Source organism: Mizuhopecten yessoensis, unplaced genomic scaffold (assembly GCF_002113885.1).
Source record: "Mizuhopecten yessoensis strain PY_sf001 unplaced genomic scaffold, ASM211388v2 scaffold309, whole genome shotgun sequence".
Lineage (NCBI taxonomy): Eukaryota > Metazoa > Mollusca > Bivalvia > Pectinida > Pectinidae > Mizuhopecten > Mizuhopecten yessoensis.
Genome location: NW_018403482.1, coordinates 243,349 through 315,437, shown reverse-complemented (window position 1 = coordinate 315,437; position 72,089 = coordinate 243,349). Strand labels below are relative to the sequence as shown.

The following is a 72,089-nucleotide window of genomic DNA, read 5'->3' as shown; positions in this document are numbered from 1 at the left end:
ACTCAAAAATAATCAAAAATAGGACAAAATATGAAAGATTTATATATAAAGCCTTGAGAACGTACAAAAATATTAAGACCAGGTTACCGATAAGGGTGAGCGTCTTCTATTCCATCGAAAAATACAATGTCCTCAAAGTGAGAAAAGGGGTTGTCACGGCGAATTAACACGTCACACTGAGGAGGATAACCTAATCATGGACCTTCTTATTACACAAGGTCATAGCATATTTCCCTATGAGATTATAAAGCCTGTTAATTTCCTTCAACAGTCCGTATCACTCCAACCCTGTGTTGTAATTGATTTCCTTCAGTAGTCGATATGTATCACGAAATCATGATAAACGGTAATGCCAACATGTGCACACCATATGTTGGGGAACAGGGATGTTACTCTCTAGAAAGGGAAAGTTCACGATCTGGAAATCGAGATTATTACGGCTTCATAGCTAACCGTCCCTGTTGGTCTGTTTGGTCGAGGACTGATGCAAAACATTTTGTATGGTCCTTGATATCAAGTTTATGGGGTCAACACATGTTGTCAGTTTAAGATGCATCGCCGCAAGGAATGCATACAGTCCATTGGATTATCTTACCACTGTTCTCAAAAACAAATTCAACTGGGAACTCAATTTTAACAGTTTCGTCCTCAAAATGTTTGAACGTTACTTTTGTCATGTTTTTCACAAAATATGTGGCAAAATAGTTTACACCCAGATATGTATTTCTCCTGTCGCTCTTCTTGGTAAAACTTTCATAACAAGGAAGGCGTTCCTTCAGTTTTGTATGAGGTATAAAGAGTGACAAAATCGAAAGCCTTGCTAGAAAATTAATTAATATAGTATGTTTAAGGTATTGCTCGGAGATCTTTGTGTGTGCTTCACAATCCATATTCATTTAATTCCATGTCTGGAATTTACAATGTCCAAACACGACTGTAACCCTGATTTTATGGAAGTAGGAAGTTTGGACAATGACTTTGTTGAGCAATAAGCAGATTCAGCGTCGTTAATGACGATTTATGTTTAGGGTTTTTTAATGTTATATGAACGAGGCATGTCCGTACCGTTTTAATTAATTAGAATTCAGAATGATTAAAATACTGAAGTTTGATAAGCTAGTAATCTATCTCTGTGTAAGTTTTCTTTGTAATCAAACAAGCCTATTATCTATTTTTTTATTTTATTTGTGAGCCTAAAATGTAATATTGTTAGCTGGAAAGGATTAATTATAAGATGTCTTTTCGGCTGACGCACGAACTTACTTATCATGCAGATCGTTGATTTTGGTTTAAAGTTATATTTCAAGCTGCTCATTTTGTTTTGAATGACGGATCTGATAGATTTGATCCCTTCTGATAGCTATTCCAATTCCCCTAGTTAGGATTGGGATAGTACAATGGTTTTCGTGTCTAAACTGATGATAAAACGCAAAGTTCGGTAAAACTCCCTGCTTATTGGTCCTGAGTTCGAACCAAATATCATATTCAAATCGTTAATATAAATACTGAATACAACGTATTACCCCTTTTATCAGACGCGTGCAAAATCAATATCTGAATTTTAGCTGTCGATATCTCAAACCTGACAGTCGATATAACAATCATGACCGCCAACTTGACAATGGTTATCTCCGACATATAAGTTGTGATCGGCAACATCACACTATTTAAGCTGGTTTGTCAAACGTGATAGCCGATATTCTAGTAACGACTGCCGATATATCGATTAAGACCGATATCAGCTCAGTGACTACTGACAGTTCAATGGCAATCGCCGATATATCGATAGTGACCGCCGATATAATGTTAGAGAACAGGGTGTTTTGGAGGGTCTTTTTAATAAATGTGTTTTTGGGGACATGTGAAATGTTTTCTATAAGTAGGTAAGACTGGTAACGTGAACTATAATTATATACTTTAGTATGCTGGTGAATGTCAGTCACTTGGTGCTTGCTGTATATCATCGTCCTACATGTAAAGCAGGACATTATCACAGTTTTCATCTCCGTTGCGTAGGACGTGATCAGATTTAAGTACAACCATAGCACCGCCAACTTACCAACGATGTAATAAAACGATTTTGCAATCAGGAGTTTCTGAGTGACGACTCAAAGACGAGACACACTTTAACTGTTATGGAAGCCGCAACTTTCATATCAGGTCACAGTGATGACCTTTTGTCATCGGCTTAACACGTCTCTAACATTTAACAAGTATCTCATGGCCGGAAATCGAGTCGATATCTATCACTTTTCCTCACTTTTTAAACACGATGTTGCGTGCTTCTACCCAATGCCATACAGTTGTACTCACCTATTAAAGCACCGATATACCCATAGTATATATTAAACCAATAACTTCCTGAACCTACTGGGGCCCTGTAGGTAATTTTACTTTTAATGCTAATTACAAGACGCTTAACGTTCGCGAACTTGCGTGTAAAGGACAAATTAAATATATTTGTGCAACGAACGGCTTCGTTAAACATGTCTTCTACAGACATTTGCCTAGTCAAAAAGTTATTATAGGGAGTGATTCTGATATACGTACTACTTAAGTGGGACATTCTGAATCCTACTCTATATCTCCATGCTGATGACACACCGCTCACGTATTCTACTTCCTCGCACCAACAAACACTGCAAAGAGTAACAAATGAGGAACTTGAAAACAATTAGAAAGTAAGCAATTACTTGGCACGTAATATGTAATTATAACGAAACAAACGCTTTACTCATCGCTTAACATAATTCTGAAATCGACGTTGACATAACATAGGACAACATGGGAATTGATTTTCTGATCGTCATAAATAGTTTGAGGAAGAAGAAGAAGAAGAAGAAGAAGAAGAAGAAACGGAGTAAAACCAATAAGGACGTAGCACTCCCAGTGACAGTTTTATCTTTCCATGCAAGTAGAAAATCTCTATACTTAGACACTGGATGGTAGACACTAGCTCAGAGCCAAACGTACAAAAATGTTTTTCTCAAAATCTTACAGAATTTTCCCAACCTATTCAAGTGACCTACGACCTCCTCGCTTAAAATATAAAGCTAGCTATAACTTCAGGAATGCAAGTGATTATACAATTAACATTAATATCCTCAGCATTACTAGCACGTTCTCGTCCACTGTTTGAGTATATAGCACCCCAGGTGATAACCTAAAACACTCTCACTGTTATGTGTGTTACAAATGTTATCCTAAAGCACGTACCGTTGTATCTGGTGTACCCTTAAGCTATTATATTGGATCTGGTAAGCTGTAAATTGACCTGACAAGGCACCTAGACAACCACGAAGCACTTAAGATTCTGATTTTAATGTAATCCTATAGAAAGGGAAGTGTGTACTTGTGCACACTTTACTTAACTACAGATTTAACTAACTTGCAGACATGACGTCATGGTTAGATATCCTCCCATCAATAAAACCTCGCGAGCACTTTCCGATAACTTGTTATTCTGTTGGAAAGTGAAGCGCTCCCAGATGAGGACAATACCTATATATTTACATTTGTACCGTAGTTTGTGTGGTCATACGTCGATACCACAAGACAGCATTACATATACCTGACAGGCTCTTCATCTGCCGAGTGTGTGTATCTCTTTTAACAGAAATATCGTCGACGTGTTTTTTGGAAATACCTAGTTTTCATGTTAACTGTGGCAATAATGAAAAAACTTCAAACCAAGATAAATTGCTGAGATATGCTATTTTGTGTGTTCCTGAATATTTACATGTAACAAATATTGGTACTGACTGTTACAGTGTTTATAATACTCATTATTATTAACGTCTTAAGAGCAGCTAAGGTAATTTAAGGACGTGTTAGAGTGTAAGTAAGCAAGAAAATTGTGAATACAGCATTACATTTATTTACCAAGCGTGGCACAACATAAGACTCTTCTTTTGATTGGTCAGTTGAAATGATTTGTAACCATATAGCCAATTGATAAGCGCTATAGTAAATGCTGCATATTATTATATACCGTCTGCAAAGCTCTAATTCGAACAAGAGACCACGATAGCGATTGTTAATGATGTCAATGAAAATATATCTGGTGGTGCATTTAAGCTTTCCTACTCTAAATGCACTGTACTTTTTATGTCATGTTATAGTCACAAATTAAACTCTGATCATTTTGGGCTATATGCAAAACAAGACAAATCTTATCATGACACCATGATTCATCTTCTTACATGTTATTTATTTTATTTCATCAATTTCCAGTTTCACCTTGCGTAAGCTTAACGATATCATTATCGCAAATTACATTTTTTCTAGTTATTGTGGGTAAACTATTTGTTTTATATTTGATAAGAGATTCTAAACGAGTCTAATTGTTGGTTTTGTTACTTTTGCGTTAACTGTGTCAAAATGTTTGCAATAACCGCTGAATGTATATATTACAAAAAAAAATCAACATTGTTATGCACGTGATTTTTGCTATTTCACTATTGCTCCATGAGGTCCGGAACAATACATGGTTAAGTGACTTTACACACTGTGTGTAGTATACACTGACTAGGACAGTCGCCTTACTTTCACTAGTTTAGTGCATTCCGTTGACGATAGAAGGCACTTTTTCTTACCCTAAGTTTATTGTTCCCTTCGGGATACTTTGAGTCCGTGTACGTTACAAGTGCAAAAGGACATAGCCATAGAGAGACGATTAATTGTCAATTGGACAAAAAAAATAAAGTACTGAATCGCTTTCCCTGTCCTACACAGTCGGATCCCTGCCGTACAAAGTCCGTGTCAATAACATTAAAGAGTTTTCCGCGCGGGACACGGTTATTATGGTAATATATCGAGGGTGAATGTCCTTAATGGAGAAGCACGAATTAAAGGGTGCCAATCTCAAACCACCATGTTCCAAAGTTCAGAATTTTAAGATATTCTAATTAACAGAAGGAGTTAATTAAAGGGAGATGATAATTATAGAATCACCGGTTTTTTTATCAAGCACTAAGAGGTGCAGTGTACTTATTACTGACAGGACTTACAGTTGTTCAATCCCTAAAATGCATTTTCTGCTTTAGGCTTTATATCCCTTTATAGAAATCCTCCAGTGGTGTGTAGGGTATTGAGTTAGCTCTCTGTGGTTTGACAAATAATGGTGAAACCAAAGGAGAATTACGGGAACTAATAAATGGCCCTCACTCGGCAGTGAACCGTTGAGGAAGTCAGTGTTTATATCAGCACTTCAACCTGCCCGGCCACACTCCTCTGTCTATGCCTGTCTGTATTTGGAAGAACATGTATCACACTACCAATAACCCCACACTTAGTACTCCGTACTGTAGACAAAGCTGCGCCATATGGATGCAATGACCGAATAAATTCTATGAGAAATTCGTAAAGTTCAAGATACAGTGATACAAATTTGATATCTTTGTTCACTCAGTCATCATTGGACACGTAATTGTAGTGATGAACCTTTGTGTGTGAACTGCAGTCCGACCAAATACATTCTCTTAAGGAACCTTTGTGTGTGAACTGCAGTCAAACCAAATACATTCTCTCAGGCAACCATTGTGTGTGAGCTACAGTCCAACCGAAAACATTCTCTCAAGGAACATTTGTATGTGAATTACAGTCCAACCAAATACATTATCTCAAGGAACCTTTGTTTGTGAACTACAGTCCAACCAAATATATTCTCTCAAGGAACCTTTGTGTGTGAACTACAGCCCAACCAAAAACATTCTCTCAAGGAACCTTTGTGTGTGAACTACAGCCCAACTAAAATAATTCTCTCAAGGAACCATTGTGTGTGAACTACAGTCCAACCAAATACATTCTCTCAATGAATATTTGTGTGTGAACTACAGCCCAACCAAAAACATTCTCTCAAGGAACATTTGTGTGTGAACTACAGTCCAACAAATACATTTTCTCCATGAACCTTTGTGTGTGAACTACAGTCCAACCAAATATATTCTCTCAAGGATCCTTTGTGTGTGAACTACAGTCCAACCAAAATAATTATCTCAAGGAACCTTTGTGTGTGAACTACAGTCCAACCAAATACATTCTCTCCATGAACCTTCGTGTGTGAACTACAGTCAAACCAAATACATTCTCCCAGGCAACCATTATGTGTGAACTACAGTCCAACCAAATACATTCTCTCCATGAACCTTTGTGTGTAAAATACTGTCCAATCAAATACGTTCTCTCAATGAACATTTGTGTGGTAACTACAGCCCAACCAAAAACATTCTCTCAAGGAACATTTGTGTGTGAACTACAGTCCAACCAAAAACATTCTCTCCATGAACCTTTGTATGTGAACTACAGTCCAACCAAATACATTCTCTCAAGGATCCTTTGTGTGTGAACTACAGTCCAACCAAAATAATTATCTCAAGGAACCTTTGTGTGTAAACTACAGTCAAACCAAATATATTCTCTCAGGCAACCATTGTGTGTGAACTACAGCCCAACCAAAATAATTCTCTCAAGGAACCTTTGTGTGTGAACTATAGTCCAACCAAATACATTCTCTCCATGAACCTTCGTGTGTGAACTACAGTCAAACCAAATACATTCTCCCAGGCAACCATTATGTGTGAACTACAGTCCAACCAAATACATTCTCTCCATGTACCTTTGTGTGTGAAATACTGTCCAACCAAATACATTCTCTCAATGAACATTTGTGTGGTAACTACAGCCCAACCAAAAACATTCTCTCAAGGAACATTTGTGTGTGAACTACAGTCCAACCAAAAACATTCTCTCCATGAACCTTTGTATGTGAACTACAGTCCAACCAAATACATTCTCTCAAGGATCCTTTGTGTGTGAACTACAGTCCAACCAAAATAATTATCTCAAGGAACCTTTGTGTGTATACTACAGTCAAACCAAATATATTCTCTCAGGCAACCATTGTGTGTGAACTACAGCCCAACCAAAATAATTCTCTTAAGGAACCTTTGTGTGTGAACTATAGTCCAACCAAATACATTCTCTCCATGAACCTTCGTGTGTGAACTACAGTCAAACCAAATACATTCTCCCAGGCAACCATTATGTGTGAACTACAGTCCAACCAAATACATTCTCTCCATGAACCTTTGTGTGTGAAATACTGTCCAACCAAATACATTCTCTCAATGAACATTTGTGTGGTAACTACAGCCCAACCAAAAACATTCTCTCAAGGAACATTTGTGTGTGAACTACAGTCCAACCAAAAACATTCTCTCCATGAACCTTTGTATGTGAACTACAGTCCAACCAAATACATTCTCTCAAGGATCCTTTGTGTGTGAACTATAGTTTAACCAAATACATTCTCTCCATGAACCTTCGTGTGTGAACTACAGTCAAACCAAATACATTCTCCCAGGCAACCATTATGTGTGAACTACAGTCCAACCAAATACATTCTCTCCATGTACCTTTGTGTGTGAAATACTGTCCAACCAAATACATTCTCTCAATGAACATTTGTGTGGTAACTACAGCCCAACCAAAAACATTCTCTCAAGGAACATTTGTGTGTGAACTACAGTCCAACCAAATACATTCTCTCCATGAACCTTTGTATGTGAACTACAGTCCAACCAAATACATTCTCTCAAGGATCCTTTGTGTGTGAACTATAGTTTAACCAAATACATTCTCTCCATGAACCTTCGTGTGTGAACTACAGTCAAACCAAATACATTCTCCCAGGGAACCATTATGTGTGAACTACAGTCCAACCAAATACATTCTCTCCATGTACCTTTGTGTGTGAAATACTGTCCAACCAAATACATTCTCTCAATGAACATTTGTGTGGTAACTACAGCCCAACCAAAAACATTCTCTCAAGGAACATTTGTGTGTGAACTACAGTCCAACCAAATACATTCTCTCCATGAACCTTTGTATGTGAACTACAGTCCAACCAAATACATTCTCTCAAGCGTCCTTTGTGTGTGAACTACAGTCCAACCAAAATAATTATCTCAAGGAACCTTTGTGTGTAAACTACAGTCAAACCAAATATATTCTCTCAGGCAACCATTGTGTGTGAACTACAGCCCAACCAAAATAATTCTCTCAAGGAACCTTTGTGTGTGGACTATAGTCCAATCAAATACATTCCCTCCATGAACCTTTGTGTGTGAACTACAGCCCACCCAAAAACATTCTCTCAAGGAACCTTTGTGTGTGAACTACAGTCCAACCAAAATAATTATCTCAAGGAACATTTGTGTGTGATCAACAGTCCAACCAAATACATTATCTCAAGCAACCTTTGTTTGTGAACTACAGTCCAACCGAATACATTCTCTTATGGGACATTAGTGTGTTAACTACAGTCCTACAAAATACATTCTCTCAGGCAACCTTTGTGAGTGAACTACAGTCCAAACAAATACATTCCCTCAATTAACCTTTGTGTGTGAACTACAGTCCAAACAAATACATTCTCTCAAGCAGCCTTTGTGTGTGAACTACAGTCCAACCGAATACATTATCTCATGGGATATTCGTGTGTGACCTACAGTCCTACAAAATACATTCTGTTAATGAACATTTGTCTGTGGACTACAGTCCAACCAAATACATTCTCTGAAGGAAGGTTTAGGTGTGTATTGCAGTCCAACTAAATACAATATAGCAAGGAATATTTGTGTGAGAACTGCATTGCATTCACTTTTTCACTTCAAATGTAACAAAGCTGCTTAAACTGTCCACATGACCATGTGAAACTAGTTTAGATACCTAATATAATGAGTGTGATGTATAACAAAGTAATCCTGATGTACGAATAGTCACCACGCGTTTCTGTACTAGTAGCTCAGAGTTTGACGAAACAGTAAACGTTATCAACAAAGAGTGAGTTTTGGTAAGCATGATAAATAACATTAACCACAAAGTTCACTAGCATTCCCCCGTACTTCACACACAAAAATAGTCCTATTATATCCTAGACCTATACTTAGTGCTTTGTTTCCAAGACTTCCCAGCTATAAGAAAAATCTACAACAGCTGGATTTAAATGACCTTAGAATAAACCACAATTTTAGTATGTTCTGTTTTACAACTCCATACACCTATGGTCCGACTGAACCCGTAGTGACTGATGATCTAGATAGTATACATAGCGTAAAGATATGACAGCCCCTCATGGATGGTTTAGAGTGTCAAAGGTTTTCTACTATCAAGTGGAATGTAAATGTCAAGACACTGATGAATGATTCTGATGAAGACTCGGGCGGCCTGTGATTAATATGAGATCATACTGAAACAGATTAGCACACAGAGTGAGTTAAATCCAAGAAGTCCATGATAAAAAAAAAAGATGAAAACTAATACTTAACAAAGAATTCGTATTCCCTGACAACGATGCTACATCTACATTCACCGGTCTGCATGATAAATATGAGGTTTTGTCGGCATGTGAACCTAATTGTTTACAAACAATATCGCATTCATTGCTTGTAAAAAAACTAGGCTTACTTCAAAACCGAGGAATCCCTACTAAACACGAGTTCACCATGAATCTGTATTACAATCATTTAAATACCGGTTAATGATAAGGATACGGACCTGTCTCCTTTGTACATATATTAGATTCCGAAACTTCAAAAGAATCCTTAAACAACGTTTTATAGTTGGCTGCACAGAGCTACTTGCTAAACCGATCTATTATTCGATCTCCTAACACCTTACTTAGTTCCATTAAATCAGAGCTAAATGTGCATTGCGATACATCTACTATTGAGTGTGGATCTTGAAGGACGCGAAAAATCTTGAACAATCCTAAGGAACCCTTCCACAAAGTGTTTCTGATATTAGAACATTTGTCTTATCCACAGTGTACACTTTCAGATGTAGTGTTTACAGAGATGGGTAGTCAACTATACTCAGTAACATCGCCAACTCCCAACTTTAAATGTAGTGAAACATATGAGCTAATTGTTCAGATCATACAGAAATAGTTATTCTTTAGGTTGCTTACATAAGTTTTATTACTGATAATTACTGACGTCATTTAGTACCGTTTAGTTCTGAATTATCCTCCTGATATATATAACCAGCGTATTTGGTACATTGAGGCTATCCTACCGTTGTTACCAATTTCTTAATTGTTTGAAGTATTTGCTATAAAAAAAACTTGATAGTTCAAAGCTATCCTCTCGTAGTTATAATCAACTTGAAATGTTGTCACTGTCCTTTCGTTTTTTCAAGTTGAAAACAACAAGAGAGTGCCGAAGTCTTCAAAAAAACAGAAATTCGAACGCAAAATCTATAATACTCTACAAACATTTCAGATGTCTGACAATCGAGAAGATACTAAGAAAATAAGACCATGTTGTCCGGAAGGGTACGTGTGTTCTGCTTTGACGGTCACAAATGTAATGTAAACATAAGTCTAGTCTTAATAATGTCACGCTCTTCAAATAAAAGCCGGGGTAGTGGCAGCGAAACAAAAAGGCATACTTGTGAGCATACCGATTTATATTCATATAGCAGAATGAAATCATTATCTCAATGTGAGCATCATTGCGACCTTTGAACGTGCCAATAGTAGTCATCAACCTGCATTTCTAAAACTCTTGTATTGTAAGTTTTTCCATCAGCATCAGCATCTGTCACGGAAGTCATTGTATTTCGAGCTACCACGTGGCCATCGCATCAGCTTTGATACGTAAACAAAGCCATTAAATATTAACCTTCTGTTCCTACTCAATATACAAATGTAAATAGTTCAAAAGAGTACATTTTGTTGATACGAGTACTGTTCATTGTTTAAAGTTTTATAACTACGAGTGCAGTTTTAACATCAAGAAAAGTCTTCAAATGATCGAGCAGGATTGATTGAATCCCTTCAGTGTTAAACAATGTCTATCTTGAACATCAATACATCCAAAAGATCTTTTGATCAATCAAGCATACCGTTTTCTCAAAATTGTTCTTGTCAGAATGTTTACCTTTCCACTCTTTGCACTACCATATGTCGTTCCAAACTAAAGGAACGCATTCGTTCTCTTATTCTGAAACTTTTTGTTTCCAAGAAAGACGAATGGCGATATATAGATATGGTTATAAACTATTTTGGAGCATATATAGTGGAAACAACAACCAAGGAAAAAGTGAAATTAACTGATTAAGAAATAGGAAGATTAATTAAGTTCCTGGTTTACAACATATATGTTGATTCCGTTGACATGGTTTCCAATAGACGACTGTAAATATTCCTACGGTAATATAAACGGTGCCCCTTTTTCTGGCTTACGTTATTTTTTTTATTGCAAGAAATGTATTGTCCACAGCGATCGTATATACCCTTCAGAGCTTCACATCAGGGTTAATACAAACTCTTCAGCTGCTTTCTTAGTTCAATACAAACAAGTTGACAAACAGGGACGGCTTTCTTCTAAACTGTTATATAAGCGGGACAATTTCGTCCTTCCGTGAACATTTTCTTTCTTGAAAGTTCTAAACATCCCTTCTTTCACAACTTTCTGTGATTATAAATACGTTTATTTATGAGAAGGATATCGACTAATGACGGGCAAACTAACATGGTTTCCAAATATGCAGATTGATTCAGACTACATGTATATACAAGGTGTTTGGTCGCCCTCATGATTTCATTGGAAACTATTCAACTGTTTTGGTGTGAAATGAAGGTTATATTTTGTTATGTTTATTAACTTGACTCTTCACTTACCTTGTTCTGGCTATAAAGATGTGCCATTACCTGGATTTGACCTAGATTTAGAGGCCGGGTTGCCATGAAACGGAGGACGCTCCACCTGCCAGTACCACTGATGTTGTTCTCCTTCAAAGGTCTGCATGTTTGGTTTTCCTTTGTTCATAGTGTGTCTAATCTTCCGTTTTTGAGTTCTAGTTCTTATCCTGGTTTTATTGACTCGTTTTTATATTTTATTCGAATGCAAAGAATCCAGACTAACAAGATAAATATTGCTTTTACTACTGCTATTTGCAACAGATATAAAATACATACTAGAAAGATTCAATATTATGTTTACTACTTGCAGTAAATTTAGAATCAGGACGTGTAAAACATCAAAGAACAGCTGATTCTGTAACCTCTTATCATCCTTACAGCGCTGTTATACCTTTACGTCCTATATCAAAGAATCCTCCTGGTCATTATATTAATTACGAATGGCATGAATATTTACATGAACGAGAAATAAAAACAGATATTAAAGAAGTAGTTAATTTATTGTTTGACGTTTGTACGCGTCTTCTGAGAGGTAAGGCCTTGTTTGTTGTTAACACACAGCAAGCAGCCTCTGTATCTTCCAGTTTTATTACAGGATGGATCTCGTTTAATTTAACATCGTTTTATGAGTCCTTAATGTTTAGGTGTAAAATGTTCAATGTGAATCGTAGGCGAGAATCAGAAAAAAATATTTGTTGTGATAACTGCATTTAACTGCTTAGTTGATTCCATAAAGCTGTTAACCTACAAACACACCATTACACCAAATCATAAGCTTTTTATAAATGTTTGAAAACTAGGAGCAAAATCCTTAATAGTTCACAAAGATAAGCTTTCATTCTAACACCTTCTTGGTTTTCTAACTTTGTCCTTTTTTTATTTTTATAAAATTAATAAAAAGTCAAACTGTTATGTGTTTGTGAGGCTGGTTAGTTTAGCTCAAAGAAACAATCACTTTTACTTGTACGTGTTCGTCAGATAAGATTCACTAGAGATAAGAAATTGTTTGTTTGTAGATGCTGAAATCAAAACAAAATAAACATATGAATGCGCCATGTCGCCATTTTGTCAATTAACGACTTAATAGTGTTTCCTCAGATCGAAAGTGCGACAGATTGGTGTCTGGAATGTTCCGGAACATATGTAGAATAGGGTCAGGCTATTTAAGTCTAAATCAACGAATTATCAGTAGGACTGATGTTTGTCTATGTTGGACTACTGTAGTATACACAAACAAGAAATCAATCGGACTTGAATGTGTTTGGTGAGAGTTTGTCTATGTTGGTTCAAACAAACCATTTATTAGTGCAGTTTGTGTATGGCCGGGTTCGTCTATAGCTGTTAATACACACGAGTTATCTCTGTAACATTAATTTGTTTGTTTAACGCCACAAAGTTAGCATTGCTTTACACTTCACAGCTGCCATTGACCGCAGAGAAAATTGGCGATACACGGAACGAACTCCGGTTATATTGATATTAGGCGCACTAGTCGGCGGCGGAAATTAGATCTAAACCAACGTTAATACAGTCGTGTAATCGGCAACCGTTTATGTCATGGGGAGGGTTATGTATGGTCGTCTTTCTTCCTGTTTAATTATTTACTTAATTATTTATAATTATGAACATCAAATACCGCACTTCTTGATTTACAAATTTATATAATGTGAATATCGCTTAACTGTTACTTTGCTATTTTCATATGAACTTATTTTCAGGGATGCTGTTATCGACCCTTAGGTATTCAGTGCAAGAAGGTTGAACTGGGTACAAGTGTTAAATCTATTACTACGTATAGTGCTTTAACATGTAGGAGGAGGAATTAATGGGGGGGGGGGGGGGGTCTTCTGGAAAATTAATACAGAATACATACACTGGTGCCAGTAACCAGAACCAATTTCGGGTTAGTGTTATGTGTTTCAGGAATTTTGCAGGTTGGTGATTCCGTGAACCCAGCGTGACAGATCATTTCTAAGCATATTGACAAGGTCACTACTGGGGAACTACATTGTTAACTCCAAGGTCACCGTTGCTAACACAAGGGTAACACTGTTGGAAACATTTTGATTACACTAGCATATAACATGTTATATGTCATTAAGAAAACCGATTGGTACAAAACAAACAAAATATTACCCATTATAACAACTGCTGTTGTCTCGTTATTACGACTAAAGCATATCATTATAAAGAGCTACGTCATCGCTTTATTATGTGTTAAGTTATCTCGTTAGTGTGCCTAATTTACATTGTGCTCTTGTTCAGTGGTGATGATAGCGTGCGTAGGGAGAATTTACTTTTGACATTATTCGTTTGACATGGTCAACACATAACGCTATTTACAGTGTACAGGAACTAAAAAGAAGTTATTTCCACACAAAAAGTAATGAAGATATTAGGAACCTCGGGGGAGAACTAACATTAAAGCAACAAAGGTGACCTTACCCGATATCATCTCCTGGCCAAAAAGGGTACTTCCTTGTAACCAACACGACCTCAGAACTGTCACGAAATCAGCTGACCCTTATCTAGTAACTTCAAAGATCTTTTTATTGTCTGTGATGAAATAATCGCCTTAACGTCACTACGGTGACGCACGTGATACATGCCAACTATCTATCCTAATCTACTTACATCAATTTCAATATGGTAATTGGAGCATAACATCTTCATAAATAACGTTCTTTGTCCTCGCCAGTCCTTGTGATGTGTTTAGTACATTGTGTAGTGTACATATCAAGGTTTAAAAGCCACAAAAGCAGTTATCAACATCCACATATCAACAAACTTTATAACCGTTACATGATAACATCGTCACCTTATTAACTTACCCGATTACACTTTTCTAACATTGTCCTGATATTGACCTCCTTACAGTTTTATATTAAACACCTTTCACATTTAGCTAGATGTCAGCGGGTTTATAAATTGCCTTAACTATGAACTTTTTGTTGCGCCTCACAATATCGCAGATACTGTTTCACTTTTGTTTTGATTTCTCATCAAATCACGTTGAAATTAATATCCGATTTCAATATTCTGTAATGATATTAAAAGAATGGAATTTAGTTGTTTTTTCAATGCGGCCGCCTAACAATCTGTTTGCACGCAGTATGATTCGCTATACTGAATGACCACCGGAATTTACACAGAATGGAAATATTGTGACAATTATTTTAAGTGTTTATGTATGTCGAAGTGTATATTTCCAAGAGAAGTGATACTGTGTTGATGCGCTGTTTTTTATTCTTGTATGCAGATGTCATATCATATTTTGTCTTTATATGTTAAGGTTGTAGTATGTTTTGTCCTTGTGTACTAAGGTTGTAGTATGTTTTGTCCTTGTGTACTAAGGTTGTAGTATATTTTGTCCTGATGTATTAAGATTGTAGTATGTTTTGTTCTTGTGTACTAAGGTTGTAGTATATTTTGTCCTGATGTATTAAGATTGTAATATGTTTTGTTCTTGTGTACTAAGGTTGTAGTATTTTTGTCCTTGTGTACTAAGGTTGTAGTATGTTTTGTCCTTATGTACTAAGGTTGTATTATATTTTGTCCTTATGTACTAAGGTTGTAGTATGTTTTGTCCTTGTGTACTAAGGTTGTAGTATGTTTTGTCCTTGTGTACTAAGGTTGTAATATATTTTGTCCTTATGAACTAAGGTTGTTGTATATTTTGTCCTTATGTTCTAAGGTTGTAGTATGTTTTGTCCTTATGTACTAAGGTTGTAGTATATTTTGTCCTTATGTACTAAGGTTGTAGTATATTTTGACCTTATGTGTTCAGGTATTTGTTTGAGATAATTATGGTATTCCCCTCGGTCCCTATCGTTTGTTTTTCGTATCATTCTGTGGAGTGTTTGTTTTCGCCTTGGGTTTTTGTTTGAGATAATTTTGGTATGCCCTTCTGTTTTGTTTTCGTATAGTCCTTCGGAGTGCCTGAGATTTTATTTAGAATATTCAAAGGAAATGACATGTATTGCTCTACATTAAAAAGTTGTCAAAGGTTAAATTCACAAAACTAACCTGAAAGTATAGCAGGAGCAAGTCCTGGCTTCGCTTACCCAGGTTCATGGAGCCTGGGGTTCCAGGGTTTCAATCACAAACAACTCACATAGTGTATAACATTTAATACATTTATTAGATAGAGCATATACACATACATAAACAGACGACACAAGCTATTCAGACCCTACCCAGCTACTACTGGGACATGTACGGGAAAGTTGTAAACAAACACACTACATGACGGTATAAACACAACGGGCAGCTAGCAAGGCTTTCCCCGGACAGTCAGACACACACAAACACCCACCTAGCACCACGGACCGGTCATAAGAAAGTGACAGCACAACACATGACAGAGAAAGAGAAAGACGGAGATACCCAGCCGAAGCTATTGGTACAGCTCCACAAGTTCCCATGTGCGGGTATGTTTTGTAGACCACGGTAGCCAATCAGAAAGGTTTTACCAGAGAGGAGGGGTCATCCAATGAAAACACAGGTTACTAAAGTAAGGAAGGAAGTTAGAAAGAGTAAGAGCCCGGATAACAACACAGAGTCCCAATAGCAGCGGTAACACATACGTCGAACGCCCACGGTAGATATATGTGATAACTTTATTATAACCCTTTCATACAAGCTTTCACCCAGACACTTTCACCAACACAATCATTATATATATAAGCACTCATACTCATTCGCAACCACCTGGCCAGGTTTCATAATACTCTCGACATTCACACAAGAATAGAAGTAAAACCTTGTTGGTGAGTTTTGCTTTACTTCAATGACAGAGTATGTATCTTCTCTCACCAGGAGGAACTTTTACTTCACAGCTCCCAGAGGAAGTCAGGCTAATTCTAAATTACGCAATACAGCGGATAAATGGCTGGCAGGGTAAAATAACTGCCGATAATGGCATTGTAATTAGATTGGGGTGATATGTTAGAAGACGCTTCATATATCATCTGTTAAGTGCAAACTATAAATTTATGTATGCCTTTTGAACAATCCCCGTCATTTATTGTCTCGCCGTGATATAGAACTAAAGCAAACAATCACATGGTAGTGCCCGACTCCTTATTAATTATTTATAAGGAATTAGGTGTTTTTCCGGTAAATTTTCCCGGATTGTTTATTAGTTTATGCCTTTCGTGGTCGATATCCCCCAGACCACTATTCCCTGGTGTTAGGAGGGATCAAGCAATGAAATAAGGCGGGCAACGTGTTGCGAAGGACACTTTTGTACGGTCACATGATCAAGTCTTTGTATCACCAGGGTGGTCCGGTGCGGATGAATCTGTCATGTTAGGTCTACTTAGAAATAAGGAAATAACAAACATTGTTTATGCATAGACCTGAAAATGGCATTTCGTTCATCAATGTGTATCGCTGTATACTATATCTATTAAACTCTGATAAACACACAAATACCCTAACAACCTGTATATTGATAAATAGGGGAAGTTTCACTACACCAATACCTAAACAACCTGTATATTGATAAATAGGGTAGGGTTCACTTCACCAATACCCAAACTACCTGTATATTAATAAATAGGGGAGGGTTCACTACACAAATACCCAAACAACCTATATATTGATATATGGGGGAAGTTTCACTACACAAATACACCAACAACCTGTATATTGATAAATAGGGGAGGGTTCACTACACAAATACACAAACAACCTGTATATTGATAAAAAGGGAAAGGTTCACTACACCAATACCCAAATATTTTCTATTTATAGTAACGGTGACCTTGACCTTTGGACCTGAAAAGCAATCCAAAGCAAGCAATTTTAGTAAGGAGGCACCGTATGAAGATTGAGTTCAATAAACCATTAGGAACTCAAATTATCGCACGGAAACATATTTTCTATTTATAGTTGTGGTGACCTTGACCTTTGACCTTCGGACCTGAAAAGCAACCCCAATCAAGCTCCATAGGTACAGAAGCACGGTATGAAGTCACAACAACACAAACCAACTGTATATGGATAAAAAGGGGAAGTTTTACTACACAAATACAACAATGTGCACAAACAATCCGTATATTGATAAATAGGGGAAGTTTCACTATATAAAAACACTAATAATCCGTATAATGATAACTAGGGGAAGTTTCACCTCACACATACACAAACAACCTGTATATTGATAAATAGGGGAAGTTTCACTTCACCAATACCCAAACAAACCGTATGTTGATAAATAGGCGAAGTTTCACTACACAAATGCACAAACAACCTGTTTATTGATAAATAGGGGGAAGTTTCACTACAAAAATACACCAACAACCTGCAATTTTAGTATGATAGCACCGTATGAAGATTGAGTTCAATAAACCCTTAGTAACTCAAGATATCGCACGGAAACAGATTTTCTATTTATAGTTGTGGTGACCTTGACCTATGAAGTCTGAGCTCGATCAACCTAAAGAAACTGTTGATATAAATGTGTTTAATGCCACCGTTTTGTTGGTGACTGTGACCTTACCATTCATTTACTGAGTTTGTAGCGCAAGCTATTTTGTGTTTCAGAATTACAATTGCTATTACTAAAACTAGAACCTTGACTTTGAGGTATGAGTCTTGAACAAATAATTAAAAAGTTTTCGATAGAATGCCCTTATTTGGCAATGAAAATGGGGCATAACTCTGCCGAATAGTGTTTGAATATCACGATTTTAGCACTCATGAATTCAGGTAACGAAACAATAAAGAAGTTTAATAAAACTCGGAGAATAATTGTTTAAGTTATCGTGTAAAAAAGGAAAAATTAACGGCAAAAATAAAGTACAGTGTTGCTATGTTCATTTGAATTTGAAATTTGAAACTCGACAAAAAACCCGAACTATATGTTGAACATTTTTGCTTCTAGCGTTACCATACGAAATTTGATAGGAATTGATAAAAATAAATAAAAAAAAAGTTCTTGCATTTACTACACAATGCGCTTATTTGGCAATAAAACGGCATAACTCCACCAAAAATACACGTAAACTTCTGAAATGCAAACTCGTTCGAGCTATATTGGTATGTAATATGTGTACCGAGTTTGAGTTCAATATACCCTAAGCAACTCAAGTTATCGCACGGAAACCTTGATTCGGATGACGCAACCGACGCCGCCGACAAAGTAATACCTATAAGTCGCCTCGGGTTGCACAGGCGACACAAAAACAACAAAACGAAAACAAAAGCAAAAAAAACGCTAATTAACAGAAATTTATTTCATTATTTCGGTTTAGAGATTAATCAATTATTGAACAGAATTTTTCCCCAAATGACTAACGACATAAGAATCAAAATACGACAGAAAATAATACATCACAGTGCCGACCAGGAAGGACTAATCATACTTCTCATAAAATCCGACAAGGATATGATATCTTGCCTTCGGAAGTGTCATCTTCCCCATCGAATGTCGTAGCTCTTCTTAAACCTCTTATAGTATTATAAATAGTCAAATCTAGACATTTTATGGATAAATGATAATACATGTTATTATTTTTTCATATTATTCCCGATAAGTGATTGGCCAGGAGTGCATCACGTGTCCACCGATAAACACCGATATTGGCTTGTAGCGCGTGATTTTTGTTAAAGGACTGGGTGTTTCAAAAATAGAATTATGACGTTTCTTCAAACAATACACCGTCCCACTTCCGAAGCTTTTTTGTTGTGGGTTTTTTTTTTCAGATTGCTTACATTACTATTTTGTAAAATAATAAAACAATTGTAGCCTTTAACTTCGGTTATTACCTGGATTTATCGACCCGAGAAAGGAAATATTGACCTCGGACGTCGATAAATCCAGGTGTCCGAGTTCAATATTTCTTTTCTCGGGTCGATAAATCCAGGTATCGACCTCAGCCAAGGCTGTAATTGAATAATGTTGATGTACATATATAGAGGATATATAATGTTATCTGTTAAATCTTATAATAGTTTCACTGCCACAAGAATTAATATATTGAAGTATTGATCTACAGGAGTGCAGTTATAATGACATTCATTGGAAAAGCATAAATTTTGCGTATTGCATTTTTATAACTAACAAAAATATCAAATTGATATTTCTCACAGCAGTAAAAAAATAAACGCTTTTTAATGATTAATAATTCCGGATATTTGGCAGGTGTTTTTTTTTTTTTTTTTAAATACAATGCAATGTTGCTCTGTATAGAGAATACTAGATGAGATTCTGTCAACACAATTAAGCGATCTTGATATCAATACAAACGGTATTATGAGATCGACGTCCATACAAATTACCAGGCAAGGTGCATTGGCCACATAGAAGGCGAGAGGAAGCTGTTGTCCGTAAACATACCTCAGTGGGTTCATGCCTATGCTGAGTGTAAGATAAGGTTGTTGTACTTCCAGCGGTGACACAAAGCCCATATCGGTACGGACATTCATGTGATGTTGATGTTTAAACAAATACCAAGATGAAGAGATACGCACACTAGTTAAGGCGAGAGGAGTATAATGCTGATGCAATAAGCCAACTGGGGTGAATGGATATAAAATACGCTGTATCTCTGAAGTCCGTACCAACAGCTGCTGGTGATTGGCGATGACTGTTTAAAAGACTAGGTAATATTGAAGTTTATTAATTATGAATGTTTAATACATTTACCATGAAGCCGTAATGGGTTCCCTATACGTAAACAGCAATGCTAATATAATGTCACTAATCTTCAGTGTTTACTCACAAATCATTTCAAAAAATCCTAAAGCTTCTTTCAGAGCGCTGTAGTGCATTTTAGTTTATATTAATATATTTACATTTGCTCTGCATCCTTCCATTGCAATGCACGGAGAAGGCAAATGTTGTTATGAGACTATAACAACATTTGCTATTGCAACGTCATTAATCTCTATTGTGACGTCATTAATCTCTATTGTGACGTCATCAATTTCATTGTTGTCTAAACTTCACTTGCTGTTCAAAGAACTGATCGAAATAACAATATAAAGCGTAACTACTTAATCAAATTAAGATGAGAATAATGCCGGACTTTCTTAAGTTTGTCATCAATAGCAATGTATGTTATAGGACCATAACAACATTTGCTAAAACATTCATCGTTTAAGTAAAATTCATAGAATAGATATGTATATTACTACCAATTCTTGTGTACTAAATACATATGAAGTTGCTATGACACTTATATACAGATATTTATATTACAACCAATTCTTGTGTACTAAATACATATGAAGTTGCTATGACATTTATAAACAGATATTTATATTACTACCAATTCCTGTGTACTAAATACATATGAAGTTGATATGACACTTATATACAGTTATATATCAATACGATTGAAGTAACTTTTGAGTGATTTAAATTTATCTATTATAGTTCGCACTCAGTGAAAGATATTTATTTTTACTTTGGCCGATTTTCTGTTGATTGGCAGAGAAGACGGAATATGGTTCGGTTGCAGTGTTTCTTTGATAAATACACTTAGTTGTTTTCATAACTTCACCATTGATAATTGTATTTTTAGCAAAAAGTACCAGATAATAACAAAAGTATTCAAAATGGCCCGCAGTCTTGTTGTCAAGTATGACGCCAACAGAACAAGTATCCACAGATTATGCTACTTTCTCACGCCATTGTGCAGAAACTTTTTTGTCATAATAATTCAAAACTTTAAATAAATTAAATGTGTAACGATTTCCCCTTACAATTCATACTGTATTCGTATAACAGAACAAACCGATATTGAAGAACTGACATACGAGTAATTACAGAAAGCATTGAACTGGACACAATTAACTATATACCTCATTGTCAGTCAAACTGGACTTTTGTTCCACTGTCTCAATGAATATTTCTTGCCGGCATTAACACGCAGACGTTCTTCATTTTATAAAATATTAATTTTCTGTCAAAGAAACAGATTCTTTTATATTCAAAATTGCAGGAGACCTCTGCATGTATAAAATGCCGTCGTAGTACACATCGATCGTTTAATTTGAAGGTCAGTAGGCGATTGACAATGACCTTGAAAAGTTTAAATGAATAATGGATTTTTTCCTTATGATGTTTCTGGTCGTGACCGAGGCAATTTGATACTGTTTTTTCTGTCTTTTAGATGGAACAATATCTTTGTTTCGCAAGTGGATTAAGCCAAAAGTGATAAAGAAACTACTTTATACAGTTCGACATGATACCGATGTGGTCATGGTTACGTATTGACGTTGTACATGATACCGATGTGGTCATGGTTACGTGTTGACGTTTGGCATGATACCGATGCGGTCATGGTTAGGTTGATGTTTGACATGATACCGATGTGGTCATGGTTACGTGTTGACGTTTGACATGATACCGATGTGGTCATGGTCACATGTTGACGTTTGACTTGATACCGATGTGGTCATGGTTACATGTTGATGTTTAACATGATACCGATGTGGTCATGGTTAAATGTTGACGTTTAACATGATACCAATGTGGTCATGCTTACATGTTGACGTTTGTTGCAGAGGGATAAATATACAATATTATATAGTTTCCTGTTGACTATCGTATTATTTCAGTATTATTGTACAATACCGATAAATAAAACACTCGTTAACACATTAATGATAATTATAATAATTCCAGGTTCTTATATACCGCATTGTCACAACCTAGTTCGTAGGTCGTCTCAAAGAGGTTCACAAATTATTATCCGTGGTTAAATGGCTTTTGCAACCAGCCAATATCTTTCTCAACTCCCTTGGGCGCATACAGCCGGTGCTGCCATTTCGGCGCTTACAGCTAGAATTCAACAATTCTAGCATTGACCAACCACGTACTCATTTACAGCTGAGTAGATCGGACAATCGGAGTAAAGTATCTTGTTCAAAGACGTGACGTGACTCGAACCCGCAACCCTTCGGACACGAGCCCGGCGTCCTACCACTTTACTACCGTGCCTTCATATTGAAGAACTTGACAGAAAACAAATCTACTGTTTACACTTGTCTATCTTGACACATCTACCACATTAACCTCCATTTGCCCCATACCAAACACCTAATGTTTCTACTTCCTTCTCTCTCGTGACACACATACCGTTTGCCCTTTACTAAAATGTGTTTTGCATGCTTTTATAGTGTGAGTGGACAATTATTCCTACCGTATGGCTCTTGTACATAACATTATGAACAGAGCTAAGACGTTAAACCTCAATAAAAATACTACAATGTGGCGTTATACTACTTTACATGTAATATCTTTGGCGAGTTTTCTGTTACAGTTACACACTCAGTGAACTGACTTAAACGTTTCCCGTACACTCTCAATAAAGTCACATTAACACGTATGCTGGCATTTGTCTTATGTTATTTGAATTGCCAAACTTTTAATGACACTTAAATACAAAAGTATCAAAATGATGGAATACAAATATTTTCGGGAAACTGTTACAACAGGCACCAGATTATTTGAACAGTTAGTTTATTGTATCGTTGCATAGATAGTTGATCTTGGATGGACTCCTAGGTAAAAAGAACGGTTTTGTAGCGGCAGCTGGTCCAAGGTTCTCCTCAATGGATAAAACAGTGTTAATGTTTATACTGTAAAATGTTACCGTCGATGAACTGTGACTTCGAGGAGGTTTTCAGAACATTTGTTTATGTTCCTTGGAGGAAGCAAGCGTCTGTTTGGATACCGTAGCTAATTATTCAGTTTCATTTTCACTGCAAAATATTAGGGTGATGGGGGCTTCATTGGGTTACGGACTTAAATGTTTAATGAAAAAGTATGGAGTGATTTAGTCACATCGCCTATTTTCAACATTGACTGGTCGATGCTGTCTGACCGTCTGAAACATCTCAATTTGTTTCTATCTGATAGACAAAGTAACTCGGAACGTTTTTAGCTATATTATTATTTACGTACACGACACGTCAGTGCTCAGAGGCCATTCATCTTGATTCTTAACACATATGTTATTTCTGATAAAAGTTATTTTCAGAGAATGGTGATTTTGTATTTAAACGATACAGATAGTTTTCATTCTTTAAAAACATACTGAGGTTCAATCAACCCTCTGAATGACGATATAGTCAACCTAAAGTTGAATCCCCTTATATGTCATTTTTTTAAATCCCAATTAAAGATAGCAACCTATATAACTTGCATTTGAAATTAAGCTCCGCATGACCTTTGTATACAAATAAACTTTATGTCCATTCGTAGCATTTAGTTGGTTCGCAAATGAGATTGACATGTTATAAGTCCAGTGAACTATTTTACGAAGACTTTAGTCTTTATGCCCTAAGATTTACACATTTTAATAGCTTATGTACAAGTTTTATCTCTTCCAATTACTGTACATATATAATTTCGATTTTTTTAATTTGGGTCTTTGAATGTGAATGATAAGGAGGTTGGGTATGATAGTTGGGACTTAGAGTGACTATAGTATCTTTTACATGGCTTGTTGAACCTTAACATATAACGAATATGAGTAGTAGTAGAATGGAATGAAACTGTGTCTACACACCGTATTTCTTAATGTTTGTGTCCTGACATAAGCTCGGTTTGACTTGAAGATGTCCTCATTGTCGCTGTTTACATTGTTATATACATCCAACAAACAAATCTAAGTTTGTTCGCGCCCATTGCCTTTAGTTACTTTGACACCGGGTACAGCCGTCAGGTATATTATTTATATGCATATTACCTGTTTATATAAATGCTTTATATATTGTACATGACACATCTTGTACCTATGCTGAGTTCGTTCGTGGTAACGTACAGTCCTAAACAAAGGAGAAATAAGGCAGACACTAAATTATCCGGCGGCTCTGGTATGAATAGCGACCTATTTCAGAACACGTCGAGCAGACAGTAGAGTAGCATGGGGTGAAAAGTTATAACAATGCCTTAGAATACTGAACTTCGCTGTGGCTAGACTATAATAGTAACGGTAGCTTCCCGAATAACACTGGATCCTTGCAAACGTATGTAGGACAGATGAGCAGTGTAAGGTGCAATACAACCTCACAATCCAGTTTCTGTGTTGGACGCATGGTAAAACATAACCAGTTCAGTCAAAAATTTGTCACAGTTTTTTTTAGTAATTCCAAAGTTTGTTCAGCTATTGAGAATGATTTGTGAGTTTGTATCCGATATAGCATACCACTACTAACAACGACACAAACGTGATAACACTGCGTTAACAGAAAATCAGTTAGAAGTCGTGTTTTAATTTGGCCTGTTTGATATTGTTTAACCGTTATTACTGAGGGTTTGAATGTGTTGTTTTCCATGCGTTATTCAGATCAATAAAGCCCACATGCACCAAGCTTTATTTTTAGATCCCTGGAAGTAGGATTGTCATATCTTTGGAAGACAGATTATTTCGAACCCAAACGTGCATGTCCTCTTGGAGGATTTCGGCCAGTCAACATTGTTTGTATTTAAGAGCGGATTTTATTCTTTTGAAGATACAAACCACTTATTTGTTTAATTTGATATGCGTCTATCATTGAGCTATGTAACTATCATGGTTAAGGTTATTAACCAACATTAAAATACCGTTTAATTCATATAATAGCAGGACGTGGAACGTCAAACATATTTAGGTTGTTTTAAACGGTCGGAATCGTGTTCTTCACATGATGTGTCATATTATTTGTTTGTAACATGACACTCTTAATTTTGTTTCAAACCAAATGAGTTTTAATAAATCCATAGCAACTGCCTGTGCAGACGACAGGACCAACATCGTTCCTGCTAAAATTTTAGACGGGATATATGCGTGCATCGCGTTTGATAAGCATTGTTTGGATTCAACTCATCACGTAATTGATATCTAATCTTCAGTGTTAAAAAATATCACAGTAAGATTTTGTATTACATATTTTTTTTATTTTGATCAGGTCTAAATTTTCTGAACCGACGACTTGCTTGAGGGATAACTTTTAAAGAAAGTCACCTGATAGAAAAAGAAAATCTACAAATCCGTTATAAAGGGAGAAACACCACCGATATGCAACAAGCCTTATTCAGTATTTAAGGACTTCCGGGATTTGTTTGTTTCAGAACTATCAGTTTCCTGATAGACATCATTTTCCTTGAGGAGGTCTAAAGTAGGGGTTCTTGCTTACTCGTTAGCGCTATAAAAGAGTGGCTGTATAGAGTTGCTAAGCATGTGTACCATTACTCTTGGCTTCTGGTCGGTAATACTTGGTAAATGTACAGCTCAGTGTAGAGGGATTTTGCACATCACCATACATCTTAATACTACATGTACCACACGTAATGTAATCATAGTCAATTTTGGTGAGACACTAGACGATTATTTTGATAGTCGTGGAATCTTCACAGTTTGAGAGGAACGAAAACAAAAAACTCGTATTCAGTAGAAGAAATGAAGTCCAATTATTTAAATCATCGTTGCGGTTAAGATAATTACATTTGCTCGCGATGATTAAAACCAAACCAGCTTCAGGGTATTGCTTTTGACCAAGAAAGAAATCTCCACAGTCAATCGATCGTAAAATTTAAAAGTTAAATTTGCAGATGAGGGCAGTGATCGACAACAGGCAGAGGAAACCCGTTTCAGGAAATCTGTCCGTTATATGTGACTGTGATATCAGATTGCAATTACTGTTTAGTTTTACTGAGCATCCGTGTTATTTAACACGCCTGGAAGTTTAATGATGCAAATGTAGCTAAAATTACTCGATAATTTCAGGAAAAGTCGAAGGCAAGCTTCAAAATATGGCGTTTCCGGTTCTTGCCATATGAGTCCATTTCCTTTTTTTCGTGAGGGGTTGGGCATTATTTTGACAAATGGACTTTCGGGGCGTCGGGGGTTGTCTTTTCTGTATTTTGTCGACAAAAGACGATACCAAACATTCTGCTCCAATAACAACAGTGGTAGGGTTTCTGTTTCCTCCCTTTCTTGTCGGGGGGATCCCCAAATAAACCCATTGTTAGGATCGTTGTCACCTGACATAATTAATTGAGTCTAAACAGATTTCGTTGATTGTCTTCATCTATATTCATTAAAAGCGTGTACGAGCTAATATTAGTTTGTCTGCTTTGAACAGTTCGTTAACTGTGTGTTGCTTATATAAAGGGCTGCCTAATATGTTCATATGACTGACCTTGGACGGTAACCAAGGTCAAACGAGACCAATGTCTCAGCAGACATATACCGTCGTTTACCAGCACGCTTAAACAAAAGACAATCGGTTCATTGAACTGAATTAAAAAGATCCGTTTTCAAATTCATCGAAAAATTTACTGTAGGCCTATACCATGTGTGCATTGTACATACGATACGTGCTCGGGTGTGGTAAACAAACACCGACTTTTTGCTTATGAAGAAAAACATAGGGTAAGAGGATTAAACATGAAAGCTAACTTTAGTTCTAGTTCCACTTATCGGTTTCACCGTACTTGTGTCAAAAATCGGTAACTGATTGATCAGTGGTGTCCCCGTTGGTTCAAGTTAATCAAAACATGTGCGAATTCGGATCCAGAACAATCAAGTATGTGTGTAGCTGGACGAGGAAAGATTGGAATGGGGGCCTCAGTGGGGAAATCAGACTTCACAGGAGTCGGTCAGTCCTACCTACACTCGATAGACATGTAAAAAGCTTCCATTTCTGATCGCTTTTTCTATCGCGGCTTTCACATCTGATTGAAATTGAAAAGCAATAATTTAATTCCAGTCGTTAAAATTGTTAATAAAACTTTTGATGTTTTTGGACAGGTTCCACTCGGGATATAGTCCTTGTCTCAGGAAACCAAACACTTGTTATATATATATATGTCCTTTCTTGATCATGTTCTTTAAAATGCAACTTGAAAGAACCGGATATTTACACTAGCCCAATATGTGCTTGTAATATAAAGGATAAAACTTCCGCATGCTAATCAATTAAGGCTCCTGAAAATAATTCAGAAACAGTACGGATCACAGTGTGAGCATTCACAGTTACCCAAGATTTTGATGTTGTAGATCATGTTGAAGGCTTCATCGGCAATAATTCCGTCAGTTGGTCTGTTCAAATCACAGATTTTTTCTTTAAAGTGTAATGTATTACTTAGTGCGCCAGTGCATATGGTAATTGAATGGGGTTATTGTAGGAGTTGTTTTTGCCATCGTCGCAATATAGTCAAATCGATTTCACCGTCAAACACTCCCCGTGTGTTTTTAGGAATCAATGGGTCGTTTGGCACGTGAGGATAACAGATGCACGTTACAACCTACATCAAGTGCAGTAAGATTAACACGTGTAATAATGCGTGGCTGCTTTTATGTTTCAAATAGGAAATGTTCATTTTAAACTTGTACTTGCAGTCATACAGTTTCATTGTAATTGTAAGTGTTCACATTTTAAATTTGTTACCGGTATATTGTTAATATATCGTCAATAAAATTTCTGGTGTTAAGAATATATTAAATTGTCTATTGTACGCATTTCATATTATGATATTATGGGTATATGAAGCTGATTCCGTATTGTTCTGCTGGTTAAGAAAGCGTTATGATTTATATATTGTATATATGCCTCTACCGGTGTTTAATGACACAGAACTGAAATATTTTCAATCAAGCTCATAGTATAGATTATTACTGTAAATTCAAATATTCAATAGTCTACCGAGAAATTGATTATGGTGTATTTCAAATAAAAGGCATTATTGTCAAATAAAAGGACATGTTTATTCTTCAATATAGTTACGAAAAATATTATTCCGTACTTAGGTTATATTTAATAACAAAATTGGTACGGTTTTTGGAGAAAAAAATATTTCCTGTTGGTCGAAAAACAATCAACCATTAATTGAAAAAAACATAACACCGCATGCAAAAAGTGCACGTTTCCTTCCAAGTGAAATTTATAAGATACATTATCTAATTATAGCATATCAATATTTTTTTTCTTTTTCAGTTGATAGAAACTATTAATTCCCTTATTATGTTTATATTTGTATTTGTTTAATGAATATATTAAGAGCACTAATTCATAATAATACATTGACTTATTTCTTTTTTTGTCCTTTAAGGAAACATCTCAGCATAACATGTTTCAAATAAAGCTGAAATTAATCTATCAATTCCACTCCAAACAGATCAATCCTGCATTTGTTAATGAAAATATGACGTAGTCGTCATTTATTTATGGAAATCCCGTAAAATGTCAACAAAATACAACAATCGTTTTGATATACAAATACAATCCTCATTTATGCTAATTATCTGTGGCGTTTGGAATTCAAATTTATTCATCAAATCCATTTCGATTCATCAAGAACATATTAACGCTATCTTCTAACTTGAGCAGAAAGGTAGAGATGTCGCAATAGATATGCCATTAAGTTACTAGTCAGTTTTAGATAGATACTGGTATAATTTATAATTGGTATGTCCTTTGTTAGTTGTAAGGACATTATAACCAAATGTAAGATTATATAAATCCTTATCTGTGTGTCACTTCATATTGCTTGTCCTATATTGATTATTGGAAATGTTGGCGTTATATTAAAATTTCCACATTGTCCTTCTAGTAGCCTGATGTTTTAGACCGTCTGCATGTCTGACTGTCTCCTAATAGTTTCGTTTCTGTTCCCTAACTTTGCTGGAAACATTTTTATCAGTCAGTCACATATACTTTTTGGACTGTTCTGCCAACGGTTAAAGGCCTTTCAAATCTCAGTTTTAATAGCATCTTAACAATCCCTCATCTAAAACTCCTCTCAGGAGTTATCTCCCTTACAAATAACGAACCAAAGAACTTTCCAATCCATTGCAATATGCCTATAAATGTTATGTGTAAATATAACGCTTTATTTTAATTATTATAAGATACAAATACAGAAATGATATGATTGGTCAAAGTTTACACTGAATGTGGTAATCAAAACTAGACGATATTGAATGTACAATTTGTGAAAGAACAACTAATTGGCTCATTAAGATTTTTTTAAATATGTGTAGCAAGTTCCACTACGTTGTTTTCTTCAAACGACTATGTGACCACCACATCTCTGGCGGGGGACATACAGATAAGCAGAGTGCACAGCTTGCGTTGTTGACATTCTAAACAGTTGCTTAAAGGTTTTTGCCGCGAATTTTAAGTCATCGTGTACCGCTGTGTCCACATAACGATCGCATCGGCGCGTAGTTAGAAATGGTCGAACAGAAATATGTATATAATAATACCTGCGTCAGATGCGTATTTTCTCAAACATTGCTGTTAATACTTGTGTGAAATAACAATATGTTCAATGTATTTATTTCTTCGTTTGGTATTAAAAGTGAAGTTATTACATGTAGCCTCTGACAAGTAGGAGAACTGATGTGAGTTGTGACAGCCGCACAAACGAATGTATTAGATAATAGCTCGGCACATCTGTCACAATTTCTTACAAAATCAAATCAAAAAGTCAGATGAAGTTTACGATTAAATTTGAGAATGTATTTCCTAGGTTAGTCATACATAAATATACCGAATATTGTGTTATATAACACAGTCACATGGGGTACTTCATTACTGTGTGGAAGCTAGGGGGGTAGACGAACAGATCCAATATGTCCCTACCAATGCCCGACTCATGGTTAACCACACACGCTTTAGGGGTTCTTCTTGTTCATTATTAAATTAAGTCATCGCTGGGTTCGTCAAATATAAAGTTAACATTGATATGTGTTATGGCACCATAACACGGTTGTTCCATTATATTTTGGTTTTCATTGGCATCCAAGTTAATGCGACCTGAGGCAATGACCATTTTGTTGATATTTGGGTCAGAGAAAGACGTGGCGTAATTAAGATGAACATCAAACTCATTAATGTAACCTAGATATCAGCTTGTTCCGGTGCACTGGAGAAGATGACTTAAGAGGGACTTGGAACAGTCAAATGACTCCCTATTGACATGTCTAACTGGGTGATCACTCCTTGAAAAATACCCACTAATTCAATAATTGTCAACATAAAGTTGGTAATACAACCGTGTTTACGTAGAGTATATTCATATGTTAGGCCATAGACCGAGTTTCATTATAAACGGTTCTTGCCTTTTCGACCTTAACAATCGTAGTTCACCATTAAATAGAACCATTTTGTTTTCGTTGATATCTTTGAAAAAGTGATGCAGAACTTTTTGGTTTTTTTAAATATTGTCAGTTATTCCGAATCATGTTAGACAGCAACGTTTCTCATAAAAGAACCTAGCTTCAATTAATAAATCAGACAACAGGAAAAGATCAGGCTAGAGATTCATAATTATTAACCGTTTCTAAAGACAAAGAGACTATTATCATGTTTTACACCATGTTTTAAAACATATCCCTCAGCTGCTGACTCAAATATGGAGAAAAATGTTTAACACGGGTATTTGAGTACACAAAGAACGGACATGATTCAGCACACAATACACACCACTCTTAATGACTCGAGTTGTGTTCTGTTTAATCGTAATGTCTTTGTCATGTATTTTACAGCTATTAAGCGTGGTTGTACTTTCAGTTATTGAGTGTCCATTATATCAAATAAGTATGTCCACTAGAAAATTCGGCAAACAAATTAAGGGTATTATAATGGAATATGATTCTCTGTACATTGTCCATGATTGTGTATATATGTAATGTATACTGATGGGCCAATGGCCTTAAGTTTGAATAAAACTTGAAACTTCACTGTCATGCAATGGACGTGCATGTACCTATACAAATCTCGTTGGTGTTACAGGAACGAAAACAACAATCATTAATAAGTCATTGTTGTTGTTTTGATAGCTTATTTTACTGTCAATTCTGCCTAGAAATGTATTTGCAGTTACTGTTTTGACAGCCATTTGGTTTGGAGCCGACGTAGAAGGGGATATATTTAAACATTGGAACTCTGATATTTGCTAACGTAATGGTGACAGCTTAGTGGCTTCATAAATCGGAAGGTTGTCTCGAAAAAATGACAAATATTATCGTCTCTATTAACGGAAATCAAACAAGTGATGATTGCTTTATATTTTATATCCCACAGAGTTAAGTTTATTCTGGTGTGTAAAATACGAGCTTGAGAGATAGGGAGAAAATCGTATTTGGGAATAAATTCAACAGAATAGTTACAAATAATTATGAATTCTCACCAGATTTATGTCTGCCTTTAAACATCTCCAGAATATATCAAAGAAAATTATCGCTCCTTCAAACATATGGTCCGACTTTTACGTTCGGAATTGTGATGTTAGACGTCAAAGTGTTACATCTGAAAGTGTTGTGACATCACACGGGGGTGATACTTCTTCATACTATGAAATTATCAAACATTAACCATGACCAGGAGGCCAGGAAACCTTTAGCATTTGTGGGATGAATATATATGTATACATAAAAAATATGTAAAGTCTCTGTGATGGTAAAATATTGAAGAAATGACAAAAGAATTTCTGAGTATTTCCTGGTGCACTTTCACCTCTTTAGAGGTTCATCAGGGGAAATAGATATATAATTAGGCCACCATCTTTGTTGTTTTTAATGTTGACGCCTTCTCATTGCTACATGTGTAGCTGTAACAGGTGTCTGTAAGTGTCCAGAACACTGCAGTACGTCTGATCACTCGAACTCAAGAGAGAGCACATTACACCACTACTGTACTCATTGTAGTGAGTACCTGTACGATACAGGTTGCAATACAAAAAGCACTTAACGGATCAGCTACTCTGTATTTCCAGGGGACTGTCACCCTTTAACATCCGCCATCAACATTGCAGTCGGAGACATAATCATTGCTGTATGTTTCATACATTGCAATCTGAATAATAGTAATTAAGCAGTATCAAACGTATACCTTCATCTGAAGGCAAAGTCAGCACAATATTTATATATGAACCTTAGCCTAAAGGTAGGACAATATTGTGACAGGGACTAGATAGCACGATATTGTTGCGACGACTTGTGGCTACAGATAGCACGATACCGTTGCGCGGTTTTGCGTAATAAGGCTACAGATAGCACGATAGCGTTTCGCAGACGTGCGGATTTTTCGCAGACAAATACGTCTTCATTTGCTCTTTGTTTATTTCATAGAGATAGTACTATTCATCAAAACATATTTGCGTATACCAATGTCTCGTTCTTATGTTTCAGATGGCCATGGCGGGTGGCAACCATAGTGTTACATACCTGGACTACAGGAACTACATGGATCCACTATGGGACAACCTTTCACAGGAAGCAGACACACTGATGCCTACCGATACCAAAGGATTTTACGAAACGGCTAGGACACTGCGAAACGTTTTTCTCCCAATTATCGTCATTATAGGACTTACCGGAAATACCGTTACCATAGTGGTGTTTATATCTACACACATGAAAAAGTCCTCAGCAACAGCGTTCCTGGCAACGCTAGCATTTGTTGACAACGTTTTCCTCGTAGCGTTGTTCACAACATGGTTCGACGGTAGTGTTTCAAACATCATTAAGACCGAGGGTGTATGTCAGCTTCTTGTCTATGTAACGTACGTGACAAGCTTTCTGTCGATCTGGTATGTGGTAGGTTTCACTGCCGAAAGATATATCGCAATCTGCCATCCATTCCGAGCTCCCATTGTTTGCTCACGATTCCGGGAGAAGATTTATGTGATAATTCTGGCTGTGGTCGCGGGTGTGTTGTATAACTATGCTCTGTGGACTACTTCCGTGGTGGAATTAAATGGTGTATATCGCTGTGGGTACAAATTTAAATACATGAGTTTGCTAGAGAAGGTGACTTGGATTGACACCATTATTACTATGATCATACCGTTCTTACTCATTCTACTCATGAATATAAAAGTCGTATGCAAAGCTGCTGCCTTTCATCGGAAGCGGAAACACTGTTTAAAACCAACTGACTCGTTCAACTCTTCAATTTCAAGAAGTAAAAGTAGAGCGCTACGCAGCAAGCCTCAGATGCGTGTGACGCGAACACTCGTGCTAGTATCCACAACATTCCTGGTGCTCAATTTACCAAGTCATGTGCGAAGACTGTACACGCTCATTATTTACACAACAACCCAACAAGAGACTGAAATAGCAATGTACCACTACCTCCTGCAGGAAATCACACAACTCTTGTACTACTCAACATTCAGTGTTAATTTCTTTTTGTATGCCTTGTACGGTAAACATTTCCAAAGTAGCCTTCTACTCATGATAAAATCTATCAGATACCGGATATGTTGTCGAAAGTCGCACATACACCTCAGCAGGACACCTAGTGCAAAGGGGGTATTGTTATCAGCGAGTAATTCCAGACTGATCAGCATGGAACTAAAGCAAGACATCAAATTCACTCTATCAAAGGGGAAGTAATATACTTATTGTAGTTATAGAATTACTTCTACACGATGTAATGTACCAACTTACATCATAGTGATGTCGCTGTCACCATAGTGATGTTACTGACACTATAGTGATGTCACTGTCACCGCAGGGATGTCACTGTCACCACAGGGATGTCACTGTCACCACAGGGATGTCACTGTCACCATAATGATGTCACTGTCACCACAGAGATGTCACTGTCACCATAATGATGTCACTGTCATCATAGTGATGTCACTGTCGCCATAGAGATGTCACTGTCATCATAGTGATGTCACTGACACTACAGGGGTGTCACTGTCATCACAGGGACACCACTGTCACCACAGGGACACCACTGTCACCACAGGGATGTCACTGTCACCACAGGGATGTCACTGTAACCACAGGAATGTCACTGTCACCATAGTGATGTCACTGTCGCCACAGAGATGTCACTGTCATCATAGTGATGTCACTGACACTATAGTGATGTCACTGTCACCATAGTGATGTCACTGTAACCACAGGGATATCACTGTCACCACAGGGATGTCACTGTCACCACAGGGATGTCACTGTCACCATCATGATGTCACTGTCACCACAGAGATGCCACTGTCACCATAGTGATGTCACTGTAACCACAGGTATGTCACTGTCACCACAGGGATGTCACTGTAACCACAGGGATGTCACTGTCACCACAGGAATGTCACTGTCACTATAGTGATATCACTAACACCACAGGGATGTCACTGTCACTATAGTGATGTCACTAACACCACAGGGATATCACTATCACCATAGTGATGTCACTGACACCAAAGTTATGTTACTGCCACCACAGTGATGTCACTGTCATCATAGGAACATCATTGTCACCATAGTGACGAACGTGGTCAGAGGAAGAATACTGAAAGCCTATTTACATGCCAATGATCTTACGATATTGTGTCAGAGAAATGAAACTATAATATTACAGAAAGCATTTAAGGCATATTAAAATGTCAGGGGGTCGTTAAGGACGTAATGAAGTGACAGGGGATGGTTAATGGCGTAGTGAAGTGACAGAGGTTTGAAAATGGTATAGTGAAGTGACAGAGGATTGTAAAGGGTATAGTGAAGTGACAGAGGCTTGTAAATGGTATAGTGAAGAGGCAGAGGATTGTAAAGGGTATAGCGAAGTGACAGAGGCTTGTAAATGGTATAGTGAAGTGACAGAGGATTGGAAAGGGTAGAGTGAAGTGGCAGAGGATTGTTAAGGCCGTAGTGAAGTGACAGAGGATTGTAAATGGTAGAATGAAGTGACAGAGGATTGTAAAGGGTATAGTGAAGTGACAGAGGATTGTTAAGGACGTAGTGAGGAGACAGAGGATTGTAAAGGGTATAGCGAAGTGACAGAGGCTTGTAAATAGTATAGTGAAGTGACAGAGGATTGTAAAGGGTATAGTGAAGTGACAGGGGATTGTAAAGGGTATAGTGAAGTGACAGAGGACTGTAAAGGGTATAGTGAAGTGACAGAGGCTTGTAAATAGTATAGTGAAGGGACAGAGGATTGTAAAGGGGATAGTGAAGTGACAGAGGATTGTAAAGGGTATAGTGAAGTGACAGAGGATTGTTAAGGCCGTAGTGAAGTGACAGAGGCTTGTTAATGGCGTAGTGAAGTGACAGAGGCTTGTTAATGGCGTAGTGAAGTGGCAGAGGATTGTTGATGGCATAGTGAAGTACCAGAGGATTGTTAATGACGTTGTGAAGTGACAGAGGATTGTTAATGGCATGGTAAAGTGTCAGAGGTTTGTTAAGAGAGTAGTGACGTATCAGAAAGTTGTAAAGAGCACAATAGTGCTCTGTCGAAGAGGAACCCATACATTTTGTTGACGTAACTAACGATAAAGGTGGCGTATTGTAAGAGGAATGCGTACGTCATACTGACGTTACTTATAACAACAGTGATGCTTCTGGGAAAGAATACAATATCCTGACGTCACTAGTAGCTTTAGTGTCCTATTAGAGACGCCACAAACACCAACAACACTTTTGTATCATAAAATACCTCATACTGCATACTAACATAACTACCAACAAAAGTGGTACATAATTAGAGGGAATGCATGCAGCAATAATGTGATGAGAGAGGATGGTTACACGTGTTTAAGGCCATTGTGTTAACGCTCTAACCGTACGTCCTCTCCTCATTAGCGTTTTTTATTTCTAATATACAAAAGGGATTACGGTATATGTTATAGTGCTAAAACGTCATGTTTCTATTCTATTGGTTTCTAATTAGGGTGAACGAGTCAATCACGCCAGCATTAGACGTATGACTCGGTGACTAATCACCGTGGAAGATACATTTACAACGACCAATCATTTCAATGTCGCTATCACTACGCGTCAGTCGTGTATGATACGGACGCTCGCTCCCTGTAGTTCTAACCACTTCACGTCTGTCATGTGTGATAAAGACGGTCTCTCAATATGTTCAGCGGCTCTGTCAAATTTCAGAAACAATTTTAGAAAGTAGCAGTTGACTTGAATTGATTTTTATTTGAATGAAGATGATGGGCAGGCATCATTACGAAACGGAAATGCAAGTCATTTTTATTTGGAATCACAGTTGCACTGAACACTGTACAATGGTGATGATATAAATATAAAACTGGGTAACAAAATCGTGACTGATATTCGACTCCGTGATTGTTTATATTTGGTATTGATATACATTCCTATGCATTCAGAAATGTAGGGGAGTGTATGAAATGTGTACATTTTAACTCGTAAGATATTTATTCATTATAACAGTGTTGTTTGCTCTATGACCTATATGTCAGTATGCGACTATACACTGTACTATCTAAGATGGTGACGTTCGTGTAGTGGGTTAAATGATGAGATGATGATTGTGTTTACAACGAACGTGAAACTGGTGAGATATACACATATCATGATTAAGTGGTAGATGTGATATATAGACAACACCATACTTATGTGAAGACGAACGCCAGTGCATGTAGAGTGCTGATGATGATTTCAATTGTGTAAAACTTAACCAAACGTTAAGTATGTATTACTATAAAGGCCTATTTGTGATATTGTTTTTTTTTTGTTTTTGTGTCACTAGAAATATCAAAGACCTGCAATAGCGGATAAAACGACGTCAATTATGGAAAGTGACGTTCCATTACCATAGCTCAAAGTGGCGCTCAATTATTCAGAACTCACTTTGTATCCGTCTATTTCGTCAATTACAGATCAAATACAGGTAAAACGTTTGGCTTCAATAGGAATATATTGTAATGTATATTGTATAAGATAATTTGTGTATTAATACGTTGTGATTGGTGATGTACAACACACTTATCTATCACAGATGCTGATGGTGAAATACACATGTGTGCGTGTATTGCAGTGGTGTGATTTATAAGGTTTGTTAAAAATATGATCTTTATTTATTTTTCAACAATTTTGAAGCAAATTTTTCCAACTTATATTAATATTGCTCTAGTTGGCGCGGACAGAAGCGCGCAGAGAGGTATAAATGCATAGTAATATAATGTGAATAGTAAGGTGTAACTGTACGTGTGTATTACTGTGATGTGAATGGTCAAACTGGTGTATCACTGGTGTGGATGGTCACACGGGTGTATTACTGTGATGTGAATGGTCACACGTGTGTATTACTGTGATGTGAATGGGCACACGTGTGTATTACTGTGTTTAGAATGGTTAAACGTGTGTATCAATGCGCTTAGAATGGTCGAAAGTGTGTATTACTGTGATGTGAATGGTCACACGTGTGTATTACTGTGATGTGAATGGTCACACGTGTGTATCACTGGTGTGGGTGGTCACACGTGTGTATAACTGGCGTGGGTGGTCACACGTGTGTATAACAGGTGTGGATCGCGAATGCAAATTTCTGCGTGTTTAACAATGGTAGGAGATACATGTGCGTATGTATCACAGAGATGCGCGTTTATGTGTGTGAAGGTTAGGTTACACGTGTGTATCACAAATGTCAATGGTCAGATACACGTGTATGTGTGTGAAGGTTAGGTTACACGTGTGTATCACAAATGTCAATGGCCAGATACACGTGTATGTGTGTATCTCACTTTGTGTGTCATTCAGATACAAATTGAAAATAACTATGTTAATATTATGATGTTGTTCGATTCCTTAGTTATGATATTTGATTAGGTTGGTAGAATTTAAATCTGCACACACGTTAAATTCAGAGACTGATGATGCTGATGAGGATGATAAATATGACGTTGTTTAATGGTATGATAATAAAAGTAAGATATAGCTGTGGTGTTTGTGTTTTATCTCAACTGTCGTCCACTGGGCGGGATTGTGGGTGATACTCTGATACGTGGCTTGTCCTTGGGCGGGATTGTGGGTGATAATCTGATAGGTGGCTTGTCCTTGGGCGATATTGTGGGTGATAATATGATAGGTGGCTTGTCCTTGGATGGGATTGTGGGTGATAATCTGATATGTGGCTCCTCCTTGGGCGGGATTTAGGGTGATAGTCTGATATGTGGCTTCTCCTTTGGTGGGATTGTGGGTGATAGTCTGAAATATTGCTTGTCCTTGGGCCGGATTGTTGGCCATAGTCTGATATGTGGTTTGTCCTTGGGCGGAGACGTGGGTAATAGTCTGATATGTGGTTTGTCCTTGGGCGGGGTTGGGGGGGATAATCTGATATGTGGCTCCTCCTTGGGCCGGATTTGGGGTGATAGTCTGATATGTGGCTTCTCCTTTGGTGGGATTGTGGGTGATAGTCTGATAAGTGGCTTGGGCGGGGTCGTGGGGAATAGTCTGATATGTGGGTTTTTCTTTGGGGGGGTTGTGGGGGGTAGTCTGATATGTGGGTTTTTCTTTGGGGGGGTTGTGGGGGGTAGTCTGATATGTGGGTTTTTCTTTGGGGGGGTTGTGGGGGATAGTCTGATCGGTGGTTTGTCCTTGGGCGGAGTCGGGGGTAATAGTCTGATATGTGGTTTGTCCTTGGGGGGATTGGGGGTAATAGTCTGATATGTGGCTTTTGCTTGGGGGGGGTGGGGGGAATAGTCTGGTATGTGGCTTGTCCTTGGGCGGGATAGTGGGAAATAGTCTGATAAGTGGCTTGGGCGGGATCGTGGGTGATAATCTGATAAGTGGCTTTTCCTTTTGGGGGGGTGGGGGGAAGTGTGTATGATAATCTGATGTGTGGTTTGTCCTTGTGCGGGATCATGGGTGATAATCTGATATGTGGCTTTTCTTTGGGCGGGATTGGGTGTGGTAATATGATGTGTGGATTGTGCTCGGGCGGAATTTTGGGGGATAATCTGATATGTGGCTCCTCCTTGGGCGGGATTTAGGGGGATAGTCTGATATGTGGCTTGTCCTTGGGTGGGATTGTGGGTGATAGTCTGATCGGTGGTTTGTCCTTGGGCGGAGTCGTGGGTAATAGTCTGATATGTGGCTTGTCCTTGGGCGGGATTGTGGGTGATAATCTGATGTGTGGCTTGTCCTTGGACGGGATGGTGGGTGATAATCTAATATGTAGTTTGTCTTTGGGCGGGATTGTGGATTATAGTCTGGTATGTGGCTTGTCCTTGGGCGGGATAGTGGGAAATAGTCTGATAAGTGGCTTGGGCGGGATCGTGGGTGATAATCTGATAAGTGGCTTTTCCTTTTGGGGGGGTGGGGGGAAGTGTGTATGATAATCTGATGTGTGGTTTGTCCTTGTGCGGGATCATGGGTGATAATCTGATATGTGGCTTTTCTTTGGGCGGGATTGTGTGTGGTAATATGATGTGTGGATTGTCCTTTGGTGGGATTTTGGGTAATGATCTGATACGCTGTATGTGGTTTGTCTTTGGACGGCATTGAGGTTGATAATCTGATATATGGTTTGTCCTAGGGGGATCGTGGGTGATAATCCGATATGTGGTTTGTCCGTGGGCGGGATCGTGTGTAATAATCTGATGTGTGGCTTGTCCTTGGGCGGGATTGTGTGTGGGTTATGATGTGTGGATTTCCCTTGGGCGGGATTGTAGGTAATGATCTGATACGATGTATGTGGTTTGTCTTTGGACGGGATTGAGAATGATAATCTGATATATGGTTTGTCCTAGGGGGATCGTGGGTGATAATCCGATATGTGGTTTGTCCGTGGGCGGGATCGTGTGTAATAATCTGACGTGAGGCTTGTCCTTGGGCGGGATTGTGTGTGGTAATATGATGTGAGGATTGCCCTTGGGCGGGATTGTAAGTATGATCTGATACGATGTATGTGGTTTGTCTTTGGACGGGATTGAGGGTGATAATCTGATATATGGTTTGTTCTAGGGGGATCGTGGGTGATAATCCGATTTAGTGTTTGTTTTGGGGGATCGCGGGTAATATTCCGATATTTGGTTTGTTCTTGGGCGGGATTGTGGGTGATAAATAGAATCTATCGCTACTGGTTGTGTAAGATAGAGAAATCTCAACCCGAGGACTGAGATGTTTGTCCAGAACAAGGCTTGCCGAGTTCTTGACAAAACATCTTAGTCCGAGGGTTGGGATTTCTCTATCTTACACAACCAATAGCGATTGATTATTTTTCTCCAATATCTATCAGTATTTTAATGTGAAATAAAGGTAAACATGGACCCAAAACACATACAGGCAATTTGTTGATGGATTGTTGACGTGACGTCATTGTATTGTTGAAGTGACGTCATGCCATTGTTATGAATAGGGGAATCTTCCGGTCTCAACCCTAGGGCGGAGACAGATAAATCTAGTACCGGCAAAACGGGAGATAAATCTGTCAGGTGTGGGAGAAAATCTGATATATGGCTTCTTCTAGGGGGATCGTGGGTAATATTCCGATATGGTGTTTGTCCTTGTGTGGGATTGTGGTTGATAATCTGATCTGTGGCTTGTCTTTGGGCGGGATTGTGTGTGGTAATATGATGTGTGGATTGCCCTTGGGAGGGATTGTAGGTAATGATCTGATACGATGTATGTGGCTTGTCCTTAGCTGGATTGTGTGTGGTACTATGATGTGTGGATTGTCCTAGGGGAAGTGTGGGTAATAGTCTGATATGTGATTTGTTCTTGGGCGGTATGGTTTGTGATAATCTGATATGTGGCTTGTCCTTGGGCGGCATTGTGGGTGATAGTCTGATATGTGGCTTGTCCTAGGGGGAGTGTGGGTAATAGTCTGATATGTGGTTTGTCCTAGGGGGAGTGTGGGCAATAGTCCGATATGTGACTTATCATTGGACGGGATCGTGGGTGATAATCTGATATGTGGCTTGTCCTTGAGCTGGATTGTGTGTGATAATATGATGTGTGGATTGTGCTCGGGCGGGATTTTGGGTGATAATCTGATATGTAGCTGGTCCAAACAGAACACCTGGTTACAAAGCTCGGTTATGCTGAGACACAATACCTAATTTCATATCATAAAAACAACACTTCCACTGACATAACACTTTATTTCACATCAGAAAGTATGTGATGCCTAGACGAACGATTTAAATTCTGTTCTAAATCAATAAAACAACAGACAACAAACAGAAAGGAGGAGATACCTAAACAAACGACAACAAACAGAAAGGAGAAGATACCTAAACAACAGACAACAAACAGAAAGGAGAAGATACCTAAACAACAGACAACAAACAGAAAGGAGGAGATACCTAAACAACAGACAACAAACAGAAAGGGGGAGATACCTAAAAAAACGACAACAAACAGAAAGGAGGAGATACCTAAACAAACGACATCAAACAGAAAGGAGGAGATACCTAAACAACAGACTACAAACAGAAAGGGGGAGATACCTAAACAAACGACATCAAACAGAAAGTAGGAGATACCTAAACAACAGACAACAAACAGAAAGGAGGAGATACCTAAACAACAGACAGCAAACAGAAAGGATGAGATACATAAACAACAGACAACAAACACAAAGGAGGAGATACCTAAACAAACGACAACAAACAGAAAGGAGGAGATACCTAAACAACAGACAACAAACAGAAAGGAGGAGATACCTAAACAAACGACAACAAACAGAAAGGGGGAGATACCTAAACAAACGACATCAAGCAGAAAGGAGGAGATACCTAAACAACAGACAACAAACAGAAAGGAGGAGATACCTAAACAACAGACAACAAACAGAAAGGAGGAGATACCTAAACAAACGACAACAAACAGAAAGGAGGAGATACCTAAACAAACGACAACAAACAGAAAGGAGGAGATACCTAAACAAACGACATCAAACAGAAAGGAGGAGATACCTAAACAACAGACAACAAACAGAAAGGAGGAGATACCTAAACAAACGACAACAAACAGAAAGGAGGAGATACCTAAACAAACGACAACAAACAGAAAGGAGGAGATACCTAAACAAACGACAACAAACAGAAAGGAGGAGATACCTAAACAAACGACAACAAACAGAAAGGAGGAGATACCTAAACAAACGACAACAAACAGAAAGGAGGAGATACCTAAACAAACGACAACAAACAGAAAGGAGGAGATACCTAAACAAACGACATCAAACAGAAAGGAGGAGATACCTAAACAACAGACAACAAACAGAAAGGAGGAGATACCTAAACAAACGACAACAAACAGAAAGGAGGAGATACCTAAACAAACGACAACAAACAGAAAGGAGGAGATACCTAAACAAACGACATCAAACAGAAAGGAGGAGATACCTAAACAACAGACAACAAACAGAAAGGAGGAGATACCTAAACAAACGACAACAAACAGAAAGGAGGAGATACCTAAACAAACGACAACAAACAGAAAGGAGGAGATACCTAAACAAACGACAACAAACAGAAAGGAGGAGATACCTAAACAAACGACAACAAACAGAAAGGAGGAGATACCTAAACAAACGACAACAAACAGAAAGGAGGAGATACCTAAACAAACGACAACAAACAGAAAGGAGGAGATACCTAAACAAACGACAACAAACAGAAAGGAGGAGATACCTAAACAAACGACAACAAACAGAAAGGAGGAGATACCTAAACAAACGACAACAAACAGAAAGGAGGAGATACCTAAACAAACGACAACAAACAGAAAGGAGGAGATACCTAAACAAACGACAACAAACAGAAAGGAGGAGATACCTAAACAAACGACAACAAACAGAAAGGAGGAGATACCTAAACAAACGACAACAAACAGAAAGGAGGAGATACCTAAACAAACGACAACAAACAGAAAGGAGGAGATACCTAAACAAACGACAACAAACAGAAAGGAGGAGATACCTAAACAAACGACAACAAACAGAAAGGAGGAGATACCTAAACAAACGACATCAAACAGAAAGGAGGAGATACCTAAACAACAGACAACAAACAGAAAGGAGGAGATACCTAAACAAACGACAACAAACAGAAAGGAGGAGATACCTAAACAAACGACAACAAACAGAAAGGAGGAGATACCTAAACAAACGACAACAAACAGAAAGGAGGAGATACCTAAACAAACGACAACAAACAGAAAGGAGGAGATACCTAAACAAACGACAACAAACAGAAAGGAGGAGATACCTAAACAAACGACAACAAACAGAAAGGAGGAGATACCTAAACAAACGACAACAAACAGAAAGGAGGAGATACCTAAACAAACGACAACAAACAGAAAGGAGGAGATACCTAAACAAACGACATCAAACAGAAAGGAGGAGATACCTAAACAACAGACAACAAACAGAAAGGAGGAAATACCTAAACAAACGACATCAAACAGAACGGAGGAGATACCTAAACAAACGACAACAAACAGAAAGGGGGAGATACCTAAACAAACGACAACAAACAGAAAGGAGGAGATACCTAAACAAACGACATCAAACAGAAAGGAGGAGATACCTAAACAACAGACAACAAACAGAAAGGAGGAGATACCTAAACAAACGACAACAAACAGAAAGGGGGAGATACCTAAACAAACGACAACAAACAGAAAGGAGGAGATACCTAAACAAACGACATCAAACAGAAAGGAGGAGATACCTAAACAACAGACAACAAACAGAAAGGAGGAGATACCTAAACAAACGACAACAAACAGAAAGGAGGAGATACCTAAACAAACGACAACAAACAGAAAGGAGGAGATACCTAAACAAACGACATCAAACAGAAAGGAGGAGATACCTAAACAACAGACAACAAACAGAAAGGAGGAGATACCTAAACAAACGACAACAAACAGAAAGGAGGAGATACCTAAACAAACGACAACAAACAGAAAGGAGGAGATACCTAAACAAACGACATCAAACAGAAAGGAGGAGATACCTAAACAACAGACAACAAACAGAAAGGAGGAGATACCTAAACAAACGACAACAAACAGAAAGGAGGAGATACCTAAACAAACGACAACAAACAGAAAGGAGGAGATACCTAAACAAACGACATCAAACAGAAAGGAGGAGATACCTAAACAACAGACAACAAACAGAAAGGAGGAGATACCTAAACAAACGACAACAAACAGAAAGGAGGAGATACCTAAACAAACGACAACAAACAGAAAGGAGGAGATACCTAAACAAACGACATCAAACAGAAAGGAGGAGATACCTAAACAACAGACAACAAACAGAAAGGAGGAGATACCTAAACAAACGACAACAAACAGAAAGGAGGAGATACCTAAACAAACGACAACAAACAGAAAGGAGGAGATACCTAAACAAACGACAACAAACAGAAAGGAGGAGATACCTAAACAAACGACAACAAACAGAAAGGAGGAGATACCTAAACAAACGACAACAAACAGAAAGGAGGAGATACCTAAACAAACGACAACAAACAGAAAGGAGGAGATACCTAAACAAACGACATCAAACAGAAAGGAGGAGATACCTAAACAACAGACAACAAACAGAAAGGAGGAGATACCTAAACAAACGACAACAAACAGAAAGGAGGAGATACCTAAACAAACGACAACAAACAGAAAGGAGGAGATACCTAAACAAACGACAACAAACAGAAAGGAGGAGATACCTAAACAAACGACAACAAACAGAAAGGAGGAGATACCTAAACAAACGACAACAAACAGAAAGGAGGAGATACCTAAACAAACGACAACAAACAGAAAGGAGGAGATACCTAAACAAACGACATCAAACAGAAAGGAGGAGATACCTAAACAACAGACAACAAACAGAAAGGCGGAGATACCTAAACAAACGACATCAAACAGAAAGGAGGAGATACCTAAACAAACGACAACAAACAGAAAGGAGGAGATACCTAAACAAACGACAACAAACAGAAAGGAGGAGATACCTAAACAAACGACAACAAACAGAAAGGAGGAGATACCTAAACAAACGACAACAAACAGAAAGGAGGAGATACCTAAACAAACGACATCAAACAGAAAGGAGGAGATACCTAAACAACAGACAACAAACAGAAAGGTGGAGATACCTAAACAAACGACAACAAACAGAAAGGAGGAGATACCTAAACAAACGCCAACAAACAGAAAGGGGGAGATACCTAAACAAATGACAACAAACAGAAAGGGGGAGATATCTAAACAAACGACAAGAACCAGAAAGGGGGAAATATCTAAACAAACGACAACAAACAGAAAGGAGGAGATACCTAAACAAACGACAACAAACAGAAAGGGGGAGATATCTAAACAACAGACAACAAACAGAAAGGAGGAGATACCTAAACAAACGCCAACAAACAGAAAGGGGGAGATACCTAAACAAATGACAACAAACAGAAAGGGGGAGATATCTAAACAAACGACAAGAACCAGAAAGGGGGAAATATCTAAACAAACGACAACAAACAGAAAGGAGGAGATACCTAAACAAAAGACAACAAACAGAAAGGAGGAGATATCTAAACAACAGACAACAAACAGAAAGGAGGAGAAACCTAAACAACAGACAACAAACAGAAAGAGGGAGATATCTAAACAACAGACAACAAACAGAAAGGGGGAGATATCTAAACAAACGACAACAAACAGAAAGGATGAGATACCTAAACAAACGACATCAAACAGAAAGGAGGAGATACATAAACAACAGACAACAAACAGAAAGGAGGAGATATCTAAACAAACGACAATAAACAGAAAGGAGGAGATATCTAAACAGACGACAACAAACAGAAAGGAGAAGATACCTAAACAACAGACAACAAACAGAAAGGAGGAGATATCTAAACAAACGACAACAAACAGAAAGGAGGAGATACCTAAACAACAGACAACAAACAGAAAGGGGAGATATCTAAACAACAGACAACAAACAGATAGGGGAGATATCTAAATAAACCACAACAAACAGAAAGGATGAGATACCTAAACAAACGACATCAAACAGAAAGGAGGAGATACCTAAAAAAACGACAACAAACAGAAAGGGGGAGATATCTAAACAAACGACAACAAACAGAAAGGGAGAGATATCTAAACAACAGACAACAAACAGAAAGGAGGAGATACCTAAACAACAGACAACAAACAGAAAGGGGGAGATATCTAAACAACAGACAACAAACAGAAAGGGGGAGATACCTAAACAACAGACAACAATCAGAAAGGGGGAGATACCTAAACAACAGACAACAAACAGAAAGAGGGAGATACCTTAACAAACGACAACAAACAGAAAGGGGGAGATAGCTAAACAACAGACAACAAACAGAAAGTAGGAGATACCTAAACAAACGACAACAAACAGAAAGGAAGAGATACCTAAACAAACGACAACAAACAGAAAGGAGGAGATACCTTAACTACAGACAACAAACAGAAAGGAGGAGATACCTAAACAACAGAGGAGACTAGCGATATATAAACAAAGTTCAAAAAGAATGCAGAAACAAAATACCATAAAAAACGGACGCGAAAGCAGCTGCGCCTAGAAGACAGACATCTCCATTTGTAGCACTACCTGTGGTATATACCTTATGTGGATTGATAGGTTTAACACCGTGCAAAGTATTACAAATCATGGACAAGCACAGTTTACCAAGACTGCTATAGCGCTGGCTTTTATTTTTTAACACAAATATTAGTACATGTAAATAACTGTCATAGAGAGATATTTATTTATAAAACAGAACCTATTTGATCCAATATCTTGAGATAAAATGATTAATAGCATTTGATACTCGATATGAAATCCAGAACCAACCTTAATGTATTATATGGGAGTTGATTGCGTAGGAATGCTGCTATATCTGTCAGTGTTAAAATGGAAATAGAAAGTTATTTCGCGGGATATAGATTGACCAGCTATTTACTTTGCTACACAATACCAAGAACACATTTAACCCTGTCAGAAACTCTTACGTACTGATGTTGTCTGCTTGTGTTATTGGCAGAGATAATGTATGGGAAGACCCCATCAGACTTGGTCGACCTCCGACGACAAATCAGCATTTATCTTAAACTATTTGTCAGTTTCATTGTCAGGAAATAGACGTTTGGATTTGAGTGATCATATTATGTCTCTGGGTGTTTGATGTGTCACTACAATGCACGTACACACACAGAGTCCTCTGACATATTTTGCCATTACCATCAGATGTATGGGATTTGTCCTGTCCCCAAACCAATTTTGGCGCGAGTCTATTTGACTGTTCTCCCCCGTGTCAATCTCATCAGTATTTTATGTATTGTTTTTTCTTGTCATATATTATCCTACATAATCGATAAACAGCAAACAATTGATCAAGTTCCCTCAAGCTACACACGAAAGACTGATTCAATTCATAAGTCGACCTATAACGGTGCTATAATGAGAACACCATTACACAAATCGCCTAAGAACATAAATATGATAACCGTTGTATTTTTCAGCGGTAGATTTGTACTCATGAACGATTTTGTCATTCAAAATATCAATTTCCTATTTACTAAGGAGAGCCTCGAACATTGATTTGTTTTGTACTGATGTAATACAAATATCAAGGTATTATTTCCATGTTTACAACGCTTATTAGTATTGAACTTTGCCGGGAGGTTTCCGATAAATATTGGAATATTTTCCTTTCTTAATTGATTGGTTCTAAATTTGTAAAGAAAACGGTATTTCTTTTTGAATAAACAATGTTTTAACTGGTCTAACTTAAATCTAAGTAAATAATTCAGTAGAATATATTTTATAATGGAATATTTTCTGTTTTGACCGCTAGTCTGTTATCAACCCGACAGTCACAAATCACTATAAAGTCGGCATCAGTTCCGCGCTATCACAAGGAGACAAACACGAACATATCGCAGCCTCCCAAAACACACACGCATACACTACACACATGCATCTTGCACACAGGGGAGTCCGTCCTTAAATGACCATAGCTGTTGACAGGACGTTAAACAATACTAAACCAAACCAAACCACACCAATTACCGATCCGACTATTTCGCCGACGGTCTATCAGCTTTTAACGCCAATCTTAAGATATGTCTTACTTTTGAACTGTATTATCTACATGTATACTGTTTCGTAAAAGCTTTGTTAACGATTTGCTACTTTTGTAATTATTTTAAATTGGTATCTCACTGTTTAACCTTTGGTAATAAATACAACCTATACGGCTCTACTGGCCGATATCCCGTGCACCTGTTAGCTAACAAACAACATCACTTATGATAGGTGTTTTTTTATCAGATTGCAGTAATTTTGATAACAGACGACAGCCAACCGCCGAAACATCGGGGTTTATGACGTTTCCGACTGTCTACTGCTGAGTTGTATGACCTTGATCTCTTTTTTCTTTCTCAACATTAAGTTTTACATTGGCAATTTACAAAGTATCATCTGCTTGCCTGATCCTAATTAAGATATACAGGTGACTTACTGTTGATGTTATATGTATGATGTGCCTTCTTAGTCAAGCCTCAATTTTTCATGCAGGATGTTTACATTGCCAATCAAAATCAGAGCGAATTTTATGGAAGAATGTTTACTTTAAGCCCAGAGCTACGTACGTCAGGGAAAGATAACGACCGATATGTTAATTGCATGTTATCAGAAGAATCTGATAACGTCACTATCCGACATTACAAAATAGGTCATCGCACTAGAAATCACCACGTGAAAATAAATTATTAGCGCTTTAGGGTGGCTTATGTTAGCTAGATAGGACGCTATATCAAATGTAGTATATTATTATTAATAATATCATATTTAAATCTTATCTTGTACTTCAATTATGTAAAATTTGTTTGAGACTTTTTTTTATTTTATTAGGCAATACCTTAATTAAATTTTGTGTTTCACATGGCTTTTGTCAAAAGACCAAATATTTCAGTACAATGACATTTTTAATCAACGACCTCTGCATAACACGAACTCTATACACGAATCGTTCTGAACCTATCTGACGTTAGATACAGGTATGTCTGATGCCTGGGAGCGTCCAGAGAGGAGCACGCAGCGCAAGAGAGACTACTCTAGCATGAAAACAAGGATACAACAACATAGGTTTACTTTCAGTTTTGTTTTTTAAAAACAATACCTGAAAACTGATTAAGTACTAGAATATCCTTTTCGTACAAACCCAAATTAAGAGTTTATATTTATAATGTCAAACTAATGAATATTATTCCATACACCATCTTTTTTACTTCATCATTAAAGTTTAAAACCAGCTAATATATTGGTTTATGATTCCATCGGCTAAAACGTACGATAAGTAGCGACCGGACATGTTGGCGGAACAAAGCTTTATTTTCTTTATAGCAAAGGGGCATGAAAACGGAACAAAGCCATGTTTTATATAAAAACTAGACAAGGTAACGGAACATTTTTTTTTATATATATAGCGACTGGACATGTTAGCGGAACAAACGATAGCTAGATAGATATCTGTCTAGACGAAGTTCTCGATCTATTGGTCAAGTCCAACAAATATCCTATCTGTGACACCACAGGACCTGATGATTTGTTACAGCTATATTTAGACCTAAACTAAGGTGTTCAGAGAATTTTTACATATTTTAGGGGTTTAGATCGACTTTCGGTAAACATGACACCCCAATGATCATTGTTACAGCTATAGTTGAACCTAAACTAAGGTGTTCAGAGTAATTTTAGATGATTTAATATAGCTGAAACAAATTCTCAGGTCCCTGTGAGTGACGCTACCAATTACGGCGGGAGTAGGTTACTTGACAACCCAACAACATCAAAGCGTGAACAAAACTATTCGAGTTCATAATCGATGAGACGAGGTCGAAATATGATCAAGAAAGAGATTTACATGGTACATGCAACTATTAAAAATGTACCAAGAGAATAGGACCAACTGTTTCGAAATGTTAAGCGTCTAATGCTGGACTAACGACAATCATGTGTAAATCTAGGTCAAATCAAAGTAATGTCACGTACTAAAAGTAAGAACCAAGGTAGAGACAACGAAAAAAAATGCGCATTGTTAAAAATATCGACCTTCATATCGCACAAGGTAAAAGAATGTTTCCAAATAAGAATGTGATAGCGACCACAACATTTGTCCATTTTCTTCATCAACCTGTGTCTCTGAATTTGTCTGTCAGCAGTCGACCTCTATCACTATAATCATGATATTCGGAGCAAGCCCTGTTAACATCAAAGTGGGGAGTAGGGATGTTACTATCAATAAAGAGTAAATTCATGATAGGAAAATCGAAAGCATAATATTTATAGTAGGAGTACGCGAAACAATCCGAGAAATCCTTTGTAAAATCTATGTCTGTGTTTTAGCTTTATTTTATTTCAGAATAATGTATTTTATTAAATGCAAAACAAACTTGACAAGGATCCAGTAAAAAAAAGTTCAAAATACTTTGCAAGAATGTCTCCTTTTCAATATTAAAAGAGGCAGCCAATGATCAGTTTGCGAAAGGGGAGAAAACAAAGGGAAGAGAAGTAAGGAAGAAAGAAGTACAAGGAAGACTTAAAGCAGTAGATACATATGTAGACACATAATGAGTGAGGATACAACTTGTTTAAAAATGACATATTGAAATCGGAGTATAGATAACTGAATTAGGTACTAGTAATCAATGATGTACCTGTAACAAGATCTTCCAATAATAACATGCTGAAAAGTTAGTCAGGTATTAAAAAAGATACGATCAAGATGTAATTGTACTCCAGGATTTAATTGTATCCATCCGCAAGATTTTCCATTTCTAATCACATTCAGATTACAATGAAGTTAATCATTTTCAAACCATCGTTGACCACCAATTCCTATGTTAGATTCTCCTACATGCTCACTTATGCTCTCTTCGACTCTGGAATATGTCATGACAAAATTGAAGGCTCTGTGTGCTCGACATTGTGGATGAGACAAGAAGACTAGTTTACTCATTTAATTACATCAAATGAATCTCGCGGTAACGTAACGGTAAAATTGCCTGCTTTGAAGTCGGTGTTCCTCCTCTGTTGTCTTCAAATGACATGTATATGCCTAGCGATTGGTCAGGGTTATTGTTAACCTGAGATCAATCAAATAGCTAACTGCGTGCCTCAATTTTGCTATGAAATACCCCAGGAGTGCAGTGAACGTTTTGAGCTTAACCCCTGTAATATCGAGGGTGTCTATAGCTAGGTATTAAACATTGCCGTCTCGAACACTATATATATACGATTTACTGGTCAAATGTCCCAGGAAGTTGTCTATAGCTAGGTAATAAACACTGCGGTATCATACACTGTAACACCCGAGTGTAAATAAACACTGCAGTCTCATACACTGTAACACCCGCGTGTGTATACGATTTACTAGTCATATGTCCCAGTAAGATGTCTATAGCTAGGTAATAAACACTGCGGTCTCATACACTGTAACACCCGAGTGTAAATAAACACTGCGGTCTCATACACTGTAACACCCGCGTGTGTATATAATTTACTTGTCATATGTCCCAGTAAGATTTCTGTAGCTAGGTAATACACACTGCGGTATCATACACTGTAACACCCGAGTGTAAATAAACACTGCGGTCTCATACACTGTAACACCCACGTGTGTATATAATTTACTTGTCATATGTTCCAGTAAGATGTCTATAGCTAGGTAATACACACTGTGGTCTCATACCCTGTAACACCCGCGTGTGTATATAATTTACTATTCATATGTCCCAGTAAGATGTCTATAGGTAGGTTATCGTTCTGCATAAACATTGCGCTGCTTAAGTATTTATACCGTTAAATTTTCAATATTAAACACATTTATTTTTGTGTTTGACAATTAGTGGTGTATTGCCTCAATGCGAGGAGCATATTACGGCGAGAGTTATTCCTCTTTAGCCAGGCAGGCATGCGCACAACAGCTTATGTTAATTACAAGACAACATGCCGGTTTTACATATACCGGTATTCAGCACGAAAAAAAACGTCTTTCTGTTGCTAATATTTGCAAGTTCTTACGATGCCACCTCTCCATAAAAAGGCAGTCACATACAAGCGGCCGGCGGGGACTCCAGCAAGACCAAATGTACCAGAAAACGGAGGCGGCCCTGGTCATTTATCAGAATGTGAGGCCTCGGCCAGCGGGGAAAGTGTGGCGCCATGCGGCCCCTTACCGGATAGGGAGGATCGGACAGAGGATCGACCATGTGATTGCCCGCTCCCCCAGGAGATCGTGAGGGCATCCGCAATGGATGCTGGACAGAGTGGTAGGCATGATGCCACGCTTGACATTAATCAAAGAGTAAATAGTGAAATAGTAGGCCTTAATAACGTGTGGGGGGTCGGCCCTGGGTTTTGGGAGTCACACTAATACAGCAATAGGCATGGGGTCCCCACAGCAATCTAATGTAGGCCCAGGCCTAATACATACACAAAGCCCAAACTGGCTTAAATCTTCTTTGTAATAGTGATCCCTGCCCAATGTAGTCCCATGTGCGGATGACGGTCTGGCTGCACATGTACTCCCACTGTTACGGCAGAAAATTCAAACTAATCAATATATAAACTTGGCGTTATTGCCGGATTTGCACGATTTTTATGCTGGGAGCAGTCTATACCTGAGCGACCAAGGTGTTTTAGAATCAAGGCCTAGGGTCATGAAAGACAAAATCCCCAATATTGAAAAATGGACAGAAGCCCTTGTTATTTTTATGTCTGTTTATTTGCAAAGATTCACACAAAAAAAAATTAAAACTCCTGCACTACATGGCCATAATTCGGGATGCTGCTGGAAAGAGTAGTAGCTTCGCTTGGCGGGCATATGATGAACAATTTCGTCTTCGCCAAGCAGTAAATCCAAGATCACGGGACAAGCTTAATGCTGGTCTGTGGTTAACACTAATGTCTGGGTCAGTAATCAGGCTGGGGGCAATAGTGGGTCCTTCTCTGGGAATGCAAAAAAATAAAACAAAGGCGTTTAACGTGATGTGTAAGTTTAACCCTTGCCGTTTTCGACATGTATGTTAAACCTGTAATGGAAATCATCCACAAATAAAGTGTGGTTCTCTTCGAGGCAAGTCCCCCAATGCTACTTCCAAAAAATGCAAACAGCGCTACCACAACAGTGTCCAAAAAATAAAATATTTGGCTACACTTCACAAATTCATGAGGAACTACCGAGAGGCAAGCATTAAAGAGGATCTATTAGATGGTTTCACCAAGTTTTCGGCTGCATTACTCTGGTCCCCGTCTTCCAACTACATCCGATAGCTTACCCTCTTTTAATAAAAACATGTTTTTTGCTTGGGATAAAATATACAAAGAAATCAGCCTGGGGCGAATAGCAGGCCCCTTTTTCGCTATCACCACTAATGACACATTCATTCAGCATGTGTCTTATCCAAAAATAGCATGAGTGAATGATTATATTGACCCGCATCTATGTTCAGTAAAATATACTAAATTTGATGAAGCAATTTATATGGTACAAAGGCTTGGAAAGGGGGCCCTGTTAGCCAAGGCAGACATAAAGTCTGCGTTCCGCATCTTGCAAATATGGCCTGTGGATTTTGATCTGTTATGATTCAAATTTGAAAACCAATATTTCTACGATAAATCTTTGCCTATCGGGTGTTCTCTTTCCTGTGCTCTGTGTCAAAAGTTCTCCTCATTTTTAGCGTGGACAGTAAATCAACAAGCACCATCGGGAAACCTATTACATTATTTGGATGATTTCCTTTTTGACGGTAAGCCTAATACTAGTCGATGCCAGGGTATGTTGACCAAGTTTGAGGAAGTATACGATGAGCTAGGTGTACCTATCGCTCCGGAGAAGACCGAAGGTCCTGCTACAGTCATCTGAATTTTGGGGTTAAAATTGATACTGTTGAATCAGGAGATCGTAGAAATAAATCATACAATGTTGTCTGGGCCAAAAACAACACTAAAAGCTATGCAGTCATTATTGGGTGCACTGAATTTTGCTTGTAAAGCGATATTGCCAGGTCGCACATTGTGTAGACGGTTGATCAATGCCACCATGGGCCTCACTCAGCCTTATCATCATTTGAGAATTAACGATGACATAAGGGAAGATTTGAAATTGTGGTTAAAGTTTTCAAGTCATTTAACGGCATTTAAGTATTTAGTGATCAATTTTGGACTACTAATTCTGACATGGAACATTTTACAGACAGCTCAGCAAAAAAGAGGGAATGGTTTCGGGTCATACTTTAATGGTAGTTGGGCATATGGTGTATGGCCAGAATCATGGTTTGAACTGGGGTACACAAATGACATCACAATACTAGATTTCTTTCCCCTGGTGGTGGCAGTACATATTTGGGGTGACCGATTGCGTAATAAGAACATTTTATTTCGCAGTGATAACCAATCAGTTGTAGTAATAGAAAACACCATGACGACTAAGTCAACAATTGTTTTGTCAATGCTTAGGATATTTGTGTGGCGTTGTATACACCTCAACGTGGTGTTTAAGGCAGAACACATTACATGCTGTTTTAATGTAATAACTGGTAGTTTGTCACATTTACAGCTGAACAAATCAAGACCACTGGTACCGCAGGCAGAGGCCACATCTGTTCCGATTCCCATGTAGCTATGGCCGATTTGTCAGATTAAATTGGACGACTTTTGAATGTTAGTCTGTCGGGCAACACAAAAGGGTTCTGCCCCGGGCAAAGTACAATCTTATTTATCAGCAATAAGTTATGTTCACAAGTTGCATGGTTGGGAAGACCCTACCTCGTTCTTCATTGTTACTAAAGCATTAGAAGGTTTTAGACGACTAAGAGGCTCTCCTGATATACGGGCCCCTATCACATATGACATTCTCATTAAAATAATTCACGTGTTGCCCATCATTTGTAAGTCAAGTTATGAAACACAACTTTTCAGGGCAGCATATTGTTTAGCCTATTCAGGGTAGGGGAAATTGTGTATGTATCGGCTTCAATATCAAAATGTCCTCTGCTCATCTCTGATATATCATTGAGCGATGAAGGAATAGTGGTAATAATACGCCATTCAAAAACTGACAAACAGGGAATGTCGACAACAATTTCAATTTCAAAATTTCGTGATTGTCCAGTTTGCCCTATAGCTAATATGGAATCATAATTGAAAATAAGGCCAGGTTGTTCTGGCTTTCTGTGTATACACTAGAATGGTTCCCCATTGACACGTTACCAGTTTAGTGCATTGTTGCGGAAGTCAATCATTTGTTTGGGGATTCCACACCAAAATTTCAAATCTCACTCCTTTCGAATTGGGGCGGCTACAAAATTATCAATGAAAGGAATTTCCGGTGAAACAATTAAAAGTTGAGGTAGATGTATCTCCAAAACATACTCATCGTATATTCGCATTGATAAAGTTCTTCATTGCTAGTAGTTTTTATAGCATAAGAGTTGTCTCCCTTAGACTAATCAATTTAAGACGAGTGACAGTTCAATTAAGGCTAACACAGCCAAAAGTATTTCAGATATAAGGATTTTCGGTTCATCAATTATCTGCTGGACGCATCGGAAGTCACACACATTGTCGAATCCCAGCCTGCATCTCCAAAGTTTGGGGGCGAGCATCAAATGGTTAGGCAAACGTGGAATGTCCTGGTTTGATGTTAGAGGAGCCCTGACTTATCAGTTGAGCCAACAACCTCCACCACATTTCCTCGTTATCCATGCTGGAGGTAATGACTTGACAACAACACCAACATCAGATTTGTGTGTACGCATTAAAAATGATGTGCACACATTTGCCAAAAACATGCCACATTGTACCATCATATGGTCAGATATATTACCACGTCTACAATGGCGTGGCTGTACATCAGTGACAGGAACAGAAAGAAAACGCAAACGGGTTAATAGGGTAGGTCGTCGGACAGTTTTAAGTGTTGGTGGTAGGGTAGTTAAGCATGTGGATATCGCGTACGACAGTGCATGGCTTTTCAGGGCAGATGGGGTTCATTTAGAAAATATTGGCAATGCAATTTTTCTGAATACATTACAGGGAGCATTTGAAACTTTCCTTGTTGGTCACAATTCACCTGACACTGTAAAATTAATATTTGAATAATGTTCTGAGAGACTTATTCTCTTATGTAATGGGGATGGATGGTGGAACTGTATAAACAGTCCCAAATGGCATGTTGTGGCGAGCAGGCATATTTTTATAAGTTTCAAAATGTATAGGTTTGTGTGTGTAGTACCTGTATAGGAATTGTGGGGAACCGGTTTGCTATGGTTTTACCATCGGAGTCGGGTAAACCCACATTATATTATAAACGGGTTTAACAATAAACTCCCCATCAAACTTGCCTTGTGAATCCCAGGGAGTCGAGATGGTGGAAGTACTATAATGGTAATTAGGATATAGATATACATATGTACAGTATTTGGTTTCTCCTTGGAGGAGAATGTTACGTAATACTTGCCAAGGTTATACCCTGGAAGTATGGTGGAGCCTCGTTGTTCTGGGTAGATCGACAAGGCTATTTATAGTCGGGTACATGCAAACTCTGCCAATCACCTTTGGGAGGGTGAGTAGCTGATGTGTCCGGTACCAGTTTGGTAGATACTCAGTGTGGGGTACTTAAGCCTGTCTCACACAGAACACGCGGCTTATACGGTTGGCCACCCGTGTAAACCGTACATAAAACCGAACCAACCGTGGCCTTATCCGAGTTACACTCGGGCCATTCCGTGAAAGCCGTGTGTGATTTTTAAAACTTTTAAAAAACTGGCACGGGTGCCATGTCAGTGTATGATCGTATTAGCGATCGTACAAGACCGTGAGAGACCATGTGAGACCTTACGAGACCGTATATACAACCGCACATGAAGTCCACTCCACGAGTGAGCTCAACCGTGTCAATATCGTATATAAATCGTATGGAACAAAAGTCGGTGGGACCGTATGTAAACCCTGTAAATGTCCCAGTGGCGGATCCAGAGACCTATCCGGGGGGGTTTCCAAATTTCCTGGGGGGGTTTCCATGTGGGGGAAAATTGAGGAAAATGGTGAAAATTCCTGATTTTTAAAGAAAATTCTAAGGGTGGGTGGGGGTTCCTGAAGCCCAAAAAAACCCTCTGGATCCGTCCAGTTAATCGAGTAAAAGTCGTGTTTAATCGTACTAGGCCGTACCAGACCGTACTAGACCGTACTTGGAACTGTACAACAATCGTATGAAAATCGTTTGCAAATCGTGTTCAAACCATGACAAACCTTGCTTGACCGAGTATATCCGTGCTTTGTTCGTACATACTCGTGCTACATTCGAGTCTAAATCGTACTAACTCATCCCCAGCCACGGTTGGAGCTCAATACTCGTACCAGTCAACCCGTGTATAACCGAGTTTACCGTATTGGAACCGTGTGCCCAACCGTGTTCTGTGTGAGACAGGCTTTACCGTTCTATGTATCTAAAGTGTATAACTCTAGTCATTGGTGAGATTAGTTGGGTAAAATTCCAACCCGCTTTGGATAACCCAGGGGGGAGGAAATTACCTGTCAGTGTAAAGGCCTGCTCGTCACATTTGTTGAGAATATGTATCATTAAATAGGCTGCGGCCATTTAATCCAAAAAGGCGTGTTAATTGTTATTTCAAAAACATCAGAAAATAAATTCTGGTGGGCCATTTGGTGTATTTAAATTATTTTAGCTACACGTAGATTGGCATTTTAACGTTATTGCAAAAACAGGAAATTATTGTAACTTTTCATTTTATATTTATCTTTTTGTTCAGATTTTTCATCAATGCAATGTACATGTAAAACAACAAATAGCAAAACATTCACTCATTTGTATACTGGCGCATACATACATTAACCTATATCTGTTATGTCATAGAGTATATACATTCTCAGGATGATATTTAACCACACTAGCATAATAAACTTACATACTCATTTCCGTCTATTTTTACATTTTAACATTTTATTACACATATATATGCATCCATCCATGTGTCTGACATATATATGTCTCAACCATTCATTGCTATGCCTCGTGTAAAAATAGAACACATATCAACCTACATCCGTATGGTATATATTTTTAAGCTGGAAACAACATCTGCACTAAATTATACATAACAGCACATACTGTATAATTCATATCCATGTGAAAAACACCCATGTCCATGTATAGACATAATTAATATGATTTCACCATACTCACATGCGTTGTACTCGCACAAACCCATATGCATGACATTAGACATTTTCAGACATTCCTGTATCTACCGATTATTGATATATAAATGCAAAGAGAAGAAATATCAGTCCCACACAAAAAGGTAAATGAGAAATGTGCACAAACTGTCTGCTGAGTACATTGCATGGTCTTTATAAGGAAGAGGAATTGAGAAAGGGATTGAGAAAATGAAAAGAAAGGGAGAACAGAGAACATAAAGAAAAGAGAGAAGAAATGTAGGAAAAGTTGGGCGAGATGGTGGAAAATGAGGTGGATATTCACTCATGTATATTATATTATATATAGGTAATACATCGGCTTAGGAAGGGCAGAAATTAAAATATGTTTGATGGAGTATGTCATAGAAATAATTATAATAGTGATAATATGATAATAAAAATGTATTGCAACTTAATTAGTTTGTCCCATTTTTTCAGTCAATTTCAAATTTATGTTTAGCTTTTTCATCCTTACCATTAACAATGTATTATTGAATCTGATAGTTGTCCTTTATTATGTTTACAAGAGCGTTTATATTTAATGAGTTATGTAAACATCTCATTCTGTAAATATACTGCTTTATAATGATGATGATTTCATTATCTACTCGATTACTGGGAAGAAAATTCTGATGAAGAAGGCCAAAAAGAAAAGATTTTTTGTTTACTGAAAATGGGATTAAAAGAGCTTCCATGAATGTGTCAAAATCTTTTAGTAATCTTTGTACTTCCTCACATTCCCATAATATATGAGTAATTTTTCCGGTTCAGAGTTGCATAGTACACAAAGAGGGGAGAAAACTACTCCAACTTTAGATAGAAATGAGATAGTTTTAAGTACATGATGAATCACTCTATACTGGAACCACGTATTGTATCTTACCCCAGAACCAGACGTCCTGTTGCCGGGAAATATTGTTGGTTACTTGCGGCGTCAGCGTCCGGAGTGTTAATAGTGTATATTATCATGCTCCATACCAACACACCGACACGACTGGAGGACGACCCTGATCAGTAGATGGTATAGGACTGGTGGGAAGTAGTCAGATTTATGTAAGTATAGGTCTGGGGAACACTTCCCTATAATGGCTATGTATATAATAGTCTGGAAGACAACACTAAACGTTAGGTCATGTAGAACTTAAATAATTCTCTCAATATTAGATTTATATAGAACTAGATACCGCTACTCTATAACATTTAAATACATGTATGATGCCAGGAAATAGTACTTAGTATTAGATATAAACATGCAACTAGATGAAAATATTCAAAATATTAAAATACTGGGCTGATGAAATACATTCAACATTGGGTAATTGAAGGGCTGAGTGACAGTATTCAACCTTGGTAGATAAATGGCTAATAAACAGTATTCAACATCGGGTAAATAAAGGACCGATGGACAGTATTCAACATTGAGTAAATAACGGATTGATGAACATCATTCAACAAAAGATAAATAAAAAGCTGATGGACAGTATTTAACAAGGGGAAAATTAAGGGTTGATTGGCTGTGATTGACAATGAGTAAATAATGAGGTGAACTATAGTATTCAGGAATAGTTCGATTGAGGATTGGTGAACATTATTCAGCAATGGTTAAATAAAAGACCGATGGACAGTATTAAATAATGGTTAAATAAAATAATGGTTAAATAAAAGACTGATGGACAGTATTGAATAATGGTTAAATAAAAGACCGATGGACAGTATTAAATAATGGTTAAATAAAATAATGGTTAAATAAAAAACTGATGGACAGTATTAAATAATGGTTAGATAAAAGACTGATGGACAGTATTAAATAATGGTTAAATAATGCGTTGCTGGGAAGTATTCAACATTCGGTTAATACGTGTTGATGGGCAGTATTCAACATTGGGTAAATAAAGCGTTGATGGGCAGTATTCAACATTGGATTAATATAGCGTTGCTGGGCAGTATTCAACATTAGGTTAATAAAGCATTGATGGCATTATTCAATATTGGGTTAATAAAGCATTGATGGGCTGTATTCAACATTAGGTTAATAACGCGTTGATGGGCAGTTTTCAACATTAGGTTGATAACGCGTTGATTGGCAGTATTCAACATTAGGTTAATAACGCGTTTATGAGCAGTATTCAACATTAGGTACAAATAGCGTTGATGAGCAGTATTCAACGTATTCAACATTAGGTTAATAACGCGTTGGTGGGCAGTATTCAACATTGGGTTAATAATGCGTTGATGGGCAGTATTCAATAATAGGTTAATAACGCGTTGATGGGCAGTATTCAATATTAGCTTAATAATGCGTTGATGGGCAGTATTCAACATTAGGTTAATAACGCATTGATGGGCAGTATTCAACATTAGGTTAATAACGCGTTGATTGGCAGTATTCAACATTAGGTTAATAACGCGTTGATTGGCAGTATTCAACATTAGGTTAATAACGCGTTGATGGGCAGTATTCAACATTGGGTTAATAACGCGTTGATGGGCAGTATTAAACATTGGGTTAATAATGCGTTGATGGGCAGTATTCAAGAATAGGTTAATAACGCGTTGATGGGCAGTATTCAACATTGGGTTAATAATGCGTTGAAGGGCAGTATTCAATATTAGGCTAATAACGCGTTGATGGGCAGTATTCAATATTAGGTTAATAACGCGTTGATGGGCAGTATTCAACATTGGGTTAATAATGCGTTGATGGGCAGTATTCAATATTAGGCTAATAACGCGTTGATGGGCAGTATTCAATATTAGGTTAATAATGCGTTGATGGGCAGTATTCAACATTAGGTTAATAACGCGTTGATGAGCAGTATTCAATATTAGGTTAATAATGCGTTGATGGGCAGTATTCAACATTAGGTACATGTAGCGTTGATGAGCAGTATTCAACATAAGGTACAAATAGCGTTGATGAGCAGTATTCAACATTAGGTTAGAAACGCGTTGATGAGCAGTTTTCACCATTAGGTTGATAACGCGTTGAAGAGCAGTTTTCAACATTGATTAAATACCGCGTTGATGGGCAGTATTCAACATTAGGTTAATAACGCATTGATGGGCAGTATTCAACATTAGGTTAATAACGCGTTGATGAGCAGTATTCAATATTAGGTTAATAACGCGTTGATGAGCAGTATTCACCATTGGGTTAATAACGCGTTGATGGGAAGCATTCAACATAAGGTACATATAGCGTTGATGGGCAGTATTCAATATTAGGTTAATAACGCGTTGATTGGCAGTATTCAACATTAGGTTAATAACGCGTTGATTGGCAGTATTCAACATTAGGTTAATAACGCGTTGATGAGCAGAATTCAACATTGGGTACATATAGCGTTGATGAGCAGTATTCAACATTAGGTTAATAACGCATTGATGGGCAGTATTCAACATTGGGTACATATAGCGTTGATGAGCAGTATTCAACATTAGGTTAATAACGCATTGATGGGCAGTATTCAATATTAGGTACATATAGTGTTGATGAGCAGTATTCAACATCAGGTTTAATAACGCGTTGATGGGCAGTATTCAACATTAGGTACATATAGCGTCGATGAGCAGTATTCAGCATTAGGTTAATAACGCGAAGATGAGCAGTATTCAACATGAGTTAATAGCGCGTTGATGGGCAGTATTCAACATTAGGTTAATAACGCGTTGATGAGCAGTATTCAACATTAGGCTAATTACGCGTTGATGAGCAGTATTCACCATTGGGTTAATAACGTGTTGATGGGCAGTTTTCAACATTAGTAACATATAGCGTTGATGAGCAGTATTCAACATTAGGTTAATAACGCGTTGATGAGCAGAATTCAACATTGGGTACATATAGCATTGATGAGCAGTATTCAACATTAGGTTAAAAACGCATTGATGAGCAGTATTTAACATAAGGTAAATAACGCGTTGATGAGCAGTATTCAACATTACGTTAATAACGCGTTGATGAGCAGAATTCAACATTGGGTACATATAGCGTTGATGAGCAGTATTCAACATTAAGTTAATAACTCGTTGATGGGCAGTATTCAACATTAAGTTAATAACGCGTTGATGAGCAGTATTCAAGATTGGGTAAATAACGCGTTGTTGGCAGTATTCGACATTGGGTTAATTACGCGTTGATGAGCATTATTCAACATAAGGTACATATAGCGTTGATGAGCAGTATTCAACATTAGGTTAATAACGCTTTGATCGGCAGTATTCAACATTAAGTACATATAGCGTTGATGAGCAGTATTCAATATTAGGTTAATAACGCGTTGATTGGCAGTATTCAACATTAGGTTAATAACGCATTGATGGGCAGTATTCAACATTAAGTTAATAACTCGTTGATGGGCAGTATTCAACATAGGGTTAATAACGCGTTGATGGCCAGTATTCAACATTGGGTACATATAACGTTGATGGGCAGTATTCAACATTGGGTTAATAACGCGTTGATGGGCAGTATTCAACATTGGGTACATATAACGTTGATGGGCAGTATTCAACATTAGGTTAATAACGCGTTGATGGGCAGTATTCAACATTGGGTTAATAACGCGTTGATGGGCAGTATTCAACATTGGGTCAATATAGCGTTGATGAGCAGTTATATAACTTCATTGGGTTAATAACGATTAGATTAACAGTAATCAACCTTGGGTAAATAACAGGTATATTGACAAAATTCAACTTTTGGTAAATAAATGCCTACTCATCATATCCTTAATTCATTGTATATTAATTAGAAGATTTTGTATTCTGAACGATGACACTGTATAACACTTACATCTCTAGTAGACAGTGCGTTAATCTTCCTAATAACGTTTACCGAGCTCCACATTTCTAGCAGTTATTGTATAATCGTCAATGTGACACAGAAAATCTCTTACAACTCTTGTAGGTATTGTCTAGTTGTCAGTGTGAGACAGAACAGCTCTCACAACTTTTGTAGGTATTGTATAATCGTCAGTGTGACACAGAACAGCTCTCACAACTCTTGTAGGTATTGTATAATTGTCAGTGTGACACAGAACATCTCTCACAACTCTTGTAGGTATTGTATAATCGTCAATGGGACAAAGAACATCTCTCACAACTCTTGTAGGTACTGTATAATCGTCAGTGTGACACAGAACATCTCTCACAACTCTTGTAGGTATTGTATAATCGTCAATGTGACAAAGAACATCTCTCACAACTCTTGTAGGTATTGTATAATCCTCAGTGTGACACAGAACAGCTCTCACAACTCTTGTAGGTATTGTATAATTGTCAGTGTGAGACAGAACAGCTCTCACAACTCTTGTAGGTATTGTATAATCGTCAATGTGACAAAGAACATCTCTCACATCTCTTGTAGGTATTGTATAATCGTCAGTGTGACACAGAACAGCTCTCACAACTCTTGTAGGTATTGTATAATCGTCAGTGTGACACAGAACAGCTCTCACAACTCTTGTAGGTAATGTTTATTTGTATATTCTACAAGGCAATACTGAACACTAATAGAGGCACAACGACATTTGTTGGTAGTTTAGGGGGTTGTAAGCGTTTTTGATAATCATGTTAAATTGTTACGACCCTAATTACTGCTATTATATATGACTGTTTTGCATTACAGAGAATCTCTACCCGCCATATCGGAATGAGTAAGGAGATCTATAAGAAGTGTTTGGGTCGCGTTGTTGCTAATCCGCTCCTGTTATCCGGCATAAACCTGGCCAAAAGAGTAAACCTCTTTCAGGCAATGCAAGATCTAGGAAAGCCATGCGACATCGCGACGTTAGCTAAAGAAACACATCTTAAAGAACCGTAAGCATTTAACTAGACAAACGCTGTGAGCAGAGATTAGAGGCGAATGTACAAGTAGCAACATTTTTTTTGAAATGGTTCTAAAATGAATATATGTTTATGTATCGGGACCAATATGTTATATGTATTTGGATGGAACAATATGTTATATGTATCGGGAACGATATGTTATATGTATCGGGAACAATATGTTATATGTATCGGGAACGATATGTTATATGTATCGAGGAAAATATGTTATATGTATCGGGAACAATATGTTATATGTATCGGGAACAATATGTTATATGTATCGGGGACAATATGTTATATGTATATATGATGCTAGGCTAGCGTCGTCAACGTGACTGTATGGTATCCAGGTAAACAGTCACGTTGACGACCGTATTTATGATGATAAGCTAATAATAAGACTGACTGTATGGTATCCAGGTAAATATTTTCGTTGACGACCGTATTTATGATGTAAGGCTGACAATAAGACTGTACTGTATTGTATCCAGGTAAACAGTTACGTTGATGACCGTATCTATCATGCTAGGCTAACAATAAGACTGTACTATATGGTTACCATGTAAACAGTTACGTATACGACCATAGATATGATGCTAGACTTACAATAAGACAGTACTGTGTTGTATCCAGGTAAACAGTTACGTTGACGACCGTATCTATGATGCTAGGCTAATAATGCGACTGTACTGATAGTATCCAGGTAAACAGTTACGTTAACGACCGTTTCTATGATGCTAGACTTACAATCATTTGGCCGTTTGATGTAAGGTACCAGAATCTGTCAAGGTGTGCCGAATGGACTTACAATAAGACTGTACTGTATTGTATCCAGGTAAATAGTTACGTTAACGACCATATCTATGATGCTAGACTTACAATCATTTGGCCGTTTGATGTAAGGAACCAGAATCTGTAAAGGTGTGCCGAATGGACTTACAATAAGACTGTACTGTATTGGAGCCAGGTAAATAGTTACGTTAACGACCATATCTATGATGCTAGACTTACAATCATTTGGCCGTTTGATGTAAGGAACCAGAATCTGTCAAGGTGTGCCGAATGGACTTACAATAAGACTGTACTGAAAAGTATCCAGGTAAACTGTTACGTTGACGACCGTATCTATGATGCTAGACTTACAATCATTCGGCTGCCGAGGTGTGCCGAATGGACTTACAATAAGAGTGTACGGTAATTATAACCAGTGTTTTATCTTTAACAGGTATGTTGCTGAGTTGATGAAATCATACGTTTCGTCTGAGGTGGTACAAATGACAGCTCAAAGAAAGGTTTTAGTTCCAGATTGGACAATCTTTAAGGAAATGTTTCTTTCCCGTGAATTAGGATATATTCTGCCGTTTCAAAAGGTGGCACCTTGAAAAGTGTTTTACAGACGCTGGTCCCTCCGGTAAGTAACCGTTTCTATTATCTTTTATCAGTAAGAGTCCCGGTAAGTAACCATTTGTATTACCCTGTATCAATACGAGTCCCGGTAAGTAACCATTTATATTACCCTGTATCAGTTAGAGTCCCGGTAAGTAACCATTTGTATTACCCTTTATCAGTAAGAGTCCCGGTAAGTAACCATTTGTATTACCCTTTATCAATAAGAGTCCCGATAAGTAACCATTTATATTACCCTGTATCAGTTCGAGTCCCGGTAAGTAACCATTTGTATTACCCTTTATCAGTTAGAGTCCCGGTAAGTAACCATTTGTATTACCCTGTATCAATACGAGTCCCGGTAAGTAACCATTTATATTACCCTGTATCAGTTCGAGTCCCGGTAAGTAACCATTTGTATTACCCTTTATCAGTTAGAGTCCCGATAAGTAACCATTTGTATTGCCCTTTATCAGTAAGAGTCCCGATAAGTAACCATTTCAATTAACCTTTATTAGTAAGAATACATGTTGAGAGAAATTAAAATGGTACACATAGCAAGGCATAATAAATCAAATACAATTAATGATGCAAAAATATAAACAATGCGCTTGATCGGGAAGATTGTGTCTTTCTCGTCGTTACAGCAACGCACTAAGCCAATGTAAGTTATCGACCTGAACATGGTGCTCAGTTTAAGGCTGAATTAATTGATGAGCTTATTGGGACTGGATGAGTAACAAAGCCATTGTCAAGTGCTCTCGCTAAATAGCCAGATAGCAGTGACTGTTTCTATTGTGATACCCCCTGAACGTCAAATCTAGGGGAAATTCTCCTCCTTAAACCGCTTGATCTTTACTTAAAAAGTTCCTTTTCTTGATAGTAACATCGACGCCTCCCCAACCTAAGGTGTCGAAAAGTTGCTAGCAGATAAAGAATATGGAAAAATAATAGTCGAAAGCATGATCTCATTTGGAAAACAGGTTATTTGTGGTTCGATATGAAAGTCGGTGTTGTTTACTATGCTCATCAGTTTACTTGTCGTTTTGTTGTCATTACCTCGGTTCGCGTTATGAGGACGTGGTATTTGTTGGATTTGACCTAGATTTAAATACCGGGCGTCGTCGATGAAGCAAAAGAGGCTTACCGTTCAGGAATACCTGGTCCTTATTTTTTCTTGAACTTTGTTTTTTTTTAGATTTCCAAAAAAAAATTGAAACATCTTATTTGGAAAAAATTGAACAATTGGATGAGACAACAGGCTTAGTCTATATAAGTATTCTACTTACCGGTATAGATGGACAGAAAGCATTAATTTAATACATAGCTCAACAAGACACATTTGTCCTTCATAAGAAGTAAAAGAAACATTATTTGGTGACATTTGAAAACTTATAAAATACTTTCTTATATATATGTATATATGTTCATATATATGTTTGAACACTCAGACCACACTCCATAACACACACACACACGCGCACGCGCGCGCGCCCTCACATACACACATATATAAATAAGCAAACTTGAACTTTTTCAGTGGTCCCTATAAGTAAAGCTATTCTTTTGTTGTTTTAGTGACTGTGAATATGTCGAGTTACTCACAACTCATTTCTCGTTTTTATTTCGCCGCTTTATCTTCCATTGTGGTATTACGGTCTGTCCGCCATGTTCACCACCTACTTCTCATTCAGCCAATCGTCATTTTAAACTACAGTTATTATGCTACAATTCTTTGCAGGCTACAGTCACGATGAGGCCCCGTACGTTATGAACTACGTTCGGTCTCTCCGGGCAAATTACAACAATTCCATAGCAAAGGAACTCTCTCAGCTGATAGCAACTCACGCAGGTCGGTACAACGCCAAATAAATTATATAAAATCATTGTTATTTCAATGATGTCAGGTAAATTTGAACAAACTCTTTACATCAGGAATGCGCTTGTTATTTCAGACGAAATCAAATTAGCAGCAACTTTCAATAAACGTATTAGTTTAAACATAATTTGCAATTTACTACCGTGTTTTGTATTTTAGAAAAACATAAGAACGTCCTAGACGTGGGGTGTGGGACGGGCGACATAACAACTCCCCTCGCCGAGGCACTTCCAGCGTCCGCAGTTACAGGCTGCGACCTTTCGGAGAAGGCGATTACGGATGCAAAGCTGGGCTCTTTTACAGTCAAAAACGTCAGCTACGGCATTGAAAACATCTCTAAATTGCCAGAAGACTGGACCAAAAAATATGATGTGGTTCTTATGTTTGACGTCCTCCATGACCTCCAGCACCCCGAGGCAGCTATAAAGCAGGTTCTGAAGGTGCTTGCGGCCGACGGAATCGTCATCATTGTTGATCCGAAGGTGAGCAGCGACCCGTTGAAAAACGTTGGAAACATTCAGGCGGCACAGGCACTTACACTCAGCTCGTGGTGGTGTATTCCAAGTAGCTCGTGCGACCACGGTTCTGGTCTTGGCGTGGGCTGGGGATGGGAAAACAAGGAGGAGTTCCTGACGAAGGCGGGTTTGGTGATCAAAAGTCGTGTCTGTATCATCAACAGCGACTACAATTATGCGTACGTCTGTAAACGGAAATTGGGCAGTTACGGAAGTAGGGCAGTACACGGAAGTGGGGCAGTAGACAGAAGTAGGGCAGAACGTAAAGAGCCGATACATTGATACTTGATATATTATCTCGATATATGCCTACAGCGATTGTAACAGAAGATATGATAACCTATTGTAAATATTCAAATAGAGATTCGAATAAACATTTAACCTGGATTTACATGCACAACATATGCTCCACCTATCTATGAATATTTATGCTTTGTATGTAATGTATTTTATCGTGATTTCTTTTAAAATATAATCATTAATAAAAAATAATCTATAGATTTTTATATTTTGTTTTTCATGGTTATCATCATTATTTGTGTTACTAAGATCCTTCCAGGTCAATGTTCCTTGTTAATTAACACACAACAAGCAGTATAGTATTAAGACGCTGTAATAGAAAAAGTAAATAAAACACAATAGCTGATCAAGATGATGCATGTTGACGATCGATAAGTACGATTAGTTGTAGGGAACACTATGGGTAGTCTGGTGGTCCCGAGGTTCAATGGATAACTTAGTCGCCGTTCATTCCGACGGATGGGTTTTGATTCTGTGCCCGGATTTGGAAGTTATGGAATTGCCTGTCCGACTCTGATAATTTTCTCCGGGAACTCTGGTTTCCTTCCACGTTTACACCCACAGCATACTACCATCCGGGCCAACAAGAATTACTAATATTAGTTGATAGAACTTCTTTCGTAATTGTTATATAACTAGAAAATGTCTGTAAGTCTGTATGTCTGCCATGTGAAATTAGTTTCAGTGTTCTATAAAAAGTTACAACCACTTTGATATTGATACCCTGAAACATGCACACGCACAAGGTACTACACTTAAAGTTGATAAGTTGATTTTAATATTCATATGGGTTTTTTCTGTATGTTATTACTGTCTCCATAACATATTGAATGAAGTTGCTAAGTGTTTAAATTGAATCAGTTGATGATTTTCTATATATATAGCAACAGTGACCTGTGCCTTGACCTTGGAACCCTGAAACACAGCAATGTCCGAAGTATACCCATACTTGACCTTAGTCCGAATTATTCTGACGTTTTATCGACTTTTTTATATCGGTCTGTCGTCGATTAACGTCAGAACTCCGGCCCTCTATAATATGCGGGAAATAACCGACCCGCACCCGGGTCGCACTTCAAACTAATATATTAGAAACAAATCGTCACTTTCACACACATGTCGCATATGGATCGAAAGATCTATTCTTTATGCACAAGATGAACATACATAATATGCCTCAAACAATCAATACAATCACTAAAAACATATTTTTTCAAACTTGCTCTGTTTTACTCTAGTTTTTTATAGCCCCGCTTTCTAATGCCACGTGACTAAAATCTCGCCGGCCTACGTAATAACGTTTGTAAATACTTTCGGTAACGCGAGGTCTCGTCAAGTCATGTGACATTTCTCATGACTTAATTTCCATTAAAAACATGGGTTGGAATAGAAAACGTTGGAAAATACTGGTCGTAATGATATTTGAAACATGTTATTGATACCACCTAGTGCATAAAGAATATAACGTTCGATCCATGTGCGACATGTGTGTGAAAGTGACGATTTGTTTCTAATATATTAGTTTGAAGTGCGACCCGGGCGCGGGTCGGTTATTTCCCGCATATTATAGAGGGCCGGAGTTCTGACGTTAATCGACGACAGACCGATATAAAAAAAAAGTCGATAAAACATCAGAATAATTTGGACTGACTTGACCTTTGTATAAAGTTTGACCAAATCTGTCAAAGAATGAAGTTGCTAAGTGTTAACATTGAATCGGAACGGGACGGGACGGGGAGGGGACGGACGCAACGTGACGGGACCGACATGGGCAGTCATTTTAGTACATCCACGTTTCGACTGTCGGGCAAGTTTTTGAAAGTTACTTAATTAACACAGGTATATGGCAAGCCAAGTTGTCATTTATTCATGGAGCAATGTTGATCCAGTACTTAACCAAATTATATAAGATATCTCATATATTATATAAGATATCTTATATATTATATAAGATATCTTATAAACATATGAGATATCTTATAAACATATAAGATATCTTATAAACATATAAGATATCTTATTTTAAGTTTATGAGATATCTTATATCTTTTATAAGATATCTTATATACTTTATAAGATATCTTGTAAAAGATATAAGATATCTTATAAAAGATATAAGATATCTCATAAACTTTTCTTTATAAGATATCTTATATCTTTTATAAGATATCTTATATAATATATAAGATATCTTATATCTTTTATAAGATATCTCAATTAATTTTCTTTATAAGATATCTTATATATTATATAAGATATCTCATAAAAGATATAAGATATCTTATAAAGAAAAGTTTATGAGATATCTTATAAAGAACGAGACTCTCGCGAGACCGACAAAGAAGAAATGTTTGAAAATGACTGCTCCCGTTGTACTTAGATCACGAGTCCGATAAACGGGAGCTGTGTAAAACTAGCTTATTTTTCAACAGGAAGTATAACTAACACCAATATAGAATTTTAGTTGATATATTCAAATATTAATTATTATATTTACGCATACATTTTAAAATATTAGTGTTAGGAATCACACATTAATATATTCTAAAATGGCTGGAATAATCCAGAGTTATAAACTTTTCCGAAAGAAACTCGAGTGTTCTAAAGAGCCATTGAGAACTTAGAAAATGTCTGTGAAGTTGCTACATGTTTATTTATTCAAATGACAATTTAGTTTCGTTGGCCTAAAATCCAAAGGTTTAGATATAGTTCTTATTAGTGAGAATCACTGTCATTTATTAATCTGTTGTACGTCATTTTCAACCAGAATGAGACAAATGAAAGTAGTTTGCTGAGGATTTATATTGTGAAGGTGTAATGATGCCAAACTCGGTAAGAGCGCAGAAATATTGTCATAATCAGTCACCACATACTCAAATATAAAGTGAGATTTTAAAATTCATCTTGATTTATGTTATTTTTCGTACACAGCCTCGTTGAAGAATTCTAGTTTGGTTTGATTTGGGGAGGGGGGAGGGGTTTGGTTTATATTATTAATGAGGTCTTGTCTTATAGTTGATGTCAGAAAGCTAAGCTGAGTTAGTTGATTCAACATTTATCATTCACATCACTTGTCTTCTTTGTTGTAAGCAAAATTTATTGATTTCTGCTGATTTTCCTGTGTTATAAATTCATGGTTTAAAGTTTGTGTTCATGTATTTTGTGAGTTAACAGGTAAAGGACATGTACATCTGTTCAGTGTTCTTCCAAACCAATCAAATTAGTTAACCTACCCTCAGTGAGTCGCCCACCCCAAGTAGCTTGTTTAGATTTTGTCCCATTTTTCAAAGACTGTCCTATATGTTAATTTAGACCTGGTGGTATAGAATCTTGCAATCTACCAGATATAAGCAAATCTAAAATACACGAAGAATATTTATAATGAAATACAATTTATTATACCCAGGACATTAACTGCTTATTTTTACATTTGATCTAACTTGACCTCTCTAGGTTAATTTTAAGT

General features: G+C 37.5%; 2 protein-coding genes across 2 annotated transcripts; both read left to right on the top strand.

Annotated features, from left to right (window-relative positions):
• The first annotated feature begins 32,853 nt into the window (after window positions 1-32,853).
• Window positions 32,854-34,064, top strand: LOC110446225 (cysteinyl leukotriene receptor 2-like). The gene has a single exon (XM_021491268.1). It carries the CDS (start codon window positions 32,854-32,856, stop codon window positions 34,054-34,056), a length of 1,203 nt encoding a protein of 400 aa, XP_021346943.1. The 3' UTR covers window positions 34,057-34,064.
• A 25,608-nt stretch (window positions 34,065-59,672) lies between these two features.
• Window positions 59,673-68,649, top strand: LOC110446184 (magnesium-protoporphyrin O-methyltransferase-like). Its single transcript, XM_021491209.1, has 5 exons — window positions 59,673-59,764; window positions 64,341-64,531; window positions 65,769-65,954; window positions 67,671-67,781; window positions 67,968-68,649. The coding sequence occupies exons 4-5, from the start codon at window positions 67,700-67,702 to the stop codon at window positions 68,603-68,605; spliced, it is 720 nt and encodes a 239-aa protein (XP_021346884.1). The 5' UTR covers window positions 59,673-59,764; window positions 64,341-64,531; window positions 65,769-65,954; window positions 67,671-67,699; the 3' UTR covers window positions 68,606-68,649.
• The last annotated feature ends 3,440 nt before the right edge of the window (window positions 68,650-72,089 follow it).

Excerpts from the sequence above, each read along its gene's own strand:
- LOC110446225 (XM_021491268.1), top strand. The coding sequence starts at position 32,854 with ATGGCGGGTGGCAACCATAGTGTTACATACCTGGACTACAGGAACTAC.
- LOC110446184 (XM_021491209.1), top strand. The coding sequence starts at position 67,700 with ATGAACTACGTTCGGTCTCTCCGGGCAAATTACAACAATTCCATAGCA. Across the intron at positions 67,782-67,967 it reads GCTGATAGCAACTCACGCAG|AAAAACATAAGAACGTCCTA; the intron begins GTCGGTACAACG and ends TTTGTATTTTAG.